Source organism: Elephas maximus, chromosome 1 (genome assembly GCF_024166365.1).
Source record: "Elephas maximus indicus isolate mEleMax1 chromosome 1, mEleMax1 primary haplotype, whole genome shotgun sequence".
Taxonomy (NCBI): Eukaryota; Metazoa; Chordata; class Mammalia; order Proboscidea; family Elephantidae; genus Elephas; species Elephas maximus.
Genome location: NC_064819.1, coordinates 73,475,670 through 73,535,245, shown reverse-complemented (window position 1 = coordinate 73,535,245; position 59,576 = coordinate 73,475,670). Strand labels below are relative to the sequence as shown.

The following is a 59,576-nucleotide window of genomic DNA, read 5'->3' as shown; positions in this document are numbered from 1 at the left end:
TCACAGCGACCACATGTGCTACAGAGTAAAATGGCTCCATAGGGTTTTCTTGGCTGCAATCTTTATGCAAGCAGTTCGCCAAACCTTTCTTCTGTGTCACTGCTGGGTGGGTTCAAACTGCCAACCTTTAGTGACAACCTGGAATTTCTTTCTTTCTTTGTTATTCCCTATTAGAAATAAACTCTAAGAAGTCAAGGAGACTATCTTCTTTACTGGCGTTTCTGTATGTGGTTGACACATGACAGGTTCTAAATTTATTGAGAGAGTGAGTGAATAATAAAGATATAAATAAAAGATGAATGAAGGAGAGTAGAGGCCTTATACTATTTTTATTTTCCTGTAGAGGATAGCACAGGATTAGGTTCATATCTAGTTTCAGAAAATACTTAAAATATTTGAACTTTATGTTTGGAAGGCACCTTTAGGATGAAGCATTAATTTATTGGGGGAAAAAAATGAATGTGGAATAAGCATCCTTTATTTTGAATATCATTTCAGTCACCTCGAACTATATGAGTCCTAGAACAAAACAAACAAAGTCATTTAAACTTGCTAGACTTCGCTATATCACTGTGAAATGATCATAAAGATATTTGCATCACAGGGTTGCTGTGAAAAATCAAGGATACAGTATAAGTGAAAGTGCTTTGGAAACTATAATAAAAGCCACAGAAACTTACTTTAAAGCGTTATTTCTAGAAAATAAAACTGAACCACTGAAAACCTATGCCTTAACTAAGATTCCTATAACCAGCTATTAGCAAGACTTGATTTCAGACTCTCAGTGTCATGTTTTCAGTTAAAACAAAACTGTACAACAAATATTATAACAAAAATAAAAACAACACATACACATAAACAGCCCATAGTATGCCATCTTAACAAATCACCTGTTTACATATGTTTCTGGTTCTTTTCAGACTGTGTCCATTTGTAGCTGCAGTCATAAAATTTTGGACTTAAATTTTTTTTTCTAGTTTAATTTTAAACCTGGATCTCTGAATTATCTTAAATCCAATATGTTACCATTTAAGCCATGATTTTATGCCTGATTTAATTCCAAGATCTCTGTCCTGGTTCTGCAAATGTGATCTGGGGCTCCTGCAGATCAAAATATCTGTCTCACAGGTGAGTGAATACATGAAAAAAACAGACAATGGATAGACTATATAAAAATAGAACTCCAACCCACTATCTGCAGCACCCAGCCCAGGAAGCCAAATCACCATCTGTAGCTACCAACCAGTCCAGAAATCCATGGGGTCAAAATTATTTTCATGATAATGCCAGTATTATTTTTTCCCCACGGAATTATGGTGACCCCATATGTGCAGCCTGCTCCATAGGGTTTTCAAAGCTATGACCTTTCAGGAACAGATTGCCAGGCCTGTCTTCCAAGGTGCCACTGGGTGAATCTGGAACTCCTTCATACTAAGACATTTTGTCATTCACTCTCATTCTCTCATGAATATACAGTGAAGTTTCTTAGAGCCTACATAATCTTTGATACCACAAAAGATTGAATGCAAAAGCAGATATGAGAATCCAGCCATTTTCTCCTATGCCAGACATTAGATTTGCAAAAAGATTTTTTTAAAAAAGCCACATTTCTCAACAAAATTTATTTTGCTTTATTTTTCATAAACCCATTATTTATATTAACTTGTAAACCTGGTTTGTTGTTATTATTTTAAGTTAATAAATATATTGTTAAAATTTCTTAGCATCCATCTCTAATGACGTTAATATTGAGAGACAGAACCCAAATAAGCAAAACCTCTTTGGGCCCCTCAATAATTTTTAATTTATAATTTTTAAGTGTGTAAAGGTATCCTGAGACCCGAACTGCTGCTCTCTCCACTGAACTTGAACCCTATGATCAACGCGGCTCCATACTCACCTGCTCAGCTGGGACCTTTAACCTCAAGCCACACTCAAAGACTGAGTATGGTTCATTTATTCATTGCCGGGACCCCCGAGTCAGGTCAGATCCAGATACGTCCTCCTTCCTCCTTCTTCATTCAAGTTCTAGGCCTGGGGAGTTGTATCGTGTGGTCTGGAAATCTTGGGTATGGGTTGCAAATGGGCTATCAGCTCTAGGAACCCAACTGTCATGGTGGGGTTAATAACCACCTCACAGCCTTGGCCCCCTCCCAGCTCTATGGTCCCACTTCCTCTATCTCTGATTTCCATTTGTGGTTTCCTCTTCCCCTCAGGAGACTAGTAAGTAGACTGTAGACTAGTAGACTGTAGTTTCCTCCTCCCTATTATATCCAGGTGATTTCTGCTCCCTCACCCCAAGCCTACAGCATCTGGTGCTAACTCAAGCATCCGGTTGAACATGCCATCCTGACGTTAAAGCAGCAGGTTTTCAGCCTGTCACCTTAACACACTTTCTTCCTCTGTTAAAATTCCTGTTGCAGCTCTAGCTTCCCTGAGACTGGACTCTGCCCCACGGTTGCCAGTAAGTGAGCTACTAAAGCAACAGCCTAATGAGGGGGAGAAGTGGGGTTGGGGCCTGAATCAGATGTCAAGGGGGCAGCCAGAGGTGGTTCTCTTATGTGAAACAGAGGGAACAAGAGTCTGTTTCCACCAGGGGGCAATGTTTTCTGATAACCCAAGATGGCCAGGGAATGGCTACATGGCTCTGAGACCAAGGAATATGTCCTGGTGGTGGCGGTGGGCCCTTGCCCTGTGAAGAACCAGGCCACTCTCAGGCACTGTGACCCCCTGGGCCCCTGTGAAAGCTGGGCAGATGATGAGGGGGCTGTCATCAGACCCCAGCCTGAAGAAGGGTCTCAGGGGCCCAGTAAAGGTCAACTGGGGATACGTGTAGATGTGCGATCTGTCCCTCATGTTGTAGAAGGAGACATCTCCAGCTTCGTAGTTCAGGAAAATGCCCACTCGGCAAAGGGGTTCTTTCAGGGGTATGATGGTCTCAGGGGATGACAGGGCCCGGTACTGGTTTCCAAACATCTCCAGGGCCCAGAAGCCATTCTGAGGAACCAGTAGAGCCTCACCTTTCCTTTCAACACTGTCTCTACAAACCCCCATGGCCCACACCATCACATTTTCCATCTCCACCTCCCAGTAATGCTTCCCTGAGTCAAAGCTCTCCTGGCCCAGGACACAAGGCTGACAGTCAAATCTCTCCGGGTTGTCAGGAACACTCTGCCGGGAGGGGCCCCGTATCACGCTTCTCCGGTCTTGGGACAGGAACAGCTCGGGGTGAGCGGTGTCGGGGTCCAGGACCACATCAGCTGCAGGGGAAGTCTCAAGTTTAGTCTGGGAGCTCAGGATCCCTGGAGACTGTGTGATTCCCAGTCCACAGAGAGGTCTCAGAAAGTTGGTGGGGTTCCCTGGTGCAGCAGCTTTTCCATGAAAGCCCCTTGACCCCAGGCACCTCACTGACTCAGAATTCCTGAGGCTGCACTTCCATCCCTGGAGTGACAGAAACATTGTCCTCAGGGAGAGAAGAGTTGGGGCTCTAAGAAATTCATAAGGTTTATCAATTGAACTGAAATGATGGTTCCCACTTTCTCAGGTTTGCCCTCTTTTCTATTCAAGATATGTGGTCTCTGTAATTCTCTAGACAGAAACTTTCCAACTTAGCTTAAACTAGAAAAGAGGCCATATCCCTTCCATGAAGCAATTAAGCCCCATTTCTCATGCCACAGAAGCTCCACAACATTCCCCCATAAAGCAATTAAGGCATGAGTGGTGTAAGGGCAAGTCAAGTCCTTTCACTGGTTCTCTGTGTTCTATCATTGCTTAACCAGGTGACAAATGATTTAAATGACTGACCCTTCAAAGTGTAAAGAAGGAGGGTAAATGTCCCCAAAAGTCAGCCTGTTGCCTACAAGGTGTGTGTGCCAAAAGGTATATGTACGTATGGAGGGAGTCAGGGCCTGTGGATATTTCCATCCCATTTTGCTTTAACAACATAAGTCTGAAATCTACAGCTGACTCCTTGGTGTTTAGGAAATGTTTGATACCCCTTCCATCTACATTTATTACTATATATACATACATATATATATATATATATAATCTAGGTTTTGGTTGCGTGTAAATGATTTTTTCCTTTCCCTAAGCTGATATATCTAATCACTGTAGTTTTGAAATTCACCTAGATAAAGGTGAAAGGCCCAATTGCCGTGGTGTCCGGTAAAGCCTGGCTTCTTTGGTGCTTATGGGCAGAAATTGCAAAATCATAAAATGCAAAGCGCTCACCAGGAATATGCAGTGAGAAGCTGAGTATCTTCTCTCTCTGGATTCTGTGTTCTCCCCCTAGCCCAACTTCCCTCCCCTTACACTCTAAACACAGAGTATCAGTGTTCTCTTGGGAACAGGATGGCATTTCTGGCCATCTATTTGTACACCCTTGAGGTGAGCTTGGGGAAGCTTATTACCTTTTCCCCCATGTGGCTCTTCGACTGTGCATAGGCTATACCATCTCCCAGGTTCTAAAAAGCTAAGCCAGTATTATCTTCTTTCTAATTATTCCCAGAACCAAAGGGCAAATACTACTGCAATGGTACTCTTGGGGAGGTCCGCTATGTATGGCAGACCTCTGGTAATCATGGATTAAATCATCCCAAAAAAGAAAGAATCATGGGAAGTAAGCTGTAGTGTAGACTAACAGCTGCTGGAATTCCTTGACAGAAGAGCCAGGATCCAGGGTTGGGTGGGACACTGTGGTGAACCGACCCCAGGCCCCTCTGGTGAACCAACCTCAGCCCCCTGATGCCTCCCAGCCAGCCTTGGGGCCCCTTATTCATCTCCTCTAATGTATCTTGTTGGCTGGTTAGTGGGGAGAAATCTCAGGATCTGAGGGAATGTCAGAGGCGCTCACCAGCATGTAAGAGGGTTCTTCTCCATCCTACATCAGGACAGACAGAGAGGTGAACATCATAAGATAAAGCTTAACCACGCAGAATACAAGCTGTACATGGAGTAGCTCAAGAAATGCTAAACTTACGTAATTCTTCTTGAAGTTCCTCTGAAAAAGAAACAAAAACAAATTAATGTCCTCAACAGAAGAACAAAGAAATTTGGGTCTGTTTTTTGTTGGGTTTTACTGAATAGAAGAATGGCCCTTTCTATGAACAGCCCCCACCCCCACCCCATGACTAAGAAATTATGAAGAAATCAGAAATGCTATGTGACCAGGTGGCTGGATACTATCAGTACTTTTTCAGGTTTGTTTTGTTCAACGTATAGTGCTGCATATAGCAAAATGAATGAATGCAACGTTTGCAGAATGGAAGAAAGAAAGCACTGAGGGATTAGTTACGGGGACGTGAGCGTTCCAACCATCTGGCTGCTGTCTCTCTTCCTTTCCTCTCTCTGTTCTTCATCCATGCCACTCCCTGTCAGAGCTATATCCTTTGTATGACGGTGAGCTGTCCTCCTACTCTTTTTATGTGATGTTTTTCTTTTTCCACACCTTCTTTCTCCAATTCCTTACCCATAATTTCTGTCTCTTCCTGTTCATCCTCTTTTTCCACCGACAGAACCTCTTTTTCCCTGTGATGTTTCTTGACGGGACAGACGGTCCCAGCGATGAGGATGAGAAGGATCAGTGTAGGCAGGGTAGCAGCCAGGACCACCATCCCGTGAGAAGTGCTGGGAATAACGGGTGCTGAAAGGGGGCCAGGAAAGTCCCATTCAGTGAGAAAACAGAGGCCTGGGGTAAGAACGTCCCTCAGGGTGCACATCTGAAGAGCCCCCGCCCCGTCAAGTCCCTGCTCTGTGGGCTTCTTCCTCAGAAACTCCAGATAGAGTAAGATTATTGTTCTGTGATGGTTGACCCCATAAGGATTGCCTGGGCTGAGGCCCAGGAGGAAGGAAAGCAGAAACACCTGGAGACACCATGGGAAAGACCAAGGTGAATAAAAGCTAACCAGCCAGGCTGAATCCCCACAGCTGCCACCTTGGTACAAGCCTCCATCTCGTCTTACCTGGAATATTGCAATGCCCTCCTCCCTGCTTCTGTCTTTACTGTTTGCAGTCTATTCTCAACAGAGCTGTCTAAGTGAGATCATGTTATTTCTGTGTTCAAAACCCTCCTCAGCGGCTTCCCAACTCGCTCAGAGTAAGAGCCAAAGTATATTTGTGGCCCGGTGTGGTGGCTGTCAGTCACCATCGAGTTGGCTCTGACTTATGGTGACCCCATGTACAACAGAAGGAAATATTTGCCTTGTCCTGCACCATTCCCATGATCATCAGTATGCCTGAATCCACTGCTGTGGCCACTGTGTATTCTGAGTGCCTTCCAACCTAGGCGGCTCATCTTCCAGTGCTACATCAGATCGTATTCTGTGATCCGTACAGTTTTCATTAGTAGATCACCAGACCTTTCTCCCAAGTCTGTATTAGTCTGGAAGCTCTGCTGAATGTGTCCATCATGTGTAACCCTGCTGGTATCTGAAATGTCAGTGGCATAGCTTTCAGCATCGTAGCAACATGCAAGTCACCACAGTACTATATACTGACAGACTGTGGCCTACACAGGCCATGTGATCTGCCCATATTGTCCCTCTGAACTCATCTCCTCCAACTCACCCTTCACTTACTCCATTCAAGCCACACCAGCCTCTCGGGGTTCCTTGAAATTGCCAGACACACTCCAGCCTCAGGCCATTTGCATATGCTGTTCCCTCTACCTGGATTGCTCAGTCTTCAGATATCTGCTTGGCTCACTCCCTCACTTTATTCTGGTCTTTGTTCCATTGTCATCTTTTCAGTGAAGCCTTCTCTGACCACGCTATTCATAATTACAATGCCCCAATGCCCCTGGCACTCCCTACCCCCTACTCAGCTTTATTTTTTCTACAATATTCATTTAAAATTTTTTTTTTACTCATTACCATCTGATATATTATACATTTTACTTAATTATTTCATTTATTATTCTCTGTCCCCTCTAGAATGTAAGCTCTACGAAGGCAGGAATCTTCATGTATTTTGTTCAATGATTTAGCCTTGGCTTCTAGAATAGTTCCTTGAACATAGGACACACTTATTAAGCATATGTTGATTGAGTTTATGAATCTCTGTTGATAGGGAATTTTCCTAGCTCTGTTGCTTGGGGAATCCCATGGACAGGCATGGAATGCTTCAGTAGGCAGCTCCCAAGGTCAAAGAATCCTGCAGATAGCCACCCACCCAAACCACTCTCCACTTTTCATGATTGTTGCTAGTGTTTGGAAACTGCTGCAGGACAGGGACCATAACAGGTAAAAAAGGATCAGAATTGCCCTCATGTGTTTCGAGGATATTTTTTTGTGACAAGGGGAGAGCCTTAGCTCAGTTCCACCCCCAACCCCCACACCTCCATCCCCACTCAGGGCTGTGATCTCTCTACTGAAGTTCCTGGCTCCACACGATGAGTCTCCAGAGGACAGGGAACCAACCTGGAATGAGCATCACAGTTTCCTTCTCCTGGCCGAGCAGGGCGTTGGTGATGGAGCAGGACACATTCCTCACAGGGTAGTTTCTGATGATCACCGACGTGGTGACCGTGAAGAGGCCATCATCTTCAACGATGTAAGCCTCCTCCAGAGTGGGCGTGACCTCACTGACTGGGTCCCTCCACACTGCGTGGGGCTGTGGGAACCACCCGACAGATGTGCACTCTAGCCGGATGCCGCCGTCCTCATAACCCTTCATTTCAATGAGGGGCACTGAGCCCAGGCCTGGGGAGAGAGGCCAGGGCTCATTTAAAAAGGTAATGGTGTCTTAGCCAATGTATCTTAGAAGATCAGCTCTTAAAGATGACAGCGAATGGGCAGCATCCAGAGAAAATGAATATGCATATTCCACATAACTCTACAATAGCCCTTCTGTGAAGTGAGGAAGACAGAAAAGGAGGGAGGGAGAGAGGGAGGAGACAGACAGGAGGAAAGGAAGGAAGGAGCAAAGGAAGAACTTTGAAATCAGAGAGCTCCAGGAGACCAATATGCCAAATAAATAGTGAGGTCTTTAAGGAGAAAAAGATCCCTGGGTGGTGCAAATGGTTTGCACTCCACTACTAACCAAAAGGTTGGTGGTTCGAACCCATCCAGCAACTCCCTGAAAAAAAAGCCTGGTAATCTGCTTCCATAAAGATCAAAGCCAAGAAAACCCTATGGGGCTCAGTTCTAATCTGTAACACGTAAGATCACCATGAGTCAGAATGGACTGTTTGCTTTTTTTTCCCCTAAGGGGAAAGGATTATATTGCGTATTTTTCTTAGTGCCACACCTATAGACCTCATTAGAGTATCAAGCATCTATCTGCCTCCCAGTAAATGCTTGTTGATTAATTCTGCCAGAGACTTGAATTTTCTCACTTCTGGGAGTCCCTGGGTGGCACAAACGGTTAAGCACTCAACTAATAGCTGAAAGGTTGGCAGTTTTAAACCCACCCAGAAGCACCTCAAACCCAGACAGGCCTGGCGATCTGCTTCCAAAAGGTCCAAAACCCCGTGGAGCAGCTCTACTCTGCACACATGGGGTCACCAGGAGTGGGAATCGACTTGGCAGCAACTAACAACAACATGTCTACTCCAACCTGAAACAGGCGGGTTTAGGATTCACTTTCTGCTCCTGGGATGATTTCTCAGCAGCCTGGACTTCCTGAAGCTCTAGAACTATACAGTAAGGACAGATACCTGCCCGGCTGGCAGAATCATAGGAAACTTTTTGACCTGGAGAAGCTGTCCTTTCGCTCTTGCTTCAGGGCTTCACTTCCCCTCAGCTGCTTTTTAGAAGAATGTACAGAGCTAACCTGAAAAGGCAACCTTTACCTCAGTTCAGAGATGTTTATCTCCCAGGGACTCCAACAATTAGATGACTTCCTTATAGTTCCTCAACAATATCCACCTATTAAAGATATGGGTACTCCTGGGGTCTTTAAGACAATAACATCACCTCCTCAGTGTCTGTCATCAGAAAAACATCATGAAAAGTCCTAAGAATCCAGACACTTCTTAACTGTATTCTATCTTTAAAAGAACCTTCTATAAAAGAGAGAATACCAGGTGTTACAGAGATACAAAAGCATTGTCCTGGAAGACTTCTGCCCTTTTAGCCCTGTGACCAGAGATCATCCAAACTTCTTTTGAAGAGAGGAAGTGCCTTTTTTTGAGCCTACCCCACCAAATTACACCAAAGACAGGAAATTAAAGCAGTCACTTAGAGCTAGTGTTTCCTGATTAATTTGGTTTTTGCCAAGAGAAAACAAAAAAACAAAAAACCCTAGTTGTACATTTAAAGGCTCGTTCAGAAATTTTGAAATGGAATAAAAAAAAAATGATTTGATACATGGAAAAAAAAGTATATCTACAAAACGTTCAATGGAAGAGGAAGCATGAGACAACAGACTTAAAGGACAAAGCCATCCAGCCAACCAAATAAACAAAACAAAACAATATACAAACAAAAAATCCCAAAACAACTCAGAGTGAGGCAGGCCAGGGACATGTTTGTAGGGAAAGAATAGTCACTGTCACACACAACTCAATCCTGGCCAACTGCATGGTGCTGCTGTGAACAGTCAGGACACGATGGTCAAGAAACCCTTCTTCCATGACATTCTGTATCAATCAGAAGGGTCGCCCTTCTGAGTAACAAAGATGATTTGAGGGCCCCTAAGAAGGTCAAAAAAAAAAAAAATTTTTTTTTTTTTTTTTAAGAAGGTCATGCAAACCCACGTAGTGTAGTGGTTAAGTGCTCGGGCTACTAACCAAAAGGCTGGCAGTTTGAATCCACCAGGCGCTCCTTGGAAACCCTATGGGACAGTTTTACTCTGTCCTATAGGCTCGCTACGAGTCAGAATTGACTTGATGGCAATGGGTTTGGTTTTTCTGGTTTTAGGAAGGTCATGCAGCCCTGATGGTGCAGTGGTTAAGCATTTGGTTGCTAACCAGAGGTCAGCAGTTTGAATCCAGCAGCCGCTCCTTGGAAACCCTGTGGAGCAGTTCTACTCTGTCCTATAGGTTCACTGTAAGTCAGAATCCACTTGGCCCACGGTTTTTTTTTTAAAGGAAGGTCATACTATTCTCAAACCTCACATCTACTGGTATGACAGACAGAAATACCAGCATTGATTCTTGTGCATCTTAAAGGCTTTTCCAATCTTCAAATGCTTCTTTTTAAAGTATAGTACACTGACTCATGGAATGAGGTTGTACTGAAAGCCATTGTTAATAAACTCTTAGAAATCCCAGTTTCAATGCCACCTCTATTCTGAAGCCTTGACAGATTCTCCCTCATCTTCTCTGTGGGGCCACCAAGCTTAGGACATAACTTAATTTTGCCTCTTCACTTCATCATGCTTTAATGAAGTCATCAATTTACATGTCAGTCACTCTCACTACAGTCAGTATTTTCAGAAAGAGAAAAAAGGCAAAACGAATATTTATCTAGAATTGATGTCTATACATCATAGTTTACCAGGCAGTTCTCATTTATTCCAGTTGTCCTGGTGCAATTATTGAGGGTGTTTCCTTTCATTCACAAGAGTGTACAGTTTAGATGATAAAGTATATGGTCCCCTATGGTGAAGCCATGTGCCAGGCACTGTGCTAGAAGGGACTCCACATTTGGTCCTCTTGGTAACACGTAGGGGAGCGTGGCTCTCTCCTCTTCATTCTGGTCTTTGCTCAACTGTCATCTTTTCAGGGATGCCTTCCTCAACCATTTTGTTTATAATTACAATACCCCTATGCCCCCAGCCTTCTCTACCTGTTTCTCTGTTTCTTTTTTTTCCCTACACATTCATTACCCCCTCCATAAGGTTTTCTTGGCTATAAACTTTACTGAAGCAGATTGCCAGGACTTTCTTCTCTGGTGCCACTGGGAGAGTTCGAACTGCCAACCTTTAGGTTAGTTGTTGTTGTTGTTGTTGTTAGGTGCCATTGAGTTGGTTCCAACTCATAGTGACCCTATGTACAACAGAACAAGACACTGCCCAGTCCTGTGCCATCTTCACAATCACTTTTATGCTTAAGCCCACTGTTGCAGCCACTCTGTCAATCCACCTCATTGAGGGTCTTCCTCTGTTTTGCTGACCCTCTACTTTACCAAGGACAATGTCCTTCTCCAGGGACTGATCCTTCCTGATAACATGTCCAAAGTATGTGAGATGTAGTCTTGCCATCCTTGCTTTTAAGGAGCCTTTTGGCTGTACATCTTCTAAGCAAATTTGTTCGTTCTTTTGGCAGTCAGTAGTATATTCAATATTCTCCACCAACACTGTAATTCGGAGGCATCAGTTCTTCTTTGGTCTTCCTTATTCATTGTCCCATTTTCGCATGCGAGGCAATTGAAAACACCGTGGCTTGAGTCAGGCGCACCTTAGTCTTCAAGGTGACATCCTTGCCTTTTAACACTTTAAAGAGGTCTTTTCCAGCAGATTTGCCCAAATGCAGTGTGTCATTTGATTTCTTAACTGCTGCTTCCATGGCTGTTGATTGTGGATCCAAGTAAAATGAAATCCTTGACAACTCTGATCTAGTCTCTGTTCATAACGGTGTTGCTTATTGGCCCAGTTGTGAGGATTTTTGTTTTATGTTGAGGTGTAATTCATACTGAAGGCTGTGGTCTTTGATCTTCATCAGTGTGCTTCAAGTTCTCTTCACATTCAGCAAGCAAGGTTATGTCACCTGCGATCGCAGGTTATCAATGACTCTTCCTCCAGCTTCTCGGATTACTGGCTCAGCATACAGACTGAATAACTATGGTGAAAGGATACAACCCTGACACACGTCTTTCCTGACTTTAAACCACACAGTATCCCCTTGTTCTGTTCAAACAACTGCCTCTTGATCTATGTACAGGTTCCTCATGAGCGCAATTAAGTGTTCTGGAATTCCCATTCTTCACGATGGTATCCATAATTTGTTATGATTCGAATAGTCTAATGCCTTTGCGTAGTCAATAAAACACAGGTAAACATCTTTCTGGCGCTCTCTGTTTCAGCCAGAATCCATCTGATATCAGCAATGATATTCCTCATTCCACGTCCTCTTCTGAATCCGGCCTGAATTTCTGGCAGTTCCCTGCCGATGTACTGCTGCAACCGCTTTTGAAAGTCCTTCAGCCAAATTTTACTTGCATGTGATGTTAATGCTATTGTTCGATAATTTCCACACTCTGTTGGATCACCTTTCTTTGGAATAGGCATAAATTTGGATCTCCTCCAGTCAGCTGGCCAGGAAGCTGTCTTCCAAATTTCTTGGCATAGACAAGTGAGCACTTCCAGTGTTACATCCATTTGTTGAAACATCTCAATTGGTATTTTGTCAGTTCCTGGAGCCTTGTTTTTCTCCAATGTCTTCAATGCAGCTTAGACCTCTTTCTTCACTACCATCAATCAGTTCCTGATCATATCTTGTACCTCCTGAAATGGCTGAACATTGACCAATTCTTTTTGATATAGTGACTCTGTGTATTCTTTCCATCTTCTTTTGATGATTCCTGCATTGTTTAATATTTTCCCCATAGAATCCTTCACTATTGCAACTCGAGGCTTGAATTTTTTCTTCAGTTCTTTCAGGTTTAGAAATGCCAAGTGTGTTCTTTCCTTTTGGTTTTCTAATTCCAGGTCTTTGCACATGTCATTATAATACTTTCCTTTGACTTCTTGAGCTACCCTTGAAATCTCCTCTTCAGCTCTTTTACTTCATCATTTCTTCCTTTCGCTTTAGCTACTCAACATTCAAGAGCAAGCTTCAGTGTCTCTTCTGACATCCATTTTAGTCTTTCCTTTCTTTCCTGTCTTTTTTTTTTTTAATAATTTATCTTAAGAAACATTAAAAACATTTTTTTTTATTGTGCTTTAGGTGAAAGTTTACAGCTTAAGTTAGTTTCCCATACAAAAATTTATACCCATATTGTTGCGTGACCCTAGTTGCAATCCCTATAATGTGACAGCACACTCCCACTTTTCACCCTGGGTTTCCTGTGTCCATTCAGTCAGCTCCTAACCCTGTCTGCCTTCTCATCCTGCCTGTGGACAGGAGCTGCCCATTTAGTCTCATATATCTCCTTGAACTAAGAAGTGCACTCTTCACGAGTATTATTTTATATTTTATAGTCCAGCCTAAGCTTTCTCTGAAGAATTGGCTTCAGGAATGGTTTTAGCTCTGGGTAAACAGAGAGTCTGAGGGTCACATCTTCTGGGGTTCCTCTAGTCTCAGTTAGGCCATTAAGTCTGGTCTTTTTATGTGAATTTGAGTTCTGCTCAGTCAGGGACTCTCTGTTGCGTTCCCTGTCAGGGCACTCTTTGGTGGTAGCCGGGCACCATCTAGTTCTTCTGGTCTCAGGCTGATGGAGTCTGTGGTGTATGTGGCCCTTTTGTCTCTTGGGTGAATATTTTCCTTGTGTCTTTGATGTTCTTCTTTCTCCTTTGCTTCAGGTGAGTTGGGACCAATTGATGCCTCTTAGATGGCTGCTCACAAGTTTTAAGACCCCAGATGCCACTCACCAAAGAGGGATGTGGAACATTTTCTTAATAAATTTTATTATGCCAATTGACCCAGATGTCCCCTGAAACCATGGTCCCCAGACCCCTGCCACTGCTACTCTGTCCCTCAGAGTGTTTGGTTGTGTTTAGGAAACTCCTTAGCTTTTGGTTTAGTGCAGTTGTGCTGACTTCCCCTTTATTGTGTGTTGACCTTCCCTTCACCGAAGATAACTTTCCTGTCTTTTTAATGACCTCTTGCTTTTGTCCTTGATGTCATCCCACAGCTCGTCTGGTCTTTGGTCATTAGTGTTCAACACATCAAGTCTATTCTTCAGATGGTCTCTAAATTTGGGTGGGATATACTCAAGATCTCATGGACTTGTTCTAATTTTCTTCAGCTTTAACTCGAACTTGGATATGAGCAATTGATGGTCTGTTCAACTGTTGACCCCTAGCCTTGTTCTGACTGATGATATTGAGCTTTTCCATTGTCTCTTTCCACACATATAGTCGACTTGATTCCTGTGTATTCCATCTGGCGAGGTCCATATGTATAGTCACTGTCTACGTTGTTGAAAAAAGGTATTTGCAATGAAGAAGTCATCGGTCTTGCAAAATTCTATCACACGATCTCTGGCATTATTTCTATCACCAATGCCATATTTTCCAATTACCAATCCTTCCTCTTTGTTTCCAGCTTTCCCATTCCAATCACCAGTAATTATCACTGATCCTGACTGCATGTTCCATCAATTTCAGACTGCAGAGGTTGGTAAAAATCTTCAATTTCTTCATCTTTGGCCTTAGTGGTTGGTACGTAAATTTGAATAAGAGTTGCATATTAACTAGTTTTCCTTGTAGGCTTTCTGCCTCCTATAGAATGTGAACTCCAGGAGGGCAGGGATCTTCATGTATTTTGTTCACTGATTTATCCTCAATCTCTAGAGCAGTGCCTCAAACATAGATTTTTTTTAGTATTTGCTGAATAAATTTGTGAATGTCAATTATGAGAGGGAGCCTAAGGACAAATTTTTCAGAAATTTTTATATTAGTAATTCCTTTTTATTTAACAACTACTTATTCATCTAACAACTACTTATTAAGTACCTGGAAAATCTGATGGTGTAGTGGCTAAGTGTTACGGCTGCTAACCAAAGGGTCAGCAGTTCGAATCTGCAAGGTGCTCCTTGGAAACTCTATGGGGCAGTTCTACTCTGTCCTATAGGCTTGCTATGAGTCGGAATCGACTCGATGACACTGGGTTTGGGTTTTTTTTTTTTTAAGTGTGTCAAGTAATTCATTAGAAGCTGAGGATATCCCAGTATCCCAGTTGCTGTCAAGTCAATTCTGACTTATGGCAACCTCATGTGTGTCAGAGTAGAACTGTGCTCCATAAGGTTTTCAAGGGCTGATTTTTCTGAAGTAGATCGCCAGGGCTTTCTTAAGCAGCACTTGGGTCAACCTGAACCTCCAACCTGCAACTGAGCATGTTAACCATTTGTACCACCCAGGGGAGATACAGTAGTGAATAATTGCTGGTGTTAGATCCTGATTAGTTCTGATTGTGATGTGGGCCATACCGCTTTTAAAAGCATGTGTACTAACAAAAGTCCAAAAAAAGCACTATTTAGTGATGTCTACCCATTTTTTACCCAACGTTCATCTGAGCACACAGTAGGATTGTACTTCTACTCTTCCGTAGTTAGGTGTAACCATGTAGCTTGGCCAATGAAATCTGAGCATAAATAACGTGTGTCATCTCTCAGGCAGTAGCTTTAAGAGCCCGTGAGGGCTTTGCTAGGCTCTTTCCCTCTGCTATGGTGAACCACAGAGTTCTAGGTACCTGTTGTTGTTAGTTGCCATAGAGTCAATTCCAACTCATGGGCTCCATGTGTGCAGAGTAGAATTGTTCCCTAGGGTTTTCAAGGCTGTGACCTTTTAGAGCAGATTGCCAGGCCTGTCTCCTGAGAAAACTCTGGGTGGTTTTGAACCGTCAACCTTTTGCCTAGTGGTGGAGCACTTAACCATCTGTACTACCCAGGCACTTCTCAGTGGGAAGAGGCAGGGGTTGGTGATTGAGAAGAGGAAGAAGGCAGCGTTCTATTTGCTGACCCAAGTAGTAGTTACATGGGTTACACCTCATAATATTTCAGTAGGCCGTACATTAATGTTTTATGAATTTTTCTGTATGTGGATTATATTTCACAATAAAAATATCCACTTAACTCTTAAACGTTACTGAGGAAGATCCTTAGATATCTTTAAGAAGTAGGTGTAGGACTGATCTGGAGGAATTAAACATCTCCCCTGCTCAAGGCCTCACTGAGCTCCATGTAGTGCTTCTGAAGAGGTGATATCCACAATTTAGCAGAGCAAACTTACTCATTTGACCCTTGAGAAAGAAGAAGCCAGAGGATTCTGGGAAAAATTTGCTGGTCTGCAATGGGCCTAATTTAGGAGAGAAACCTTTCCACAACAGTCACACTGTGAAAAAGCTACCAAACGAAATGAAGTGACGTACCTGCCACCATCAGGCGCATGATGGTCTGATCGTAGGACCTGCCTTCTTGGAAGTAACAGTGGTAGATGCCATTTTCATGAGTTGTGACGTTGTGAATGATCAGCGCTACCCTCCCCTTGCTGATATCATTGCTCACAAAGGTTGTTCTTCCTTGGTACGCCTCCATCTGCTCTTCTGCTCTCTCTCGCCCGTCCTTATACACGAACACGGCAGGGGAGAACTGAGACTGGAACCACCGCACCTCCATGGCCTCAGCATTTTTCTCTGGTGACAGGTGGCAATCTAATGTGGTGTTTTCTCCCACCATAACCAGGATTGGATCAGCCGGCCCCATGACAGTAAACTGGGCTGTTCAACAAAGGTGTAGAATCAGAGAAGAACACCAGCCATCAAATATCTAAGTCTGGAAAGGAAGTGGATATTCCAGGGGACAGAGAAATTCACAGTTGCTAAGGATACAGGGACTTCCTGGGCTGAGGACTCTGGGGGCCATGAGCTATGGCTGGTGAGCACCACTCTTCTGGGAAGGGTATGATAGAGAGGCTGTGAGTGCTCTGTGAATGAGACAATGAGGTGCACACACTGAGCACCCCCCTATAAACCCTGTGCTCACAAGGGCTTGTTCCTCTCTTTCCACTCTAGCACAGTGCCTGGAATGTGGTATAAACTTCAGCTTTCTAACACGGAAGCCACTAACTAACCCCAAATGAAATGTGCTGTAAGTGTAAAATACACACAGGATTTCGAAGATTTAGTATTTGTCTTAGTCATCTAGTGCTGCTATAACAGAAATACCACAAGTAGATGAGTTTAACAAAGAGAAATTTATTTCTTCACAGTAAAGTAGGCAAAAAGTCCAAATTCAGGCATCAGCTCCTGGGGAAGGGTTTCTGTCTCTCTCAGCCTTCTCATCAATCTTCCCCCAGACTAGGCGCTCCTCCATGAGAGGACCCTGGGTCCAAATGACACACTGTGCTCCCAACATTGCTTTCTTGGTGGTATGAGGTCCCCCTTCTCTGCTCACTTCCCTTTCCTTTTTGTCTCTTGAGAGATAAAAGGTGGTGCTGGCCATACCCCAGGGGAACTCCCTTTACCTTGTATCAGGGATGTAACTTGGGTAAGAGTATTATAATCCCACCCTAATCCTCTTTAACATAAAATTATAATCACAAAATGGAAGACAACCACACAATACTGGCAATCATGGCCTAACCAATTTGACGCATATTTTGGGGGGACACAATTCAATCCACGACAGCATTAAAAAAAAAAAAAAAGTTAAGGATCTCATTAGTAATTTTTATGTCACGTAAATGTTGAAATAATAATATTTTGGATATTTCAGGTTAAATCAAATATGTTATTAAAATTTATTTAATCTGTTTCTACTTTTCTGAGTGTACCAGTTGACCACTTGCCCCAGAGTTTATTCAGTTCATGGCGACCCCATGTGTATCAGAGTAGAACTGTGCAGAACTGTGCTCCATACAGTTTTTAAATGGCTGATTTTTGGAAGTAGATTGCCAGACCTTTCTTCCTGGGCACCTTTGGGTGAACTTGAACCTCCAGCCTTTTGGTTAGCAGCCAAGCATGTCAACTGTTTGTACCACCCAAGACTCCTTTTTGAATGAAGCAACTAGAAAATTTTAAATTACATATGTGGTTTGCATTTGTGGCTTTCATTATATTTCTGTTGGACAGTGCTGGAATAAACTCAGTGAATATGTACGAAATGAAAGGATGAGTGAATTGCACCCTCCTACTCTACTCTTCCTTTTTGAAGACTGCAGTATCCATTTTCTTTTCTGAGAAACTGATAAGAGCAAGTGGCATAAGCCCTTACCTGAGACCAGTGCAAATAAGCTGAGGAGAAGCAAGAAGAGAAAGGAGTCTGGCAAGAAGACGTTCAAGGAAGCAGCTGGCTCCATAGGAACCAAAGACGGAGTCACCCAGGAGAGACAGACACCGGAGGCCTAGGGGGTACCAAAAACAAACAAGCTCTTTGCCGTGGAGTCCATTCCGACTCATTGCGGCCCTATAGGACAGAACTGTCTCATAGAGTTTCCAAGAAGAGCCTGGTGGATTCCAACTGCAGGCCTTTTAGTTAGCAGCCGTAGCACTTAGCCACTAGGCCACCAGAGTTTCCCTAGGGGGTACAGAGGTAGAGAAATCAGCCAAGGGGACTTGGCACCACAGTGCTGATCTAAGTCAAACTTTCCTGTAACCCATATTGGTATCATCAACGCCCCAACTTCTGTCTTGGGCAGCCCCCTTCCTCTCCTGGTTCAGATATTTAATTGATTCATTAAAAATTTCATGAAATAAGTCAACAATACTTTCCTTTTTCCATATGCCTGCTGAGCCATCAAGAAGGCGGTTTTCCTGGCTCACTTCTCTGTCCAGAGTTGAGTTTCTCCAACTGTTACTTGATATCCTTCCGCCCTCTCCCTCCCTTCTCCTTCTCCGGCTGAAGCACGCTGTATGACCCGAGGTAAAGCCAGGACTGGCAGCGCCTCTCCACCATGGTCTTCCCCTCTCGGGGCACCCGATCTTTCCTGCATATTAGATTACGGTCCTCCCACCTACCACCACCATCATCACCACCACCACCATCATCACCACCATCACCATCACCACCTCCCCCGAGCTGTAGAGCTTCTCTTCCCTTTTCCTACCTTTTAGAATAGGCTTTTGTGTTTTCTTTTCTCCTCTTCCCCTCAAATGATGATTTTTCCGTCGTCCCTTTTCCCTTCCACCCGCCCATGGGCACAGTCACAACCAGAGAACAAACCGTCCCGAAAGCGGAGAGAAAACTTTAGTTCGCCTCTCATCAGTGCGGTGTGAGAGCTGCGGACCGGTCCACTCCATGATCACCAAGTCCGAAGATTTCCAGTGAGTACTGTAGAGGCCCGGATTGGCCGGCTGTGGGTCAGTCAGCCAATTGTATTCTTGACTCTAGTTTCTCACCTGTTACCAGGTAGAATAGGAGTCCTTGGGTCGGGCAAATGGTTAAAGCTCCTTTGGCTACTGAAGCTTGGAGGTTCTAGTCCACCCAGAGGTGCCTTGAAAGAAAGACCTGGCGCCATATTTCCGAAAAATCAGCCATTGAGAACTCTGTGGGGCACAGTTCTACTCTGAAGTCAGGTTACCTGGATAAACTTTACTAGCTGTGCGACCTTGGGAGAGTTACTTAACCTCTCTGTGACTCAGATTACCTATCTGTAAAATAAAGATTAAAATAGTACCTGCCTCAGGATTGCTGTTGTGAGAATAGAATGAATACGGACAAGTTGTTTACAAGAGTGCCGCACATGGAGTGAGCCATGAAAAATACATGCTCCATAGTTTTCTATGGCTGACTTTTTGGAAGCAGATTGTTACACCTTTCTCCCGAGGTGCTTCTGGGTGAACTCGAACCTCCAGTCTTTCGGTTAGCAGCTGAGAGCATTAACTGTTTGAATCACCCAGGAAATATGTAGGCATTTGATAGTAATTAAAACTCCCACCTTTTTTTTCTTTTTCTAACAGCAATCACACTTTCAAGAATTTATCATAAGGACAAATGCAATTTAGATATTTATTCTGTGAAAGTGATAAGAGCTATGCACAATGATTTACATGCAAAGATGTTTACAGCAGCATTATTTGAAATGGGGAAGAAAGAAGGCTATCTTATGAATAACACGAGAATTTTGGTTTTTTTTTTTTTTTTTTAGTGTTTAACATTCAGTGTTAAGTGAAAGAAGCATGTCATGGAACAATACATATGTTGTTGTGTGCTGGCGAGTTGATTTTGACTCATAGAGACTCCCTGCAACAGAGTAGAATTGCCCCATTGGGTTTCCTAGGCTGCAATCTTTACAGGAGCAGGTTTTCCTCCTGCGGAGCAGCTGGTGGGTTCAAACCACCAACCTTTTGGTTAACAGCTGAGCCTTTAATCGTTGCACCACCAGGGATCCTTACAAAATATATAGGAAGGTCCAATTTTCATTAGAAATATTGTGTGTGAGAGCGTTTGTTATAATCATAGAAAAAGCTAGCAAATATGCACTCAATTGCTGGTGAAGCAAAATATTTTTAAAGGCCGGAAGCTATTTAAGGAAAAGGGTAAGTAAACAAACCCGCAAACTAGAAAAGAATTTTCGAGAAAGCTAGGTTGAAAGCGATATAAGTGATTGAAGCTGCTTACTAAAGGATTTATTGGATTATGAGATGTGATAGGATGCAACATTAGATTTAAGAACATTAGATGTAAAGCCGAGCTCCAGATCTGCAGAATGACCCTGGGAAAGTGACTCTTCTCTATGTGTCTTATTTAGTATCTCCCACAGTTCCATGTGGGTCCAAATGAAAAGTCCTTGTATGAAAAGACTGTGAAAATGGCAAAGCCCCATCCAGACACAGCTTCCTGCTGTTGTTCTTGTTACGCAGGCGCATTAAAGACTCTCATTGCTAGTCCACACCTGCTTTTCTTTTCTTGGTGACACTGGGAGAAGATCAAGGTCAGAGATTACTCTCCATCCCTCTAGTCTTTCCATCCCCATTTCTCATCTCTGCTTTCCCTGGAGGTTCCTTTTTCAGTTTCCAGCTAGGGTAACAACACCAGACGCACTCATGTCCCAGCAAGACTCTGTAGTGTTGCATTTGTTTTTTCTCGCCCTCTGCACCACTCAGCGCTGGAGCATCATAAACTATCCCCGACCTTTGTCCAGCCCCGTGGAAGCCTGGGAAAGGAACATCTGCAGCTCTGAGAGCAGGAGATCGGAGAGGCTCGGCCATCACCACCGGTTTGGGCAGGAGTCCTGGGGGAGTTGTCTCTAGAAGTGGCTCCTCAGCCCAAGTCCTGTGCTCTCCCCTGGAGGTTCAACTGAGAGAAAGCAGGTACCTGATGGCCTCAGGGGCAGATGGTCAGAGGGGTTGGGTGATAGAACCAGAGACAGAAGAAAGGCCGGACAGCCCCAGAGAAGGAGGCCTGGGGGAAAGTGAAGATATGGGACCTATCGGACACACTGTAGAAGGAGACATCCCCAGCCTCATAGTCCAAGAAGATCCCCACTCGTCTAGGAGGCTCGCTCAAGGGGAGGAGGGTCCGAGGAGAGGTGAGGGCCTGATACTTGTCAGCATACAGTTCCACAGCCCAGAATCCATTTTGAGGTGACTCTGTGATTCCCCATGTCCTCTGTATATTTTCTTCACAAACCCCAAGCTCCCAGTAAGCCCTGTCTCCCACTTCTACTTCCCAGTAATGTCTCCCCGAAGAGAAGGCTTCGTGGCCCAGAACACAAGGGTCAAGAAAAAATCTCCCAGGTTTTTCGGGCAGATCCTGTCGGGTGTTTTTCCGCTTCACACTTCGGTGATCTTCAGATACAAAGAGTTCGAAGTAGGCAGTGTCTGGATCCAGAGTCACATTAGCTGTGGAAAGAGCAAGAGAGAGCGCCAGGTCAATTCTGGTGTTTCCAGTCTTTGATGACTCATAAAAAGGGAAACAAAAAGCTGTCCCTAACCCCTGAAGTTCCCCCTCTTCCTCCTCAAAACTGCTGGAGTGATAAACACCTCTCCAAATGTGCTCAAAGAAAATGTTCAAGGAACCACTGAGAGAGCTCAGACATTTTTACAAGGAGAAGAAACTCTTTGTTTTTGAAATCCAGAGGTCCCAGGTTGCTGGGGGAGCTAATCAGGGATATCACCCCACCACCACCACCATTGTCTCATCTCTCTCAATATTTTGTACAAACCACTCCCCTGTCACTGCAATATTATTTGTTTTATGTCTCTCTCTACTACTAGACTAGGATCCAAGAAATAAAGACTGGTTTTTCATCTTTGCACTCTCACTGTCTAGAAGTCAATCCCTCACTTGGTCCTTAATAAATGTTTGTAGAATGAAGAAATGGGAAAGACCATGTGGGTAGCTGTCAGTCATGCCCTCTTCCAACCTGAAGCACCAGGGGATCATGTGGTACTTGGTAAAGGCTTTACAGCCAACAGTATAGAATCTCTGATCTAATCAATGCCCATTTTTTAGACTTTCCCAGGATCCCATAACTCAACAGAGTTATGTGGGAGAAACATCTGTGTGTTCACCAAGCATTGGTTCCTTTTCCTCCTGGAGACACATCTAGATGACATTCTCCAGCAACCCCTGGGTAACCGGGAGAAATGTTAGCCACTTCCAAGCCTGGCCCATGAGAAACCTCCTACAGGTGAGGCCTTAGAAGGTCTGTGTTGAACAGACAGAAAAATAAGCTCTTATTATGTTTACCTAATGAGACTTTTGGGTTGTTCGTTACAAGAGTTAGCCCGCCCTAATGAACACAAGCCATAACTAAAACCCAGTTACAAGCCCTTTCTGTGAAAAGAAAAAATGGGACAGTTCTATGTGCTAAGTCTCCCTGTGTGGCACAAATGGTACTAACTTAAAGGTTGGCAGTTCAAACCCACCAATGCTGCTGGGAAAGAAAGGCCTGGTGATCTGCTTCTGTTAAGATAACAGCCAAGAAAATCCTATGGAGCAGTTCTACTCTGTAACACATGGGTTTTCCGTGAGTCGGAATTGACTCCACAGCCATGGATTTTTGCTTTTCTTCTGTGCGCTAGATAGATACTGAGAATTCACCCTTAGACAGCCCTCAAGGAACTCGATCTCGTGTAGGAGATAAGCAAAGTAATATCGACTCAAAGAGAAAGTTTGTAAGGTTCTGTTAGTTCTTCCTTCTAAAAGTCCTCAAATCCACTTTTGTTCTCCATTTCATTTACCTGCTTCAGAGAATATATTTGATTACTGTCCTCTTTAATAGCCTTACATATACGTACACATGAGTCAATCTCCAAAGCTCAAACTGATTATCTCTTTGGTGGTTCATCTGAAGGCCCATATTATGGAACCAAACCCAGGGCTCCCTGCCTTTCCAGGCAATAAACACAACTGAACACTCATCACATATCTGAGTCTTTATTTACCTGGTTTTTATCAAAGTTCAGCACTCAATTTCATTTTGCCAAATCCACTGGTCATTTGTCAGTTTCCACCTTATTCAAAATCTCAACCACATTTGACAAATTGAACATTTCCTCCTTCTTGGTATATTTTCTTCCCTTGGATTCTGAGACACCACACCCTCCTGGTTTTACTCTTATTCTGCTGGTTACTTTTTCTCAGGCCTCTTTGCCGGATCCTTCTTTTCTCAGCCTCTGAATGTTGGAAGACTCCAGAGTGAGCTTGCATCTCTGCTCTTTTCTCTCTGTATACTCTCCATAAGGAATTTCATCCAATCCTATGAGTTTTCATGCTGCATAAAAAAACTCAAAACCAAACCCAGTGCCATCGAGTCGATTCCAACTCATAGCGACCCTATAGGACAGAGTAGAACTGCCCCAGAGAGTTTCCAAGGAGTGCCTGGTGGATTTGAACTGCTGACCCTTTGGTTAGCAGCTGTAGCACAAAACCACTGTGCTACCAGGGTTTCTTTCATGCTACATATGCACATATAACTCCCAAATTTCCAGCTCCAGCATCTTCCAGACATTCCAGACTCATACATCCAATTGCCTACTTGACACCAGCCCAGTACAGAACTCTTAATATTCTCTCAGAAATTCCGTATCATTTATCCAGCTATGTATGCCAAAAATCATAAAAAAAAAAAAAAAAAAAAACCATTGCCATCCAGTCAATTCTCACCCACAGCGACCCTATAGGCAGAGTAGAACTGCCCTATAGAGTTTCCAAGGTGGACTCAAACTGCCGACCTTTTGGTTAGCAGCCCTAACAAAGAATCAATCTGCAAGTCCTTTTCAACTTTTCCTTCACAATATATCCTAAACCCACCAACTGCTTTTCACCATCTCCATCAAAGCCACCATGATATCTTGCCTTGGATTCTGCCTTCACATCCTGACTGGCTTCTTCGCTTCTCCTCTTGCCTCCCTACAGTCTCTATCTTCAACAGAGCATCAGTCAAAATGACCTTTTAAAAACATAAAGCCGATGATGTCTCTCCCCATTTCAAAAGTTCCCTGTGGTTTCTCATCACACTTAAAATAAATCCAAAGACATTACCATGGCCCAGAAGACCTCCCATGATGTGACTCCAGGTTATGTCTCACACCGCATCTCATCATCTCTTGCCCTACTCACACTGCCCACTCCAGCCACACCAGCTTCCGTTCAGTTCCTGAAACACCCTAGATCTTTCTCACCTTGAGATTTTTGGGATCCACCTTTGATCTTGTCTGGAACAGGGAATATCCTGGTCTTTACATGCTGATCCCTTCCCATTCATTGTGTCTTGTCACCTCCTTAGAGCGACCTTCCCTTACCTCCCTCCCCTAGAAATTCTTCCTCCATTCATTCTTCTCTTCCTGCCCCAAGTCAGCTTTCTTCATAGCCTAGCATTACCCATTGCTGTCAAGTTCATTCTGACTTATAGCAACTATAGGACAAACTAGAAATGTCCCATAGGGTTTCTAGGGTGTGGCTGGTGGATTCGAACTGCCAACCTTTTGTTTAGCAGTCCGAGCTCTTAACCACTATGCCACCAGGGCTCCACAGCTTAGCATATGAAAGGCATTTAGTAAATATGCATTACATAAATGAGGCTATAACAACAGGGTTTCTTATTGGCCCTCAAATCCATCTTCTACGCTCCCTGCCATTGACCTGCTTCAAATACTGCTTTGTGATTTTGAGGGCCATTGAGAAGGAAGAACTGACAGGATTTGCTAGCTGTTAAGAAAGAGGAGTGAGTCCTGTATGTTTGAAGTTCTTGCTGCGGCATTTGCATAGATAATGGTGCCATTAATACAAATACCAGACAGGAAATGTTGAGAGAATATGAGCTTGGTCTGAGTTGCCTGTGGGACAATCCAAGTAGATAAATTTAGAGGGCAGGTGAACTTGGACCTTGGGAAAGAAATCTTGAGGTAGGAATATGAGAAGTTTTAAGAAGCATGTTTAGAGTAAGATATGAGCCAAGGAACCCCTGTAAACATTCACATTTAGGGGGCAGGCAAGGAAGAAAAGTCAGCATTCCTTGAGTCAGAATTATCAGTTGTGTGACCTTGAGCAAGTTACTTGAAATTTCTGGGTCTTCTTCTTTATGTTGAAGGAGCCCTGACGGTTAAAATGATCGAGTGCTGATTGAAAAGTTTGTGGTTGGAAACCACTAGTGGCACTGTGGGAGCAAGATGTGCGTGTCTGCTTCTGTAGAGATTTATAGCCTTGGAAACCCTCTGGGGTCACTATGAGTAGGAATCAAATTGATGGCAGTAGGGTTTTTGGTGGTTCTTTATGCTGATTGTAAGAGTAAGGGATTGGAATGGGTCTATTCCAACCCCAAATCATACAGTCAGGGGAGGGGCATAGGCTAGTGGTTAACAGTACAGGCGGTGGGACCAGACTCCTGGACTTGTATCCCAGTGCCACCACCTCCTGGATATGTGATTTGGAGAAAGGTTTTCCTTTTGTTTGTGGATTAATGCCCTCCATTGTAAATGGACATAATAATACCACCTACCTTCTTGGCTGTTGGGAGGACCATTAATGGTAGAATCCTTGTAAAGCATTCAGACCTGTGGTTGGTGCACGGTAATAGGTGCTTAATAAATGTTAGCTATTTCGAGCCCTGGTGGCACAGTGGTTAAGAGCTCAGCTGTTAACCAAAAGATAGGCAGTTTGAATCCACCAGCCACTTCTTGGAAACCCTGTGGGGCAGTTCTATTCTGTCCTGTAGGGTTGTTATGAGTCCGGAATTGACTTGATGGCAATGGGTTTTACTTAAAAGATAATTTACAAGATTTTATTTATCCTTCCTTTCTAGGGTCCTCCACAGGGAGCCAATTACGAGGTGGTACCTCTGCTCTGAGGGGAGCTTAGGTGGTTAGAGTCACCAGGTCTTCTCTAATATGCATAAAACCCACTCAAGACTGAGTGTTATTTGAATGGAAGCTATCTAGTTCCACTCTTAGCCTATGGTACACAAAATATTGAGGAGTGGGTGGGGGGAACAAGAAAGAAAGTGAGTAGGGAGGACTTTAAAAAAAAAAAAAGGCCTAAATTACTAAAAAGGAAAAAGATGCAAGCGCTGAATTAGGATTGGGGCAGTACTTGGTCTGAATGCTCCACAGATCTTCCCTGGGCCTCCATTCATGGCCTGCCTGCCAGGGCACTACACGGAACTTGAAGATGGAGAAAGACCAATAAGAACTTTCTTATGGCGGCTTATACCTGAGACCTTATGACTTAGATGGCCACTCACCAGCATAGGAGCGAGCTTTTTTCCAATCTGTAATAGAAAAAACAAAGGTGAGTGCTCCCTGGGAGGAGCTACAAATTTCTCATCCTTTCTGTGCTCTGGCTGCCTTTCCTTCCCCTCCTTGGTGCCCTCTTTACTCATCTCTGATACTTGTCTGGTTGCCCCTCCCCACACTCTTCACCAGGATAGTGTCCAGGGAGGGGGAGACCAGAGAAAACGGGCTCTTCTGTTTACCATTCTTTGTTCCTAAGCATGATCTCAGACTCCGCTGGGAGCTCTTTATCCATCCGTTTTCATTCCTCAAACTGGATGGCTTCTGTGTCTCAACAGATGGAGGTACCACCATATGCAAACACATGCAAAGGCTGCCGCCACATGGGACACACAGCTCTGAAAGCCGGACACAATGACTCTGGGTTTCCCCTCCCTTTCCCTCTGGTCATAGCATGCTCACTCCCTTAGTCAGGGATTTGATCCTGTCTTCTCCTACATCTTTTCTAAGACCTGCTGCAGTGTTCTACATGTAATATGTGTGGCCAACTGCCTGGGAATCTGCCTCTTTTACCTAGTTAGCCTCAGCAGGAGGTGTCCATTTCTCCTGATTGTTATGTCACCTCCTGCTGCCATTAGGGACTCCTGGGAACATACTATTTCTTTATGGTTTTTACCTGAGGAGTTTCTAGTATGTCCCAGGCACTATGGCTTACAGTGTGCTGGCTCATCACTCTCCTCTCTGTCTCCATATGTTTTTATCCATGACTCACTAGCTAAGGGGCCCAGAACAGGTTAACTAACTGCTCAATGTCCCTGTTTCTTCATCTGTAGGGTGGAGATGAGACTAGCACTCACTCCATAAGTTATCTGGGTAGAACATGGAATGGCATCTATGCTTATCAACCCTCAGTGAATGCCATTGTCCTCCATTATGAAAGGTTTGATTATGATCTCTGCATTTATGACTCACAAATCAGGTGATAACACCTTCGTCAGGTGTCGGCAGTAGCGTTGGAGTTTTAACCAAAGGTGAAGGGTTGTTGCTGTCCTTTCCAACTCGAGCAACCCTATCTGAAAAGTTTGGCATGAGAATATGTGTACACTGGAAATAGAAGCAGAGCAGGTGGTGTGGTGGGAAGGGAAGGGAGACAGGGGCGCCACTCACATTGCATTCTATGGAGTGGTGTCCCTGGAATTGCACAATGTAACTGTCCTTATTGGGGCCCAGGTAGTGGGAGGCAGGAAGACTACATGAAAGGCTATTGCATCATCCCAGGTAAGAAATGATGCGGGCTTAAAGCAAGGCTCTAGCCTTGCTGGTGAAGAAGGGAATTGGCTTGGTTATTACTAAAAATAATGGCGAATACTTATATAGAACCTACTATGTGCTTGGCATTGTGCTTAATGTTTTACATGCATTGACACGGAACTCACAACACAGGAGGTAGTATTCTTGTTTCCCCATTTTACAGATGAGGAAACTGAGTTCCAAAGACCTCACCCAAGGTCACACAAATGGTTACTGGCTGAGTTGGGACTGGTGCCAAGGCAGTCTGACTCCAGAGCCTGTGTTCTAACCACTAAGCTAGGCTACTTTAAAAGAAATAGAAAGAGCAGGCCTTGGCTATTGGTCAGATGTGGTGGGTAAGAGAGAGAGAGGAGATGAAGATGATTGTTAGGTGATGTCATTCACTCAGATAAAGAGGGAGAACAGGGTTGGTGGGATTTCAGTTTTGGACGCATTGATTGTGAGATGTCCCTGAGGTCTCTAAAGGGAGGCATCCAGTGGGCACTGGGTTCAGAGTGTGGGCTGGAATAGAGACAGAAATCCAAGGCTGGGGGATAGGGAAGCTTATAGGGTAGAGCCCTGAAAGTGGATTGGATCCTGCAGGGAAAGCATGTGGTGTGAGAAGAAAACCAGGACTAAAGCCTGACAAATACCAGCAGGTAGGGGGCAAATAGATCAAGGATTCAGAGAAAGAGTTCCCCAGGAGTAAGAAAAGAACCAAGAGAGGGCTGTAGGAACTGTGAAGGAAGATGCCAACATATAGAGGAAGGCTTACTCAGGGAGGTCCATGAAGAAAGGACAGAGAGGTATAAGCTGGATTTAGGGACTGGAGGCCATTAGTGACTGGCAGGAACAATTTTTATGGTGTAGTAGAAGCTGTGGTCAGGCATCATGGGGCTGAGGTCTGGATGGCAGACTAGGGAATAGAGGCCATATGTGTTTCTCTTTTCTGAGACTTAGTTTGTATGGAAGTAGAGACCTAGAGGGAATGGAGGATATTGTCCAGGCAATGGGGGAAGAGAAGGCTGGTTAAGATGGGAGAAGCTTGAACTTGTTTGTAGGATGTGGTGGACAGACTCTAGAGCGGTCTTCCCCTTGATATCCCCTCTCAAGGTGTAGGAGATTATATTCTTGCCCCCTTACAGCTTAGTCTCAGCCCAGCATCTGAAATAGCTTCTTAAAACATGTCAAATCCAGTCCCTGCTGTGCTCAAAACCTTCCAGTGGTTCCCCTCTCAGAGCCAAGCTGACATCAGCATGGTGACTCTCAAGACCTTCCAGACCCCTCTGCTACCATCCCTTCCTCCTCTCCCTGTCACTCACCATGGTCCAGCCACATGAGCCCCTGCTACTCTTCAAACATGCCGTGAGTACTTCTGCCTCTGGGCTTTGCGTTCTCTCTACGTGAAACGATTCCCCCTAGTTCTTCCTGTGGCTTGCTCCCCCAATTCATCACCACCCTATTTAAAACTGTAACTTTCTTCCTTACTCGGATTTATTTATCTCCTGAACATGTGACATGCCATATTTTACTTCCTTATTTTGTTTTCTGCCTGCCTTCCACCACAAGAAGTTTCTTTGGACAGGGAGACTTTCTGTTTTGTTCAATTCTGCGTCCCTAGTGCCTAAAACAGTGACTAACACATAGTTGGTGCTCATCGACCCTTGTTGAATGAGTGGGTGGACTGAACAGAGAAGCCCCAAGGGAAGCTGCAGAGTGTTGAGTCAAGGATGAGTGTGAAGAATTCGCCTCAGACAGGAGAAAAGACACCTACCCCCACTGAAACCAAAGGTAAGGAAGTTCAGGTACAGGTAGTAGGACAGGAAGTTTGGGATCACCCCATTTGATTTGGGACCTGCGGTGGGAGGTTGAGTAGCCACCTAAGATGTGGGAAAAGGATGTGGTGATAAGAATAAATTCTGACGTTCACTGGTAACTGCTGTGTGCTCCCTCCTGTACCAGATGCTCTCTACATCTTATTTCCTAACATCTGCTCCGAGCAGTAGGCATGATTAGCTCAACTTCTAGAAGAGAAAAATAGCAATTCAGAGATGTTAAGCTGTCCCAGTTTGTTTGCATTAGTAGAATAAACAGAGGTTAACCAGGTGTGTTGACCAATCAGAGGAATGGGCCCAGAAGCATGAAACCACATGATGCATTTGGAGCACTGTAGGTGGTGTGGTCAGGCCAGTATGGGGCATTGCATGTCAGGATTGTCCAAAGATGCAGTAGAATTAGAGCACTGAGTCCTTGGGATAACGTGCCCAGAATGCAGATAGCTTTCAGGGAAGTTGGCCACTGTTCCTTGAGTTACGTAAAAAACTTGTTTAGACAAAAAATAATTTCCAGAATACATCTGTCATGGATTGAATTGTGTCCCCCCAAAATATATGTCAACTTAGCTAATTTTTTTTTTTTTTTAGCTAGGTCATGATTCCCAGTATTGTGTGGTTGTCCTCCATTTTGTGATTGTAATTTTATGTTAAAGAGGATTAGGGTGGAATTGTAATACCCTTGCTGAGGTCGCATCCTTGATCTAATGTAAAGGGAGTTTCCCTGGCGCGTGGCCTGCATCATCTTTTATCTCACAGAAGATAAAAGCAAAAGGAAACGAGTAGAGAGTGGGGTCCTCATACCACCAAGAAAGCAGTGCAGGGAGCAGAGCACGTCCTTTTGACCCGAGGTCACAGTGCGGAGAAGCTCCTAGTCCGGGGAGAAGATTGATGAGAAGGCCAACAGAGACAGAAAGCCCTCCCCTGGAGCTGACACCCTGAATTTGGACTTGTAACCTACTAGACTGTGAGAGAATAAATTTCTGTTTGTTAAAGCCATCCACTTGTGGTATTTCTGTTATAGCAACACTAGATGACTAAGACAACATCTTAAATATATCCTCAACCCCCTGAGGGGGATGAAAGGCAGTTTGAGATATGCAGCATAAAAAGTTGAAAACCCGGACTCAATGCTTTGGGGACACTAAGCTTTTGTTAAGGGTGATGAAAAAATTTGGAAATGGATAATGGTGATAGTAGAACAGCACAATCAACATAATTAATGTCACTAAATTGTACATGTGAAGAATGCTGAAATGGCAAATATATATATTTACCACAATTAAAAAAATCATTTAAAAATATTTTAAAATCTAATACAGAGCTCATTTGTCACAAAACAATTAGCTTGGAAACTGGAACCATTCTAGGATTTTAATGTTTGTTTTAATTTTTTTAATTTAATATTTAAGATACTAAACTAAAAGTCTTAAAGGAAAAAGGGTAGCAATAGATCTTGGGAAAAGTAAGCAGAAGGCCAAGAGGTAGGGCGGTTTGTGGGTGACTGTTGTTCGGAGAAGGGACATGATAAACCGAGTCCCAGAAATTGATGATAAAAGAAGAAATGAAAAACTAGGGAAGTGGTCCATGACTGAGAAGTCCCTGTCAGGCAAAGTGGTGCAAAGGGCTTGCCCACTGAGGCGTAGAAGAGAAAGGCATCATCTGCCTGGGTCAGAGGTGCCACCATTAACAAAGCAAAGGAATACAGGAGGAGGAGCAGGTTGGTGGAAAAGGATATGGAGTTCAGCCTTGGACACAAGTTTGAAGAACCTCTGGGGCACCCATGAGGTGATAGCCGGGGTTATTGGGATATATGGGTTAAAACTCCAAATTGTGTAAGGGTGAGCAAGGCCTCAGGGAAAAGAATCAAAATAAAAAAAATTTTTTTTTTTTTAAGGGACCTATTAAATGATGCAGGTAAAATCTTAAATCTAAAGGAAAAAAAAAGTTCAGCTTACGTACCATCCACTTTCTGGGCTTTTCTCCAGTCTGTGGCAGAACAAAGAAACTTCATGAGATAACTGGCATGTGAGAGGGCCTCAAATCATACACAGAGGACAGGGAAGCACAGAACTTACTGAGCTCTCTTTGGAGTTTCTCTGCAAAAGGACAAGAAATTAATCAGTATAAGGTTGCTCTAAGGCCACTATGAGTTGGAATCGACTCAGTGGCAATGGATTTGGGTTTTGTTGTTGTTGTTCGCATCAGAGAAGCCAGGTCTATTTGGTGAGGGGCCCTTTGGGAAACCTCCTTCCTGGGGAGTGTATAAAATGAGACCTGTAAGCTGTCACACGACCGAAAACTCTAGGTCACAGTCAGGGCTACAGCTGGGGCAAAGGAAATGGAATAGGGTTGGGGTTATCTAGTGAGGAAGGATTGCATTAAAAACCTCAATGAAAAAAACCTCTTGATCCTCTTCATCTCTGACTAATCCCATTTCCCATAATCTTTGGGGCTCACTACCTCGGTCTTCACAGTAATTTACCTTTGATCTGGCATTCTCGTTGTTTCTCCCAGTGAAGTTTCCAGATGAAGCCGAGAGCACCCATCAGAAGAAGCCCCAGGAGAAACAAGAGTGAAGTTTGAGCTGCTGCCCAAGGAAAGTCCTTCAGGAGGAGAAAGCCCGAGCAGGAATTGCTGAGCATTATTCCTGTAGAGAAAAAACAGGGAAAGTCCAATGGCTATGGAGTGCTGGAGCCATGCAGAGTCCCAGAGAGTGGGGGTGCTGCTCTAACAAATACCTAAAAATGTGGAAGCGGCTTTGGAATTGGGTAATGGGTAGCAGCTGGAAGAGTTTTGAGGTGCCTGATAGTAATGAAACACGTTGCTCAGCCATATCTTGAACAGAATCTGCACCATTTTTCCTTTCGCTAGCCTGTCTCTGTCTCCAAATATGATTTTGCTGTTAACTCCCCTAAAAGTTAAATATTAACTAGTATTTCCCCTAGGACTGTGAAAAACAAGCCATAGCAATCTAAGCCTGTCAAACAGGATGAAGGATGGCGCCAGCCACCCCCTGGGCTGATGGGATAATGGCAAGAAAAGATCGACATGTTTGAAATACGGCCATCGACCATTGAAACCAAACAGAGAGAATGCACATTCCCCAAGTTCCTAAAACCTATGTCTTCTTTTCACTTTAAAACCCTAGCTGACCTGCAGTTCCTGGAGACAGACAGCTTTAGGAGATCATTCCCCTCTGTCTCCATATACCCACTGCTGTCGAGTGGATTCCGACTCATAGCGACCCTATAGGACAGAATAGAACTGCCCCGTAGAGTTTCCAAGGAGCTCCTGGCGGATTTGAACTGCCAACCATTTGGTGAGCAGCTGTACCACTTAACCACTGCGCCACCAGGGTTTCCCTACACCGGTGTATATAATACAGCTCTTGCTACCCACCTCACCCCTGTCTCAAGAATTGGTTGTTTGCGGCAGGCGGCTCTAACTCACAAAATTGCGGTGACAGTAAAAACCCAGATTCCCTCAGGACCCCTCAAGATCTCTGGTCCAGTCTAATCCAGGGGCCCTAGCTAGACAGTGACTTAACTTTGCCCCATCCTTTCCCACAGAATGGTTGGAAAACGAAGAAACCTTGAGAGTCACCACTAAAAACAAAACAAAAACTCAGGATTAAATTGAAAAGTCACGAATCACCCCTGGAATACAAGACTGAAACTGCGATGCTGAGGATTGGGTAGAAATCGTTCCTTTTCCTTCCGACTCATGAGAAGAGAAGCCTTCCACTAAGAATCACCTTGAGCAGAGGAGAACCTCAAGTTACACTTAACGGTTGAGTGAAGTATTTTTGGTAGGGAAGGGGACTGTGGTAGAAATTAGAAGCCCTGGGTACTAGTCCCATCTCCACAGTTTATCTCTACATGTGGTTTCAGCCAAATCCATCTTTCTGTCTTGGTTTCTTTTCTATAAAATGGATACCCGTTGCCGTCGAGTCGATTATGACTCAGAGGGACCCTATAGGACAGAGTAGAACTCCCCCATAGGGTTTCCAAGAAGCGGCTGGGGGATTGGAACTGCCGACCTTTTGTTTGGCAGCTGCTTTCTTAACTACTGCTTCACCAGGTTCGGTAATAGTACCTGTCCTACTGACACTGCCAGATCAAGTAAAACTATGGAAAGAGAATATGAAAATCTATACTGAACTTTCATGCCTGTGTTTCTTTTTTTAATTTATTTTTTTAGTACCCAGTCCATGCTAGTCATTTAATAAGTACCCAATAACTACTATTGAGTTGAAAAAAATGAGGATGTAATTTCCTTATTTTTCCTGTAGGGAAAAAAGAAAAAAATTCCGCGTGAATAGAAGTCTTTTTCAAAGGGGTTTTGCAAATTCAGTGAACCGTCATTTGCAAAGAAAAAGTTAACAAAATGGAAACTACTCACACAGCTAAAACAGGGGATCTCCCTTGGGTCATAAATTTAACAACCCAGGGCCAATGCACTACCCCATAAGCAAATTTCCTCCCAACATTTATTTCCTGCCAAACATTATGGTTGTGAGGATTAAAATAACAGTAGCCGTGCATAATCAGAGTCCAGAAATCAGCTATTATCTTCCTAATGCAGTGGCAATTTTTATTAATAAGTTAGTTTTCGTCAATTTTTCCTGAAACTTAAACACCATACTTTTTGTTTGGTTAGTCATTATCTTCTACAGCAACCTACACAGGCCTTCCTCATTTGTTTTATTTCTGTCCTTCCTCCATAAAACTTAACCCCAGGTTGTCTATTGTTCTGGGTCATTCCCTAGCTATTTCATAGAATAGCCTTAACTTCCTCAAAGACTGGTGATGGCTTTAGGGTAAAAACTGTGTATGTCCTAATAAAGGATAATTTTCCCCAAAAGAAAAAGATGTAAAAATAACATGTGCCAAAGAATTTATTTAACTCATAAATAAAAGAGGAAACCAGTAAGGATGTTAAATCTGGTTTAAACAAGGATATGATTTACAGAAACTTATATTCTCTGATATATAGAAACTTCTGATTTACAGAAACTTATATTCTTTATCAGATAGTAATCACTTGCATTGTCATGATCAAAAATCATTTGCATTACCATCACTGTTCATAGGTTAATATCTACCTTTACAGGACTGTACAATAGCCTAGAAAAAGAAATAAGGGCACACGGCTATGGCATCAGATATACCCAACATGAGATGTCCCCTAGGCCATGCAAGTAAGTATCCCATTGAAAAGACACCCAGTCATCTCTGTGGGCCATTTTAAAGCCTCACAATTTTTCCTAACAATTCTTATATCTTTTCTTTCTCCTCCAGCCTTGCGCACAAAGCAGGCAGTGGTAATTCACACCAAGGCAGCACATATTAGATAAGATATTAAGCAGATGAATAGACTGTTTCTCCAGAAATTCTACCTACGTAGTGCTTATAAAAGCCCAAAAAGATTTCCAGAAATGATTCAGACCATCTGCAAAGGGCTTAAGATGAAGAGAGAGAACTATGCCCCTCGCCTTTTTAAACAGCATCCTCACCTGCCTCCTCCTGTCCGGCAGTGGCATCGGTGAAGTCACATCTTTGTAAAAACAGTGAGAACTCAGAGGGTCTGGCTTGGCATCCCCGTGTTGTGGTGTAAGCCTCCCCCGTGTGGCGCTGATGAGCCCCATCCTTGTCGGAGTACATGACCCCTGAAGAGGACTGTGCTGGGAGATATTGCTTCTTCCGGTGCTCGGTGCTGGCCTTGGGGGAGAGTAGACTAGCTCGATGTTCTCCTTTGGCCAGAAAATCAGTCACCTCAGGAGATCATTCATTGCCAGTTGGGCTGGTTAACGAGTAAGATAGAAGAGGTGGGCACAGGTATGAGTGAAGAAGGGACATTGGGATAACCTAAGGATGGGTCACACCTGTCCATGACAAGTCAGGGAGAGTCCAGGGGTGGTCTGAGTCCCTGTTTTATTTTTGTCCATAGAGCTTTTCACATTATAATTAACTTGTATTTTTCTTCATTATCTGTCTCCCTGCTGTAGAATGTAAGCTCCACAGGGGCAGACATTTGTGTCTATTTTGACATCTGCTGAATCCCCAGTGCTTAACACAGAAGGTAGTAGGATTGCCAGATTAAATACCAAAAAAAAAAAAAAAACCCCGTTGTCACTGAGTCAATTCCAACTCATGGCAACCCCATGTGTTACAGAGTACACCTGCTTCGTAGGAGTTCTGTTTGTTTGTTCGTTCTCTTGGCTATAATCTTTACAGAAGCAGACCATCAGGCCCTTCTTTCTTGGCACCGCCGAGTGGGTTCAGACTGCCAGCCTTTAGGTTAGTAGTCAAGTGTAAACTGTTTAAGCCACCCAGAGTCCTAGATTAAATACATTGCATTTTTATTTGCAAGATCTGCCAACTCTAAACATAGAGGACTCTCAATTAGTATGAGTGGAATGAATGAATATTGTTTTCGACTCGGAGTTTGAATTGGGAAATAGACAAGCCAGGCAAGGCGGCTGGGAAATTTGCCTTTGCCATGCCTGCCGTGAACAGAAAAGCTGTTGCAGATGAAAGAGGAGACAATGATCATAGGTTCAGGAGGAGGCAGACTGGGCAGTGGACAGGGGAGTTTGGGAGACAAGAGAGACCCAAGGAAGTCTGCTCAGCAGAGATCCTCAAACAATAGACGCTTCTGCTGCCATCACTGCCATTCACTTGCCTAAAACATGCTGTCCCAGTGCTATTCTCTATTTTCCTCATTTTCTGAAATAAACACATATTACTTTTAAATTCAGAAAACCCATAATCACGAATGATTATTTTAAAGATCAGTACCTGATCCAAGGACAAAACCCAGCCGCTGGGTTGCCATGGGCAAGTCACTTCCTCCCCCTGAGCATCAAGGTTTCATTTATAAATAAGGTGGTCGGACCACAATGATTTCTGTAGTTCCCAGTAGTGTTGGGGAAGCTTTTTCTTTTTTAAATCCTAATATGTTCTATAGAATAGAGTTTGTATATATGATACCACATTATGGTGACTTGTAAACTTCTTCCCCTCTGCTGTAGTTGCCACAGAATGTGCAGGCGGCTATAAGGCATGACAAACTGCAACAACGTCTATCAGGTCACTACCCTCTGACAATCATCAGTCCACTAAGAAACATGGATTAAATATGCCCAGCATTTTCCTCTGTGTAGTTGTCAGCAAATAAGCGAAAAAAACATATGATGACTGTTCACCCTGGGTCTGCCACGTTATTCCAAATATGCACACTGAACTATGACCAGTAGCCCCCAGATGTGTTAAGCCCCATAATGGAGTTATCTATCACAAAGTATCATGACAATCTTCTCACTTTTTGGCTTGAAAGTTGCACCCCTCTCCAGTCTTCCCAGACCTCCTTTCTCTGCCCCCCCCCCTTTAAAAAAATCTGAAGAGCTTTTTTGGATTTGCTAGAAACTGCTACTGCCTTGGGAAAAGAATATTGTCAGAATCTCCACGGAGATGCTAAGGGTCTCATCTCAGATCTGATGCTAACTGTGTGATCTGGAGCTAGTCCCTTAAACCGATTGGGCTTCAGTTTCATCTTAGACTGAGGGGTTGGACTTCACTAGATTATCTCTAAGGTCCCTGCCATTTCTGACTCTTTGATTCTATGGTTCTTCCTCTGCTCTTCCTTCCATGTTGGTTTGGGAGACAAGGGGACCTGGGTTCAGCTTAGAAGCAGAGATCCCTGTGTATTTGCTCTGAGCAGCCAGACACCGAGCTAAGCACAGACATTGGGTGGGGGAGTAAAAAGAAGGTAAGACAGAACCCTTGTCCTCAAGGGGCTCTCTGACCTCATACCCGCATCCTCCCACATCCTTCACCATACTCACTTGGCAGTCTCCCCAAATCCCATTCACAGACCATCACATTTCTCTGATCTTCGGTTTGTCTGGGTCTTTGAATCACCTGCGATTCAGACACGGGAATAGGCCAGGGCTTCAGTCAGGACTCTTCATTGTCTCCTCCTCCTCCTCACACTGGAATCCAGTCAGAAAGAGGGGCAGTGCTCAGGGCTGGAGCTGTGCATTACCATTGGCAGGGCTCCCCTGAGGACTTCATGTAGATTTGTGTCTGGTCAAGACGCCACACCCCTACCCCTGTCCCCCCAGGCTGCACAGACAGATGTAGACAGAGATGAACTCTGTACTCTGCAGCCCTTTACCCTACACTTATGATGTAATATTGAGGATTCCAGGGAAAGAGGCCAAGTCTAGAGATCAGCCCACACAGACCAGGGTTGGTCAGCCCCACTGCATCATTACCAGCCTGGCACTCACACCACCTGGCGTGAGGTCTTTGAGCTCAGAGGATCTGTTGGCAATTCCTGTGTGCTTGGGAATAGGCAGGTGATGTAGCTGGGTGTCCTAGCAGAACAAGTTGGAGAAAAACAACTTTGTATTACAAAATAAGATAAAAAACACAATGCAGAATACATCTGCTAAACACGTTTTACTTCTTTGGTCCTACAGGGATTTGCAGGAAAGTGAGGGGCAATAGGGTCAGAGAGCAGTAGCTAGGGAGGAAGGTGTATTAGTTTTCCAGGCTACTATAATAATCACAAACTGAGTGGCTTATAAGAAAATAAATGTATTGTCTCACAGTTCTGGAAGTTAGAAGACCAAATCAGAGCATCAGTTGTCTTGATTCCTTCTCGGGGCTTGTTAAGGATTGATTTGTGTTCCCCAAAAATATGTGTTGAAATCTTAACCCCTCAACCTGTAAATTGGACCCTTTTTGGAAGTAGGGGTTTTCTTTTGTTATGTTAATGAGGTCATATCAGAGTAGGATGGGTCCTAAACCTAATCACTTCTGAGCTGTAAAAAGAGCGGACACAGGCACACACCCAGGGGAAAGATGCCATATGAAGACAGACAACATGACAGATACATCTACGAGCCCAGAGCTCCAAGGATTGCCAGTTACTAGAAGCTTAAGTAGACGTAGAAGGACCTACCCCTAGATCAAGGCTCTGAATTTGGATTTCTAGCCTCCTGAACTGTTGGAAAGTAAATTTCTGTTCTTTAAGGTCACCCCATTTGTGGCATTTTTTATTACGGCAGCACTAGGTAATTAAGACACTCCATAAGCTTCCTCTACCAAATGAGTTTAATTGTAGCGTTGGCTTCGAGGGAAAGTTGTGAAGATGGAACAAGGGGATGCGTTTGTGCTTTTGCAGTAGCACCTGATAAAAAGTGTTCAATAAATATTAGCTATTGCTCTAATAACTCTTACCATAATTCACCCGGCAATATGGTTATTTATTAACATCTAGCTCTCCCTCTAAATGGCAAATCCTCTAAGGGAGATATCTGTGCAGGTTTTTCTTTATTTGCGCTTCTTACCCCTCCCTCCCATCCAAGAGTCTCCAGTATGCTCTGTGTCCCAGAGGCTGACCTCTGAGCACCGTGTCAGCAGCCTTTACAATCTGGCTTCTGGTGGGAATCTATCAAGGAGAGACAACAGCAGAAGATCAAAGGCTGAAAAGACAGAGACATCAAGGTGTCTATGGCCACCTTCCTACTCTAGAGACCACAGCTTCTGTTGGGACCCTCTACTACAGATTTCTTCTACTTTGAAAGCACTCTCCCTTTGCTCCTTCAGGTCCACTGGTGATGGTACCAGTTGTAGCTCCAAGACACAACATCATCCCTTGACCCACTGCCATCAAGTCGATTCCGACCCATAGAGACTCTAGAGGACAGAGTAGAACTGCCACTTAGGGTTTCCAAGGAGTGGCTGGTGGATTCAAACTGCAGACCTTTCAGTTAGCAGCCAAACTCTTAATCTTTATGCCACCAGGGCTCCAAACCTTCCCTTAGACCTTTGCAAATGGTCGCTCCATTAAACTCTCCTTAATCACCTTTCTGGGCTGTGCACCCTTTCCTGCCTGGACTGTGACTGATATGGTGCTTTACTTCACTCACTCATTCATCTCAAATGTCTTCTTGCCCATGAAGTCTTCCTTGATCCCTCTCACCAGAAATAATCTTTCCTTCCTATGACAGGAGAGGGGACCCAGAGTTCCACCAGCTTTATCAACTCAGCCTTTCTACAACCTAGGCTTTCTTAGAAGGCACAATATCACTCATCTAGTCTAGTTTCCCTCTCTTTCTCCCTATCGTTTTGCAGATGGCAATCAAGTCTAGGGTACTTTAATTGACTTACCCAAGCTCACTGCTAGTGGGTCTCCTAACTTTTAGCCTGATGATCTTTCCTCTGCCCTGGGCTATTCCTGCTTAACTGAGTACCAGACCTGGTTCCAGTTATTTGGATGTAGGAATTGGCAGTTGTTGCCTTTGCATTCAGCCACAGAAGCTCCCTGTCCAAAGGGTCTGTCATGGGTTGAATTGTATGCCCCCAAAATATGTGTCAGCTTGGTTAGGCCATGATTTCCAGTATTGTGTGGTTGTCCTCCATTTTGTGATTGTAATTTTGTCATAGAAGATTAGGGTGGGATTGTAACACCCTTATCCAGGTCACAGCCCTGATCCAATATAAAGAGAGTTTCCCTGGAGTGTGGCTTGCACTATCTTTCTTCTTCCAAGAGATAAAAAGGAAAGGGAAGCAAGCAGAGAGGGGGGAACTCATGCCATCAAGAAAGCAGTGCCAGGAGCAGAGTGTGTCATTTGGACCTAGGGTCTCTACACAGAGAAGCTCCTCAACCAGGGAAAGATTGAGGACAAGGACCTCCCTCCAGAGCCGACAGAAAGAGAAAGCCTTTCCCTAGAACTGAAGCCCTGAATTTGGACTTTTAGCCTACTTTACTGTGAGGAAATAAATTTTTCTTTGTTAAAACCATCCACTTGTGATATTTCTGTTATAGCGACACTAGATGACTAAGACAGGGTCCTTCTGTGCATAGAAGATGGAGGCAACCATTAAATGGTACAAGAGCAGGGGCCTGGGGCAGGGCAGGTGCCTCCCTGGGTGTGGGAAAGGAGTAGACTGAACAGACAGATTCTGAAGCAGAGGAGGTGATGGGGAAAATGGAGGGCAGATTTCAAGTCTTACCTCTGGATGGGATTTCTTGATGTGGGTAGCAGTCCTTAAGCTCCATCACTAGTCTCCTTCAAAACTGCATCCAGTCTCAGCTCTTTCTCTTCTTCTCTATTCCCTTTTCCTACCTCTTGTTTGCCATTCAAGCTTTGGTGAGAGAACAACCACTCCCAAGCATTTCTGGTAAAGCTAGACGAGCTGGCCACACCAACATGGGGATTAACATCTCTACAGCTGGCTGCAGAATGTTCTTCACAGAACAGTGCACATCTCTAGGATATTCCTGTTCAACCACGCTGGAACAGCGGGTTGTCGAATGCTAAGACTCTAGGATCCTTATTGGTCTTCCAGTCCAATCTCTGTCCCCTCAATTTACATAACAAAACAAAATTCCAGATCCAAGGTGGCTTAGTGACTCCCTTTCCTTAACATGCTGCAATTAGTGACAGCTCTGGGACCTCCAGACTAAACTTATTTTCCTTTTGACTCCAACAATGCCTCCCTAATCATTTGCAATGCAAAAAACACATTTGATGAAGGTGGTGACTATGGGGCAATTCAGGTGCCTCTCTAAATCTTCATCAGCTCCCCTTCTTTAGGCTATTGACAATTTTTCGATTGTATGACAAGTGCTGTGCATATTCAGCTTTAGCTCCTTCCCCTAATAGATACACACACATAAAAATTATTTGTCATTGAGTCAACTCTGACCCATGGTGACCCCATGTGTTTCAGAGTAGAGCTGTGCTCCATAGAGTTTTCACTGGCTGATTTTTTGGAAGTAGATAGCCAGGACTTTCTTCCAAAGCACCTCTGCATGGATTTGAATCTCCAACCTTTCAGTTAGCAGTCTAGCTCAACAACTATTTGCACCATCCAGTGACTTCACATACACATTTTTTGTTGTTAGTTGCCACCCAGTTTTCTCCTGCTCATGGTGAACTTATGTGTAACAGAATGAGATGTTGCTGGGTCCTGGGCCATCTTCATAATCTTTGATAAGTTTGAGCCCGTTGTTGTGGCTGTTGTGTTAATCCATCTCATTGAGTGTTTCCCTCGGTTTCTCTGACCCTCCAATTTACCAAACATGGTGTCATTTTCTAGGGATTAGTCTTTTCTGATGGTGTATTCAAAGTAGGTAAGCTGAAGTTTCACCATCCCTCTAAGGAGTAGTCCAGTTTTATACACACGTAAGCCCGTCTGTATAGAATTCTTGAGCTTTCTATCAGCTTCTCACATGAAAACTATTATAGAGTTCTTTGAAGTGAAGGTCGCAGAAGAGAGGAGAAGAGAAATCTCTCCTTAACTCCAGACCTCGCTCCTTCTTGGGAGGTCACACTGAAATAGGCTGCTCAGCCATATCTTGAACAGTATCTGAGCCAATTTTTTTTTTCCTTCTTCTTTCTTCTTTCTCTCCTTTCCTTCCCCTAGCCCATCCCTGCCTCCAAGTAAGATCCTGATGTTAGCTCCCCAAATGGTTGTTAACCAGTGTTTCCTCTAAGACTGTGGAAAGCAAGTGATATTGATCTAAGCCTGTCAAATAAGAAGAAGGATGGCACCAGCCACTCCCCACCCCCAGCTGAAGGGATGGATAATGGAAAGAAAAGATCAACATGTTTGAGATATGACCACTGAAACCAAACAGAAGAAAGTGCACATTCCACAAGTCCCTGATACTTATGACCCCTTTTCCCTTAAAAACCCAAGCTGATCGGTAGCCTGGTGAGATAGATGACTTTAGGAAGAGATCATTCCCCTCTGTCTCCATATACTAGTATATCTAATAAAGTTCTTGCTACCCACCTCACCCCTGTCTCAAGAATTGGCTATTTGTGGCAGGTGGCTCTAACTCACGAAATTGTGATGGCAACACTCCAGAATCCTTGTTGTTCCCCCTAAGACGTGAATTCTAAACCCAGTGGTTATGGAGTACACCCCTAGAGGCCATGTGCATCCCAATGACTCAAGCAAATCCCAGGGGTGTAAGTTTTTGTTTATCTTTCTCACTGTGGCAAACTTGCCAGGGAGGTTTTATCATCACCATTTTTGCAGGAAATGGAGGCTAACAGAAGTTGAATGACTTGACAAAAGTCACTCAGCTAGTGAATGGCCCTGCCAGGGTTTACCCCAGCTTGACCTGGCTGCACAATTGGACCTCTGAACTGCTTCTTCTGTGGGCCAGGCCCTGCCCCCATTGCCTTGGCTGCCACACTGCCCCGGGAAACAAGAAGCAGCCAGCAACAGCTCAGACGTGACAGCCAGGGGGCATGTTTGTAGGTGACACGTTTACAGTGCAAAGTTCCTTGGCCAAAACACTGGAGGCAGTTTTCCTGTCCTACCAGTTTATTTGCCCCAAAAAGATTAACAGGAAAGGGATCATGTGGTTTTCTTATTCCCTCTTCCAGTCTTCCGCCTATACCTGATGCTGCTTGCCCATCTCCCCTTTGTTCTTCTACTTCCCCTGGTCTCTAGCACCTCGGGTTGCGTGGTGTGAAACATTTGTTCTCTGGAGTTTGACAGAGTTGGGTCACAGGCAGCAGAAGAGCCTGACCTGGATGCTGCACCCAGGAGAGGCCAGGCTGATGGTTGGGGGGGCAGCAGGTAGAGGGTGGTGGACACAAGCAGCTTTTCTCAGCCTGCAGGGAGGTGCACAGACTCAGGACCCGCAAACACTGCTGCTGAGGGGGAGGAGGGAAAAGCCAGGGAGACAATAAGGCCTAGAAAGGGGCAGGAGCCAGGGTGAGGCAGTGCAGTAGAAAGAGTCCCGCCAGTAGGAATCTTCTTGACAACTTGATAAGGCTGTAGCTCAGGCTAGGGTTTCATATTCTTCCTTCTCGAAGTTCTAGGCTGGAGGTTAAAATAAATAAGTTCGCTCAATAAACGTTTCAGTTCTGTGCCAGGTATCGTACAACATGCAATAAATAAATAGAAGGCATTTCCTGTCAGCCAAGAGTCTACAGCCAAGTCATCTTAAGAAGAAACACATAACGCCTACTTTGTTCCAGGCACCACTCCAAGTGGTTTATATGTGTGAACCCCTAAGTCCTTACAACCCTCGGAAAAACCTGCTGTGATTGAGTCCTTTCTGACTCACAGTAACTCAATAGGACAGGATAGAAGTGCCCCATAGGGTATTCAAGGAGCAGCTGGTGGATTCAAACTGCCAACCTTTGATTAGCAGCCAAGCTCTTAACCAGTATGCCACCAGGGCTCCACAGAGACAGGCACCATTATCCTCATTACCACCAACATCATTATCCTTCTTTTACAGACCAAGAAACTGAGGCAAAAAGAGATTTAGTAATTTATCACAGCTAGAGGACAGTGGCACTGGACTTTAAAATAGGGCTATTTGGCTCCAGAGTCAGCTGGGGGCTGACCAGCACTGACTGTATGAACGATGAGAACAACATGATGGTGCTATAATAATGGGAGTGACCAAGTACAGAGTAACAGGAAAGACCAAGGAGACGTTCAGGAAGAGGCAGCCTCTAAGGGGTAACTTGGAGGATGAGGTAGATAAAAAAAAAAAAAAATAGGGTGTAGCTAATACTGCTAACGCCCAGTGAAATTTGAATTTCAGATAAACAATGAATGATTTTTTTAGCATAAACCAAAACCAAACCAATCCACTGCTATTGAGTCAATTCTGACTCATGGAGATCCCACGGGGTTTCCAGGGCTATAAACCTCTACAGAAGCAGACTGCCACGTCTTTCTCCCACAGAGCCACTGATGGTTTCAAACCACCAACTTTTCAGTTGGCAGTCGATTGTTTTAACCACTGCACCACCAGGGCTCCTAAATATTGAATTGGACAAATTTAAATAGGTGCTCTGTATTTTTATTTGCTAATTCTAGCAGGCATCTACTCATTTAAAGACAGCTTGTCAGGGTTTGGGGTGTGAGGAAGATGAGACCTAGGCAGGGGCATGTCACGGTGGGCCTTGTTGTTGTTAGTTGCTGTCAAGACAGCTTCAGCTCAAGGTGACCTTATATATAACAGAATAAAATGTCACCTGGTCCTGTACCATCTTCATGATCATTGGTATGTTTGAACTCATTATTGCACTTATTGTGTCAATCCATGTCATTGAAGGTTTCCTTCATTTTCTCTGACCCTTTGCTTTACCACACGGGATGTCCTTTTCTAGCAATTGGTCTCTCCTGATGACATGTTCAAAGTAAGCAAGACAAAGTCTCACTGTCCTCACTTCTAAGGATCATTCTGGTTGCTTTTCTTCTAGGACTGATTTGTTCATTCTTCTGGCAGACCATGGTATATTCAATATTCTTTGCCAACACCACAACTCAAATGCAGTAGAGAGCCTTAGACAGCATGTTTAGTATTTTATACTTTAACCCATGGAAGGACTTGAAAGGAGAGGGGTTAAAGGATTGGACTAAATATGTACTTTATGAAGGTCACTCTCAGAAAAACATGGAGAAAGGATGGTAGGAGGGACAGAAAATAGAAAGGCTATTGCAACAGTCGGAAACACTGGTGGTGTACTGGTTAAGAGCTATGGCTTCTGATCAAAAGAACGGCAGCTTGAATTCACCAGGCACTCCTTGGAAACTCTATGGGGCAGTTCTACTCTATCCTATAGAGTCACTATGAGTCAGAATTGACTCAATGGCAGTGGTTTTGGTTTTTTTTTTTTTTATTATTATTGCAGCAGTCTAGGGGAGAAATTACAGTGACCAGGACAGAGGCAAGGGGGATGAAAAGGAGGTCTGAGAGAGAGTAAAGAGAAAGAAAGAAGACTGGTCTCATAGGCATGTGCTGCAACACAAGACCCTGTGCTCAGAAGGGCACTGCCCTTGTTTTAGTGCTCTGCTGTCGCCATCTTGAAATCTTAATAATTTTATCTTGGAAATCCTGTTTTTTAAGTGAAGTCCAATGGGATAATGGTGAGTGCTTGTGAGGAGAGGAGGTATGCATAATATGCCTGTCCACTGCTCCTTGCTGGCCCATTCACATATAGAATTGGCAATGCCTTATGAGCACAGAATTCCAGTGGACCACAATACATGGCCATTCAATGAGACTCAAAGTGAGTACAAGGTAAACATGTTGTATATACGAATGACGCTGACAGCCTGTGTTAGGCTGGGTTCTCTAAAGAAGCAAAACCAGTGAAGCATATATATAGAGAGAGAGAGAGAAGGGAGTTCTATCAAGGAAATGGCTTATGTGGTTGTAGAGGCTGGACTATCCCAAGTCCGTGGGTCAGGCTGGAGGCTTCTCCTCACTCACATGGTTGTAAGGGCTGAAGAACCCAAGACTGGCCAGCAAGCTGCTATCTCAAGGCCCAAGAACCAGAGGTCAGAAGAACGGAAGCCAGGTGCAGGATCCAGAGTGAACGAAAGCCATGAACTTTGCCGGAAAGTCACATATGTTGGATGCAGATCACACCCCAGTAGAAACTCCTTTTCAGCTGATTGGCTACTCATAGCAGATCTCATTATGAAGGTGATTTCATTATATCAGAGCTCATTATGAAGGTGATTACATTATATCAGATCTCATTATGAAGGTGAGTACATCATTACAGAGCTGCCAAACTACATCATAACTACCGAACCACTGAGAATCATGCCCCACTCAAGTTGACACACAACCTTAACCATGACAGAGCTCCATAAGCCATGCTTCCGTTTTGAACCAAAACTTGATTTGAACTTAGAAAAAAGTCAATGGCATTCTGAGAAATACAAATGCCCAAGGGGAACCCTATCATATCCTCTCTTGTATTAATTCTTAGTACTTGCCAACCACTTATGCTGAAAAGGATGACTAGAAAGAATGGGAAATAGAGGGTAAGCCATATTTATTTTTCTTTCAATTCTTCCTTACTCATCAGTAAGCTGAAAGTAGAGATTGTTGGTACATGCATAGCAACAAGCAAAATAAAAACAGTTGAGTTAGTTTTGGGCAGCATTTCCACTGTCCTGGTAAGAACAAAATACATGCGTATGTATGAGTTATGAAATACAAATTATGTAATTTTTGTGGTTCCACATATAAGCTAAGTGCTCTTATATTTACATTTAAAATTAACATTGTACAATATAAAGGTAAATGGTGAAATTCATGCTAATAAAAATTCTAATGTTTCTTTTCTTAGAATGACATTAACTAGCAAACAAAAACCACCAAGACAAGTCAAAAGAAAGACTGTAAAAGAAGGTAAAGCTTTATATTTCAGTATCTCTAATGGTACTTTTTCCTGCCTTTTGAACAAGGGGCCTCACATTTTTATGTTGCACTGGATCCTACAACCTATGTAGCCAGTTCGGGGTAGAAATAGCAAATCTGCTGCAAAGGAACTCTTTAAAGTGTTGAAAAGCAAAGATGTCACCTTGAAGACTAAGGTGCTCCTGACTTAAGCCATAGTATTTTTAATTGCCTGATATATATGGGAAAGATGGACAATGAATAAGAAAGACCGAAGAAAAATTGACGTATTTGAATCGTGCTGGAGAAGAATATTGAATATACCACAGGCTGCCAAAAGAACGAACGAATCTGTCTTGGAAGAAGTACAACGAGGATGCTCCTTAGAAGTAAGGATAGTGAGACTACATCTCACATACTTTGGACATATTACCAGGAGGGTTCAGTTCCTGGAGAAGGACATCATGCTTGGTAAAGTAGAGGGTCAGGGAAAAGAGGAAGACCCTCAATGAGATGGATTGACACGGTGGCTGCAACAATGGGCTCAAGCATGACAGCAGTTTTGAGGATGGTGCAGGACCAGGCAATGTTTCATTCTATTGTGCATAGGGTCACTATGAGTCTAAAAACAACAACAGAGGTGGAGCGGAGAGAAGGGATTATCTGACATGGTTCCAAGGCCTTTGGTTTGGGGACTAGGTGAAACAGGGTTAACAGGAGGCAGAGCAGGGGGGCAATGATGACAGAGGTAGTACATGTTGAGTTTGAGGTGTTTGGGGACCTTTAGGCAGACACATGGGATGGTCAGTTGGAGAGGCCGGTCTAGAGCTCAGGAGAGAGCTGGGTTAGCCTTGGACGGAAGGCACACACAAATGGTCAACATCATTCAGAAAACAGCCAGAGAAATAGAAAAGTTCTGAAGCGAAGACTCCAGAAGAAGCTGGGGGCAGTGTGGAAGGCAGAACCTGAGGTATAGGATAAGGTTTTAATTTTTCTAAAGCAAATTAAATCTGTTTTGAGCTCTCATTTGAAAGCTTGGCAAGAAGTCCCCTACCCAGTCATTTGCAAGCCTCCATGCCTGCTATAGGGTCACTATGAGTTGGAATCAACTTGACTTGACGGCAAAGGGTTTTTTATGTCCATCAGCTCCCTCAAGGTTTACACAGTTTTACAAATGCCTTTGGTTTCACAATATTGCTTTCAAGTACCATAGCAAAGAGGAGAAATGCACAGGCTGTCTTCTTTGTGTTTCTGCCCACCTTCCGGTTGCTCATCCCTCTTCTGTAAGCATGAGAGGTAGATTTAGAGCGACGTAAATAAAATTTAAGCTTTAGGGCCCCTTCCACAGACCTGTACTTAATTTATATGCATAATTTTGTGTTGTATCTTAAAGAAGGTCCTGAACTTGTATAAGCTTCAGGACCCTGGCAGGCACATTGTTTCCTCAGATACTGCACAACCCACACACCAAGGCCCAAGCCTCAGGCACGCTGATATGGTCATGCGCTCTAGGCCTGACCACTCTGACTGGAATGTGAATGTTACCAAAATTCTTCTGATGCCATTTTCTGACAGATATTTAGGGAGGTGCTAGCAAACGGGGGAAAGGGAGGAAATTTTTGAGACACTACCTCCCTGAAGAACTCTTGTTATTTCTATATATTTTTTTATTGAATATGCAAGGTATGTATATTGCTTAGGGTAATGCTAGCTGCTATAAAAAATATATCCCCAAATTTTGATGGCTTGATCCAATAGCACTTGCTGCTTTTTCACATAATTATGCAATGCAATTGTTCCTGGTCTGCAGAGAGGTTTCCACTGGGTGCCGCCTTTCATCTTGTAACTTCCCATCTTCTAGGACACAGAGTTCTCTACGTCAAACCAGAAAGAAGGAAAAGAAAGAAGCCATCTACTACAGGCTTTGGCCCAGAAGTGACATACCTCACTTCTGCCCATATTCCATGGTGAGAACACGTTCACGGCCCCATCTAGATGCAAGGAGTACTGGGAAATGTATTTCCTGTCTGGACAACTAATTGTTGATGTTGTTAGTTGCTGTTGAATGGATTCAGACTCTTGGAGATTCATGTGTGCATAATAGAGCTGCTCCATAGGGTTTTCAAGTCCATGGCCTTTAGGAAGTAGAACGTCAGGCCTTTCTTTTTTTTTTTTTATTGATGGGTTCAAATCACCAACCTTTCAGCTAGTAGTTGAGTGCTTAACTGTGTGCACCTCCTAGAGACTCTGGACAGCAGGACAACTAATTACCAGTGATAAATCTATATTTTGGAAAGAAAAAAAACCATTGTCATGAAGGTGATTCTGACTCATAGTGATCCCAAAGGACAGAGTAGAACTGCCCCATAGGGCTTCCGAGGAGCAGCTGGTGGATTCAAACTGCCAATCTTTTGGTTAGCAGCCACAGATCTTAACCACTTTATCAGCAGGGCTCCAATATTCTGGAAGGGGAAACATAACTGTTGGTGGACAGTTGAGTTTCTCAGCCTCAGTGGGGAAAGCTGTTATTCAGATCACACATAAGGAACAAGTTCCATTTTCTGATAATTTATGCTGGGAAGAGCAAATAAATGTAAATGTTCACTTCTGCTTTTTTTTTTTTTCAGGGAATGCAATTGTTAGCCAAATGAGAGGCATTCTCTAGAAATGTTAGTCTCAGCAGCAGGGATTTCCGATTTCTGGTTGGCAGCTAGAGTCAGAGCACGTGTAAAGACTCATGCATCTCCAATGTGATAGACCCTTAATCCCTATTTCCGTTTGTTTCAAAAACATACTGTGTTTTCTACATCCTGCCTTAGTGAGTAGCATCTGGAGTATTAAAAGCTTGGGAGTGGCCATCTAAGATACTCCACTGGTCCCACCCAGTCTGGAGCAAGGGAGAATTAAGAAAACCAAAAACACAAGGGGAAGCTTAGTCCAAAGGACTAATGGACCACAACTACCACTGCATCCTCCAGACTGAGTCCAGCACAACTAGATGGTGCCTGACTGCCACCACCGACTGCTCTGACAGAGATCACAGTAGATTGTCCCGGACAGAGCTGGAGAAAAATGTAGGACAAAATTCAAACTCACAAAAAAAAAAAAAAAAAAAAGCCAGACTTACTGGTCTGACAGAGACTGGAGAAACCCTGAGAGTATGGCCCCCAGACACCCTTTTAATTCAGTTCTGAAGTCATTCCTGAGGTTCACCCTTCAGCCAAAGATTAAACCAAAATCAAACACACAGCTATCGGGTCGATTCCCACTCATAGTGACCCCATAGGGTTTCCGAGGCTGTAAATCTCTACCGAAGCAGACTGCCACATCTTTCTCAGAGCCGCCGGTGGTTTGAAACCACCGACCTTTCAGGTAGCAGTCAGTTGTTTTAATCACTGTGCCACCAGGGCTCATAAAATAAAATGAGTTTAAATGAGCACACCAGCCCAGGGGCAAGGACAAGAAAGCAGGAGGGGACAGGAAAGCTGGTAGTAGGGAACCCAAGGTAGAGAAGGGGAGAATGTTGACAGGTTGTGGGGTTGGCAACCAGTGTCACAAAACAATATGTGTATTAAATGTTTAATGAGAAGCTAATTCGTTCTGTAAACCTTCATCTAAAGTAGAATCAAAAAAAAAAAAAAAAAAAAAGGGCTATACCTGAGGCCAATTTGTGAAATTCAAGAAGTTTGACTTCAAGATATCCAGTGTTCTCTTTGTACTCAGTTTCGGATGCTCAGGGCCTGCTGACTTTTTAATCCTATCCCTTATCCGATATAAGCGTTGGCAACGTTAAGACCCTTATCTATTTCACACTTGCATACTTGAAGAAACGAGTTAGGGCCTGAAAGATAGGGTGTCACCGCCAAAATCATTGGTTCAATAGAAAGAAAGGACAAGAGAAAAGAAGGGTGTGAGAGAAAGAGAAAGAAAGGAAGGAAAAAGAAAAAGACAGGAAGAAAGAATTATTTTTTACTTTTGGCTTAAAAACTCATTTACTCTATTTCTTTTGCATGGCATTTTAAGTCTTTTATTTCTAATTGTGGAATAAAAGGCTCTCTCCCTCATAAACAGATTTCAGGCAATAGTAAGCAGGTTGGACGTATATTTTCAGGTGCAAGGGGGTCTTCCCCTCCCTGGGATCATCCTTCATCCCAAATCTGGCCCTGGAGTTAATCCTGCTTTAAATCCTTTTCCTGGGGTGTGTGAAGACAGCAAGAATCCTTTCTCCTCATGTTCCTCCCCCACTTTCATGCTCAGCAAAATGACTAAGCTGCTCTGATCCACAAAACAGAAAATCTCGGACCCAGTCAAAGTAAAACAAAAAACAAATCCGTTGCCGTCAAGTAGATTCTGACTCATAGTCACCCTAAGGACACAGTGGAACTGCCTCAAAGGGTTTCTAAGGAGTGGCTGGTGGATTCGAACTGCCAACCTTTTGGTTAGCAGCTGTAGCTCTTAACCCACTGCACCACCAAAACTCCCTAGTCAAAGTAAAAAAAAAAAAAAAAATTTTTTTTAGTAGTCTCCCCTTAATAAGTGGCAAGGAGTCACCATTATTATTTAATATAATGATAATAATGGTAATAACATTTATTCTGTTTTGGGTGTATGTGTTTGGTGGTATATTAGATTTCTATTGCAATTATGCTTCAAAACAAACCACCGAACATCCCAGGGGCTTACATCAACATCCCTTTTTCTCCAGGGTCTGCTGCATGACCAGGGTGTGGCTGAGCAAAGCTGGGTTCACCTGGGCTTGGCAAGGCTAGATCAGACTCCAGACTGTAGGCTGGGGTCTAGCTTGCTCCACAGGTGTCTTCTTTCCAGGACAGGAGCTACAGGGCACATGCTTCCCTGCTAGATGGCAGAAGCAAAGAAGGTCAAACCAGGCCATGCAAGCACTTATAGAGCCTCTGTCCATTTCACTGGCATTCCATTGGCCAAGCCAGTCACAAGCCCAAAGTCAATGAGGTGTGGCATTGCAAAGTCACGTGGCTGACAACAGGAGAACTGGGAACAGTGACAGAAACACACACACACAGCACACAGCACCCATAATCCCACCACCAAAGGAAGCACGATTGACATGCTTTTCTTCTGGTCTCCCCACATCTGCCCAGATGCTGAAGCCAAAACCTGAAAGTCATCCTTGTTTTTCTCCTCTCACCCCCAGCATCTAATCTATCCACAAGTCATATCAGCTTTACCTTCAAATAAATCCTGAATCCGTCACACTCCATGTTCACTCTTACCACGGGTGCATCACCTGGTCCAAGCCTTCATAGTTATCTCTTGCTTACAAACAAAATCATACCTGTTGCTGCCCCTTAGGGTTTTCAAGGAGTAGCTTGGATTTGAACTGCCAACCTTTTGGTTAATAGCCAAGCTCTTAACCACTGCACCACCAGGGCTCTATTTGTTGTGTAGATGACTATAATTATTTCCTAACTGGTCTTCCTCTTTGTCATGGATTGAATTATGTCCCCCCAAAAATGTGCGTATCAATTTGGCTGGGCCATGATTCCCAGTATTGTGCAGTTGTCCTCCATTTTGTGATTGTAATTTTATGTTAAAGAGAATTAGGGTGCGATCGTAACAGCCTTACTAAGGTCACATCCCTGATCTAAAGTAAAGGGAGTTTCCCTGCTGTGTGGCTTGCATCCCCTTTTATCTCTCAAGAGATAAAATGAAAGGTAAGCAAGCAGAGAGTTGGGGACCTCATACCACCAAGAAAGCAGTGCTGGGAGCAGGGCGTGCCCTTTGGATTCAGAGCCCCTTCATGGAGAAGCTCCTAATCTGGGGGAAGGTTGATGAGAAGGCTCACAGAGAGAGAGAGAGGAAGCCTTCCCCTGGAGCTGACGCCCTGAATCTTGACTTTTAGCCTACTTGGCAAGGCTAGGTCAGACTCCAGACTGTGAAGAAATGAATTTCTCTTTGTTAAAGCCATCCACTTGTGGTATTTCTGTTACAGCAGCACTAGATAACTAAGACACTCTTCTACACTTGTTCCACCCCATGTACCCACCACACAACATGTAGTGTAAACTAATGATGTAAACCACGGCAGGCTTCTATCTAAACCGTATAATAGCTCTTGCAGTTCAAATAAGATCCAAATTCCTTACCACTGTCCAGAGCAATGCTTCCCCAACTGTAACAGAGATACAGATTATCTAGAGATCTTATTAAAATGTAGACTGTGACTCAATAGGTCTGGGGTGGGGCCCTAGATTTGGCATTTCCAGTAAACTTGGTGCTTCTGGTCCCAGGACCTACGCTTCGTCTGCAGCCACATCCCACCACAGGTCTTCCCTCCTTGTCTCTCACATAGTGAGCTCTTTTGCCCAATGGCTTCTGCTTCCTCTGCCTGGATGCTTTCCTCTCAGCTCTGCACCTGGCTGATTCCTTGTCACTCACATGTCAACTCAAATGTCACCTCAGAGAGGCACCTAGACACCTCCCAATCCCAGACTCCTCACTCTCCAGCTAGGGGTCTCTCAACCTTTGCACCATTGACATTTTTGAGCCAGATAATTCTTTGTTTTAGGGGTTGTCCTGTGCATTGAAGAATGTTTAGTAAGTAGGCAGTATCAACGCCTCCCCCAACCAATCATAACAATCAAAAACATCTCTGTTGTTAGGTGCCATCGAGTTGGTTCCAATTCATGCCAACCCTACGTACAACAGAACGAGACACTGACTGGTCCTGCGCCATCCTCACAATTGTTGCTGTGTTTGAGCCCATTGTTGCAGCCACTGTGTCAACCCCTCTCGTTGAGGGTGTTTGTCTTTTTTGGTGACCATCTACTTTACCACGCATGATGTCCTTCTCCAGAGACTGGTCCCTCCTGATAACATGTCCTAAGTACATGAGAAAAGTCTCACCATCCTCCCTTCTAAGGAGCATTCTGGCTGTACTTCTTCCAAAACAGATTGTTCATTCTTCTGGCACTCCATGGTATATTCAATATTCTTTGCCAATACCTTAATTCAAAGGTGTCAATTCTTCTTCGGTCTTCTTTATTCATTGTCCAGCTTCGCATGCATATGAAGTGACTGAAAATACCGCTGCTTGGGTCAGATGAGTCTTTGTCCTCAAAGTGAAGTCTTTGCTTTTTAACACTCTAAAGAGGCCTTTTGCAGCAGATTTGCCCAATGCAATATGCCATCTGATTTCTTGACTTCTGCTTCCACAGGCGTTGATCATGGATCCAAGTAAAATGAAATCTTTGACAATCTCAATCTTTTCTCTGTTCATCATGACGTTGCTCATTGGTCCAGTTGTGAGGATTTTTGTTTTCTTTATGTTGAGGTATAATCCATACTGAAGGCCGTGGTCTTTGATCTTCATTAGTAAGTGCATCAAGTCCTCTTCACTTTTGGCAGGCAAGGTTGTGTCATCTGCATAACACAGGTTGTTAATGAATCTTCTTCCAATCCTGATACTGCGTTCTTTTTCATATACTCCAGCTTCTCAGATTATTTGCTCAGCGTACAGACTGAATAAGCATGGTGAAAGGATACAAGCCTGACACACACCTTTCCTGATCTTAAACCACACAATATCCCTTTGTTCTGTTTGAACGACTGCCTCTTGGTCTACGTGCAGGTTTCACATGAGCAAAATTAAGTATTCTGGAATTCCTATCCTTCACAATGTTATGAGTAATTTGTTATGATTCACACAGTCAAATGCCTTTGTGCATATCTTGGCCACCTCTCTCCCAGCACTTAGAACAAGGGCTGGCACAAAGTGGGCACTCAATAAATACTGGTGGAATGGATCAGTGAATGAATGCATTTTTCTTTCCAAACGAATTCATAATGTTTTTAAAATATTTTTATTCAATAATATGCTAGGAAGGTTTGCATGCCTTTTTGAAGTCTATTTTTAAATTTATTATGGAGATTTTCAAGCATATACAGAAGTAGAAAAAAATAATATAAAGAATCATTCATGTGTCCATTCCCAATGTTAGCAACTAGTAACATTTTGCCATCCTGTTCCATCTCTCTGTTCACACTTTTCTCCCACACACCAAAACATTTTACCAGTAAGCATGGTAGGATGAATCTCTAATACGTAGATAAGGATTTTTTTTAACATAACCACAATGCCTTTGTCCTGAGTGATAACATTAATAACACTATAGTTCCTTCAAATTATCTAAAACCTAAAACAACAAAAAGTTACCATTGAGTTGATTCCAACTCATGGCAACCCCATGTGTCTCAGAGTATAACTGTGCTCCATAGGGTTTTCAGTGGCTGATTTTTTTGGAAGTAGATTCACAGACCCTTCTTTCAAGGTGCCTCTGAGTGGGCTAGCACCTCCAAACTTTTGGTTAGCAGCTGAGGGCATTAACTATTGGTAGCACCCAGGAACCTAGTCATACCCAAATTTTCCCCAATTGTCTCAAAAATGTATTTTTTACAATTGATTAATTCAAATCAGAGCCTAAACAATGTTAATATGTGTTACAGTCGATGGTGTGTGTAGGATGGGAATGAAAAATAATTTTATTAGCAATTAATAGCTTACTCTTTCACAGGCACTATGCTAAGTGTTTTATATTTGTACTACCTTATTTAGTCCTCAAAACACCATTTTTATACTGTTAATGATTAGCTCATTGTGATGGTTAATTTTATTTGTCAACTTGGCTAGGCCATGGTGTCCAGTTGTTTGGTCAAACACTAGATGCTGCTCTGAAGGTATTTACATGTGATTAACATTTAAATCAGTTGACCTTAAGTAAAACAGATTAATCTCTATAAAGTGGTGGGCCTCATCCAATTAGATGAAGCCTTTAAGAGCAAAAATTGAGGTTTCCTATAGGGTTTTTTTTTTACTATGAGTTGGAATCGACTTGACAGCAATGGGATTTTTGGTTTTAAGAGAGAATTCTGGAGACACCCTGGTGGTGCAATGGTTAAAGCGCTCAGATACTAATGAAAGGTCAGTAATTGGAACCCACCAGCTGCTCTTGGGGAGAAAGATGTGGCAGTCTGTTTCAGTAAAGATTTACAGCCTCGGAAACTTTATGGGGCAGTTCTACTCTGTCCTATAGGATCACTATGAAATCAGAGTTGACTCAGTGGCAGAGGGTTTGTTTGTTTTTGAGGGGGAACGGAGGATTCTGCCTCAAGACCATAACATAGTTATCCTTTTGGAGTTTCCAGCCTACTGCCTGTCCTACCAATTTTGAACACAAGACTGCAGGAGTTCCCAGACTGTCACCGATGGACTTTGGACTTTTGATTGATTATTTAATATAATATTATAATATCTTAAGGTATATAAAAAAAAAAAAAACCATTGCCGCCTAATTGATTCTAAGTTACAACGACCCTATGGGTTTCCGAGGAGCGCCTGATGGATTCGAACTGCCGACCTTTTGGTTAACAGCCAAGCTCTTAACCACTATGCCACCAGGGCTTCCATATTAAGGCATATATTATATAATTCTAATTATATATATATATATATATGTATATATAATTGTCTCAGTTTTTCTGGAGAACCCGGACTTATCTGAGAAATTTCAGGCTCATAGATGTTAAGCCACCTGGCCCAGATCACCCAAGTAGGAGTAGTTTGTTAGGTTAAATCCAGACTTGCCTCACTTCAAAGTTTCTGTCTGTAAATAATATGCTGTGGTGAATCTGCATGATAATAGAGAAGACAGTGGGTAACTATTTAGCTTATAGATATTATAGCACAAATAAGCCATGAAGGAAAACATTTTGGATGTTTAAAAGTAATGCCAGTATGTGTCAGGCCACCTGCTATCTGTGGCTAGGATATATAACGTAACAGTTGTATTTCCACCACACTGCAAGGGCTATGCTTAATCTACAAAAACGACCAGTAGAAGAAGAAAAGATTGGTTGAGTAAATGTGTATCACTCAATGCATGTCAGATTAATTTATTGGTAGGTTTTAGGTGAATCGCAAAGTTTGAGATTTGGAAGGAAATTAAAAAGCTCGCCTAATATACTTGCCCACAAAGTGCAGAGACTGTCTCTAGTACATCTGAGTACTGGAGATCTCTGCTTAAAGATCAGATCTCTACTTAAAGGCTTCCAAAATGGGGAACTCGCTACCTCAGAAAATGGACAAGGCTAATTTTGAGATATTTCTTTGTCTTATGGAGCAAAACCTGCCTCTCCGTTAACTTTAACCTTTTGTTTCTAGTTCTGCTCTGTGGAATTAAAACGAATCCAATTCCCCAAACATCATAGTGCCAAACGTGATTACAGCAGTTAAACTATCTCTCAATTTCTCAGCGTACTGCAAACATTTATGGAGCACTTGCTAAAGCCTGTATATGTAATAGCTATTTTATATTCCTCCCCAGAACTTTATGAGATAAGGACTATGACCAACCCCCTCTCCACCACCCTCCTTATCTCTCTCCCACGCTTAATTCCCCCACCCCAGCATTTATATCGTCATCTGACACACTCTATATGTTAGTTATTTGCTTATTTTCTCTCTCCCTCCCACTGTCATGCCAGGTGCCCAAGTGCAGGCTTTTGTAAATTTTGTGCACTGCTCTGTCCTTTTGCCTAGAACAGTGTCTGGCACACAGTTGGTGCTCAGGGAAACAGTGTTGAAACAATGAAGAGATGATGCCTGTCTCTAATTCCTTCCTGGATTTGCGGTAGCTACAGTCCCTGGCATGAACAGCTGGGATTGAATTGGGCAGTTCCAGGCCATGGTGAGGAAAGGCAGTCCTGGGAGAGCTTTGTCAGTAGGAAGGAAGCTATACCCTCTGATGTTGGAATACTCATGCAATTTGCAGGAAAGCAAAGCACTGAGCACAGGAGAACCATAAGGCCCTGGAATTTCTCCATGAACTTTTCCTGAGTGTCCCCATCAAGCCCCATGGCCTACTGGGGAAGGAACTTCACCTCTGCAGCCAAGGCCCTGGCTTTAGCCTTGGCTCTCACTTTACACTCCAGCTTGGGATCTGACCAGGGTGTTTCCGATTTTAGGTCTCAAAACCTGTTAGTGAGTCATAAAATCCACCAATGGATCAAAACCGGCATTAAAATAAAATTGAAAATATCATCATGCATTTGTTTTGAAATACTTTCATTTCTGTTATGTATATACATAATATATACGTATATATATACATGGATTTGGGTGAATGTGTTTGCTGGACCATGATATAAAATGATCGTCTCTTTCTGTGGGTTGAAGCCAACAATTTTGAAAGCCACTGATCTTACTTTGGAGCCCTGGTGGCACAGTGGTTAAGCGCTCAGCTATTAACTAAAAGGTCAGCAGTTCCAATTCACCAGTATGGAAACCCTGGTGGCATAGCAGTTAAGTGCTATGGCTGCTAACCATTAAGGGTCGGCAGCTGGAATCTGCCAGGTACTCCTTGGAAGCCACATGGGGCAGTTCTACTCGGTCCTATAGGGTCGCTATGCGTTGGAACTGACTCGATGGCGCTGAGTTTTGGTTCTCCTAGGAAACCCTATGGGGCAGTTCTATTCCATCCTCTAGGTTGGCTCTGAGTTGGAATCGACTCAATGGCAACCAGTCCAGCATCCAGTAAGGTTGGGGTATGTCTGAACTCTGATACGAGGATCGTATGTCCTGCAATGTCCTTGCATGTTATTCAGAGATCTCAGAATAACCACAGAGATGAGCTTAATAAAAATGTAAACCTTAGTAAAGGGCCATTAGTTTTGGGGCCCCTGCCCAAAGGTTTCTCTTCATTTTGCCATTACGAAGTGTGTTTGATGCAAAACAACAACTATAAAAGAACATTTCAGACTAAAATGTGGACAGCAATCACTACCCAACTAACCGGGCTGTTATTGTGAGGAGAAAATGACAACAGTATCTGTTATCCACTGTAAATTGTAAATTACCCTACAAATGTCACTAACGCTGTCCAGAGAATTATTTTTTCCTCTTCAATAATTTGTCTTCCCCCCCTCCTTCTTCCACCTCTCTTTCCTCCTTCTAGCCCTCCTACTTCACCCCTTTTCTTCCTTCCCTCTCTTCTCCATCCTCTCCCCCTCCTCCTCCTCTTCTTTCCCAATCACTCCCCCCTTCTCTCTCCCTCCTTCTCCTCCTCCCCCCGCCTCTCTCCGTTTCCTCTCACTTCTTATGCTCTCTCTCTGCTCCCCCTTTTCTCTCCTCCTTTCTCCTCCTCCTCCTTCCGCCTTCTTCCACACGCCTCCCGCTCCTCCTCCTACCCCCCTGGTCTCTCTCCCTTCCCGCCTCAGATAATAATCGCTAGGTTTATCCTCCCCCTAGTGGCTCCTGCGCATCACTGCATGCGCTGTGTGCCTGAGAAAGTCTAAACCTCTCAACCAAGAAAAATCGAGAAGAGCCTATGGCTAGGCAAGCCGAGCTCTGCGCAAGGGAGCATCCCACGGACTGAAAATGTGGCTGTCGCCCGCAAGATGATTATAACGGAGTTAGAAAGCCTTATGAGTATGCTTGAAGTCTGTAGGGTATAATATCAAGCTCATGAGTGAAAATTTGTACATTTATAGACGGAATCTTATTTCAGTCCCCAGCCCTTTCTGCTTAATGGCTGGACCTTTATTATAGTCAAATCAGGCTACTCCTAAATCAATTGGCTTTGTCTTAGTCACTTCAGGACTTTATCAATTGATTCTGGGGTTCCCTTTTTCCTTGGAATTGCATCTCGGTTTGGGGAAGTATCCCCTAAGTATAGAAAAGGTGCCTGGCACATACTAGGCAAAAAGTAAGTATTTGTTGAATGAAGAATGAAGGAGTGAATCACTGATTTAGAACCTGTTTACTTTTCTACTGATTTAGAAGGATATTGTGTACTACTCTCCTCCTAAAATGAAAAGAATGTTTCTTACAAAGTGAGACACATACACACACGCACGCAACATTGGTTGAGTTTTCATTCCCTAATACTTTTGCTTCTAACCCTGCAACTTAAACTCAAAGGGGATGGGAGGGACACAGGAGAATTGTATTACATTGTTGCAAGGACAGACCGGTGATTGGCGGTACGAGAACAGAGCCTTAGGTG

General features: G+C 43.6%; 2 protein-coding genes across 4 annotated transcripts; both read right to left on the bottom strand.

Moving 5' to 3' along the window:
* Positions 1-307: 307 nt before the first annotated feature.
* Positions 308-18,840, bottom strand: LOC126076981 (butyrophilin subfamily 2 member A2-like). Of its 3 annotated transcripts, XR_007517631.1 has the most exons (9): positions 18,649-18,840; positions 17,817-17,946; positions 15,974-16,321; positions 7,419-7,700; positions 5,471-5,644; positions 4,982-5,002; positions 4,856-4,882; positions 1,901-3,260; positions 308-519 (listed from the first exon to the last, which is right to left on the bottom strand). XR_007517631.1 is itself a non-coding variant. In XM_049885756.1 (8 exons), the coding sequence occupies exons 2-8, from the start codon at positions 17,899-17,901 to the stop codon at positions 2,638-2,640; spliced, it is 1,560 nt and encodes a 519-aa protein (XP_049741713.1). In that variant the 5' UTR covers positions 17,902-17,946; positions 18,649-18,840; the 3' UTR covers positions 858-2,637. The 3 variants fall into 3 exon arrangements, 1 of the variants encoding a protein (XP_049741713.1); XM_049885756.1 differs by lacking the exon at positions 308-519 and having other exon boundaries at positions 858-3,260; XR_007517632.1 differs by lacking the exon at positions 308-519 and having other exon boundaries at positions 3,185-3,260; positions 4,735-4,882.
* A 1,316-nt stretch (positions 18,841-20,156) lies between these two features.
* Positions 20,157-35,126, bottom strand: LOC126070623 (butyrophilin subfamily 1 member A1-like). The gene is made up of 6 exons (XM_049874987.1): positions 34,859-35,126; positions 31,826-31,990; positions 31,419-31,439; positions 31,303-31,329; positions 26,230-26,256; positions 20,157-21,385 (listed from the first exon to the last, which is right to left on the bottom strand). Exons 1-6 carry the CDS (start codon positions 35,004-35,006, stop codon positions 20,868-20,870), a joined length of 906 nt encoding a protein of 301 aa, XP_049730944.1. The 5' UTR covers positions 35,007-35,126; the 3' UTR covers positions 20,157-20,867.
* Positions 35,127-59,576: the final 24,450 nt, after the last annotated feature.

What these genes read in the sequence shown, in the direction of transcription:
- LOC126070623 (XM_049874987.1), bottom strand. Translation starts at nt 35,006, where the DNA reads ATGTACTCCGACAAGGATGGGGCTCATCAGCGCCACACGGGGGAGGCT. An exon ending in GAAACTCCAAAGAGAGCTCA is followed by an intron (nt 31,330 to 31,418) that starts GTAAGTTCTGTG and finishes GTTCTGCCACAG; the next exon opens with ACTGGAGAAAAGCCCAGAAA. An exon ending in AAAAGCTCGCTCCTATGCTG is followed by an intron (nt 21,386 to 26,229) that starts GTGAGTGGCCAT and finishes CTCTTTCCACAG; the next exon opens with CTAATGTGACTCTGGATCCA.
- LOC126076981 (XM_049885756.1), bottom strand. Translation starts at nt 17,901, where the DNA reads ATGGAGCCAGCTGCTTCCTTGAACGTCTTCTTGCCAGACTCCTTTCTC. An exon ending in CTTATTTGCACTGGTCTCAG is followed by an intron (nt 16,322 to 17,816) that starts GTAAGGGCTTAT and finishes TTTGTTGAACAG; the next exon opens with CCCAGTTTACTGTCATGGGG. An exon ending in GGAAGAGACAGAAATTATGG is followed by an intron (nt 5,003 to 5,470) that starts GTAAGGAATTGG and finishes TTTCTTTTTCAG; the next exon opens with AGGAACTTCAAGAAGAATTA.